The sequence below is a fragment of the Entelurus aequoreus genome, linkage group LG14 (assembly GCF_033978785.1).
Source record: "Entelurus aequoreus isolate RoL-2023_Sb linkage group LG14, RoL_Eaeq_v1.1, whole genome shotgun sequence".
NCBI lineage: Eukaryota > Metazoa > Chordata > Actinopteri > Syngnathiformes > Syngnathidae > Entelurus > Entelurus aequoreus.
In genome coordinates this window covers 47,067,401-47,139,489 of record NC_084744.1, presented here as the reverse complement: position 1 = coordinate 47,139,489, position 72,089 = coordinate 47,067,401, and the positions used below count along the sequence as shown (strand labels likewise).

At 38.7% G+C, this 72,089-nt stretch overlaps 3 protein-coding genes across 5 annotated transcripts in view; 1 reads left to right on the top strand and 2 right to left on the bottom strand.

Moving 5' to 3' along the window:
- Positions 1 to 27,866, bottom strand: part of zgc:162707 (UPF0524 protein C3orf70 homolog B) — a 58,241-nt gene extending 30,375 nt beyond the window's left edge. Inside the window, exon 1 of one of the 2 annotated variants that reach the window (XM_062070026.1) lies at positions 27,445 to 27,866. In XM_062070026.1, the coding sequence (XP_061926010.1) occupies positions 27,445 to 27,532 (88 nt within the window). In that variant the 5' untranslated portion in view covers positions 27,533 to 27,866. Of the gene's footprint in view, positions 1 to 17,730; positions 18,361 to 27,444 lie in introns of those variants that run through there. The other variant, XM_062070025.1, reaches the window with a different exon arrangement.
- A 5,547-nt stretch (positions 27,867 to 33,413) lies between these two features.
- Positions 33,414 to 46,215, bottom strand: ehhadh (enoyl-CoA, hydratase/3-hydroxyacyl CoA dehydrogenase). Of its 2 annotated transcripts, XM_062070021.1 has the most exons (7): positions 45,824 to 46,215; positions 44,656 to 44,759; positions 44,313 to 44,482; positions 43,085 to 43,196; positions 42,655 to 42,759; positions 35,741 to 36,082; positions 33,427 to 35,003 (listed from the first exon to the last, which is right to left on the bottom strand). In XM_062070021.1, exons 1-7 carry the CDS (start codon positions 45,898 to 45,900, stop codon positions 33,757 to 33,759), a joined length of 2,157 nt encoding a protein of 718 aa, XP_061926005.1. In that variant the 5' UTR covers positions 45,901 to 46,215; the 3' UTR covers positions 33,427 to 33,756. The 2 variants fall into 2 exon arrangements, with proteins under 2 accessions (XP_061926006.1, XP_061926005.1); XM_062070022.1 differs by lacking the exon at positions 44,656 to 44,759 and having other exon boundaries at positions 33,414 to 35,003; positions 45,824 to 45,979.
- A 43-nt stretch (positions 46,216 to 46,258) lies between these two features.
- On the top strand, positions 46,259 to 52,946 carry tmem41aa (transmembrane protein 41aa). The gene is made up of 5 exons (XM_062070023.1): positions 46,259 to 46,505; positions 49,678 to 49,828; positions 49,975 to 50,136; positions 50,215 to 50,353; positions 52,086 to 52,946. Exons 1-5 carry the CDS (start codon positions 46,270 to 46,272, stop codon positions 52,286 to 52,288), a joined length of 891 nt encoding a protein of 296 aa, XP_061926007.1. The 5' UTR covers positions 46,259 to 46,269; the 3' UTR covers positions 52,289 to 52,946.
- Positions 52,947 to 72,089: the final 19,143 nt, after the last annotated feature.

The following is a 72,089-nucleotide window of genomic DNA, read 5'->3' as shown; positions in this document are numbered from 1 at the left end:
TTCCAAAGACTATAAAAAATGGGACCCATTACCTTCCTGCTTGACACTCAGCATCAAGGGTTGGAATTGGGGGTTAAATCACAAAAAATGATTCCCGGGCGCGGCCACCGCTGCTGCCCACTGCTCCCCACTGCTCCCCTCACCCCCCAGGGGGTGAACAAGGGGATGGGTCAAATGCAGAGGACAAATTTCACCACACCTAGTGTGTGTGACAATCATTGGTACTTAAATCTGTACTCCAGCTTCCTTCCTCCAAAAACATGCACCTGGGGATAGGTTGATTGGCAACACTAAATAGGCCCTAGTGCAGGGGTCGGCAACCTTTACCACTCAAAGAGCCATTTTGGAAAGTTTCACAAATTAAAGAAAACAATGGGAGCCACAAAATTTTTTTGATAATTTAAAATGAAAAACACCGCATACAAAGCTTAAATTGCTTTGCGCTATGTTAACCAGGGGGGCTCTGACACACGCACTGGCACGCATCCTAATATGGAAATGTAATGTTAGTGCGGCCCGCCACTTTTAATTGAATGGTGATTGATAGCGTCTTTCTTGCCAACCCTCTCAATTTTCCGGGAGACTCCCAAATTTCAGTACGTGCTAGCACTGCTTATAGCGCCCTCTACAGCCTGCCCAAACAGCGTACCTGCTTGGCCACATGTTGAATGCAGCTTTTGCTTGCTCACGTAAGTGACAGCAAAGCATACTTGTTCAACAGCCACACAGCTTACACTGACGGTAGCCGTACAAAAACAACTTTAACACTGTTACGTTACAAATATGCGCCACACTTTGAACCCACACCAAAAAAGAATGACAAACACATTTCTGGAGAACATCTGCACTGTAACACAACATAAACACAACACAACAAATACCCAGAATCCCATGCAGCCTTAACTCTTCCGCTCAACCGACGCACGGAGAGGGGGTGGGGGGGGGGGGGGGGTTGGTGGTAGCGGGGGTGTATAATGTAGACCGGAAGAGTTAGGGCTGCATGGGATTCTGGGTATTTGTTGTGTTGTGTTACGGTGCGGATGTTCTCCAGAAATGTGTTTGTCATTCTTTTTTGGTGTGGGTTCACAGTGTGGCGCATATTTGTAACGTAACAGTGTTAAAGTTGTTTTATAAGGTCACCGTCAGTGTAAGCTGTGTGGCTGTTGACCAAGTATGCCTTGCTGTCGCCTACGTGTGCAAGTAAAAGCAACATATAACATGTGGCCGGGCTGGCACGCTGTTTGTACATGCTATAGAGGACAATTAATGCAGTGCCATTAGGGCACGCCCTTGATTAAGTAATTAGAGTGAAAATAGGATAATATTTGCCCTGGGAGATTTCTAGGAGAGGCAGTCTCCTGGGAAAATCGGGGGGTCGTTAAGTATACTGGGAAAACCGGGTGGGTCGGCAAGTATGCAGCTGAGCCGCATCAGAGTGGTCAAAGAGCCGCATGCGGCTCCGGAGCCGCGGGTTGCCGACCCCTGCCCTAGTGTGTGAATGTGAGTGTGAATGTTGTCTGTCTATCTGTGTTGGCCCTGCGATGAGATGGCGACTTGTCCAGGGTGTACCCCGCCTTCCGCCCGAATGCAGCTGAGATAGGCTCCAGCACCCCCCGCGACCCCGAAAGGCACAAGCGGTAGAAAATTGGATGGATGGTTAGCCTCCACTCGCTAAAATGAATCCCCTGATGTGTTGTCCATAGATTAACGCCACACCTCACATAGAATCTTAAATGTAATGCAACGCCGCTATGTGTCGCAATAGATGTCCTTACAACAACACAAATCAGTCACAGCAGAGACATGGCACCTGTGAATCTGTCAAGGGATTCTGAGAAAAAACTATCACACAGATAAAGCCTTTGTTTAAATTGTTTTCAAATCTGCAGATAGCTAAAATGTTTTCTTCTGCATGTTTTTGATGGTGTAAAATGCTAAAGGGCTTACATCAGAGCTATTCAACTGGCGGCCCAGAAGCCAAATCCGGCTAGAGATGACACCATTTCGGCCACCAAGTTCAGTTCGAAGCTTGGAAGACTAACATTTTTGCAGCAAATTCCTAAAAACACTAGAGTGTTCCTATTGCATAGTGAAGTGAATTATATTTATATAGCGCTTTTATCTAGTGACAAAGCGCTTTACATTGTGAAATCCAATATCTAAGTTACATTTAAACCAGTGTGGGTGGCACTGGGAGCAGGTGGGTAAAGTGTCTTGCCCAAGGACACATTGGCAATGACTAGGTTGGCAGAATCGGGGATCGAACCTGGAACCCTCAAGTTGCTGGCACGGCCACTGTACCAACCGAGCTATACCGCCCCAAACTTGGACCACTGTAAACACTTTGGCAGATCCTTGCGTTGATATTTTAACTTTGCTAGCAAACATAAAACACTGGGATAAAAACGTGTGACGTTTTTCAAGGCACCCCTTTAAGTCCTCTCATTTTTGGGGGTTTTAAAAAAAAAAAATATGTATATATATATTGTATATATACTTTGATTTGTGAAACTCAGAGGTGTTGGTGTAGCTTGTTTACTTCAGATGCAGTCAGTACTCATTTGTTCAACATCTTTAGTTATACTAGTGGTGTTTCTTAAGGTTCCATTTTAGGTCCTCTCTTTTTCATCATTTGGGCTATTCACCTGGTGGCCAGCGAGTTCAGTTCGAAAAACTTGTAGGAGACTCGCGTGTTTGCAGCAGATTTTTAAAAACCTTGGCATGCTGTCATAGAGATGATCTTTTAATAGTTGTTTTTTTGAGAAAATCCGTAAAAACAGCCGAGCGCTCCTGTAACAAAAAAAAAAAGTGTACTGTAGAGCAGTGTTTTTCTACCTTTTTTGATCAAGGCACATTTTTTTTATTGAAAAAATCTTGAGGCACACCACCAGCAGAAATCATTAAAAAACGAAGCTCAATAGCCGATATTGACAATAAAAAGTTGTTCTAGCAGTTGGTGGATATTAATTTAAACCATAACCAAGCATGCATCAATATACTTGTCTCAAAGTATGTGTACTGTCACGACCCGTCACATCACGATGTGACTTATTTTACGTTTTTTGGTGTTTTCCTGTGTGTAGTGTTTTAGTCCATGTCTTGCGCTCCTATTTTGGTGTTTTTTTCCTGTTATGTTGGTATTTTCCTGTTGCAGATTCATGTCTTCCTTGAGCACTATTCTCCGCACCTACTTTGTTTTCGCAATCGAGACTATCTAAGTTGTGCGGACGCTATGCTTCTTTGTGGGGACATTGTTGATTGTCATGTCATGTACGGGTGTACTTTGTGGACGCCATCTCTGCTCTGCACGCTGTAAGTCTTTGCTGTTGTCCAGCATTTTGTGTTTTGTTTACTTTGCAGCCAGTTCAGTTTTAGTTTCATTTTGCATAGCCAGGCCTAAGCTTCAATGCCTTTTCTTAGCGGCACTCGCCTTTTGTTTATTTTTGGTTTAAGCATTAGATACCTTTATACCTGCACACTGCCTCCCGCTGTCGTCTGCATGTTGTGATCACGACAAACCATTGTCGTCTCACACGACGTGTTCCCGACATCTACAAAGCAATTAGCTACCTGCGCTGTACAGACACTCAACAACGGCACATTAATTGTGAATTATAATAACTGGTGTGCAAAAAATATTTTTAACCCAAATAGGTGAAATTACATAATCTCCCACGGCACACCAGACTGTATTTCACGGCACACTAGTGTGCCGCAGCACAGTGGTTGAAAAAGACTGCTGTAGAGGACGCTGTTTCCCTGGAATATACAAAATAAGACTAATAGTAACAGTAGAAGTCTGGCCCGCCAAATCTTAGCTTTCTGAATATGTGTCTGTGGAGGGGGGCGTGGCCTGCGGACCTGCAGCAAAACGAGGTGTGCCAGGACCGGCCTCGAAGTCAGCGACAGGTGCGTAGATGGCCCAGGTGGGCCTTGTTATCTAATCACCTGTCGCTCTGTATAAGCAGGAGCCGGGAGGAGAGACATCGTTGGAGCTGGAGTAAGAACGAGAGCGAGCCTGACACAGCCAAAAGGGACAATTGCTGAAAAGCAATCCACAGACTGCTGGCAAAATAAAACTGTGCTGTGAAACCTGAACCGGGCTGTCATGTCGATGCTTGGTGGTCTGGAGGACCCAAGGGAGGACAACCTCCACAGTGTCCTCCCTAAAACACACTATTTAGTTGAATATCTTTGGCTTTAGTGCACACTAACAGTGACTGCAGCAAAGTTAGTAGTTTATTTTGTTTAAAACATTTGTATAAATAAAGACCCATACAACTCATTTATATAATATATTTCTTATAAATTATACACATTTACTTATGGAAATACTTTTCAAAATGTTTTATTATTCAGCAATATTACAAAACTGTCTCGCCCACTAATTAAAATGTTACCCCTAAAAGATACCTGGTGCTATCTGCAGTTGAGTAAACAAACACGTTAAGCTACTAAACAAGCACATTTTGTCCAGCTGCACGACATCATTTTCCACTCAGTGAGACTCATTCACGCTAAGTACTAGTAGAATGTAGTTCAAGTATTTTGTAAAGCCTAAAATAACTCGAGCAAACTCACTGAATCGGAGGAAATAGGCACAGTTGTCAAGGACTACTTTGGGCAGCGTAATGATACACATTTTGTTTGGTTATTATGCCGAGTGCCTGCAGGGGCAGGATGGTTGGTGTAGGTGGGATTGACTCAAACTGCATTGCCAGTGCTCAACGAAAGGAAAGAATATGTTGTGACTAGGCGGCTCATCAGCATACACCAAGGTATGCACATTCACTTTTTTTAATAAAAATATTAACATGATGGAAACTAAAACTAACTCGTCTTTTAAGTCAAAGGGGTGGCACTAATTTTCTTCAATAAACTGGAAGCTGATGTAAAAAAACTCATAAGCATTCCGGAAAAATGTTCCGGAATGCTTATGAGTTATTCATAAGCAGCAAGCATGAGATATAAACCCCAGTCCTCCCTGTAGGGTTGAGGAATAGTCATTGCTTTTAAAACTAGAAATTAACAGTTGTAGATGGCCACAATGTATCACACTCAACAGCTTCTGAAGTTCCTCATGCATTCTAATTCACAGCTTAGGGAAAACACAATTAGGGTTATTCTACCGCACAGGGAAGTTGCACTTTGACAAAACATGTCCTCAATTTGTCAGAAATGAAGAATGGCTCTGTATGTTTATGGCCCATGAGTACTATTATAAACACAAAATGTAAACATGCTCTGAATAAAACGCTGCTCGGTACACAGAGTATTTTGATTGTGGATGAATTACTAAAAAAAATGTATTCAGGTGAAACTGAAAAACAAAATACAAATACCGTATTTTTCGGATTATAAGTCGCAGTTTTTTTCATAGTTTGGGGTGCGACATATACTCCGGAGCGGCTTATGTGTGGAATTATTAGCACATTACCGTAAAATATCAAATAATATTATTTATCTAATTCACGGAAGAGACGAAGCAAATGTCAGCAATCGTCACACACACACGTCAGCGGTCGTCACACACACGTCAACCAATAGAAATTATGCGGGGGCAGGTCATGGCACAAGTGCATTGTGGGTCATGGGATGCTACCTGCTACTACGTCCGTAGCTATACAAATGGATCATTTCAACATTGGCGGTAACTTATAAAAACTGAGAAGGGCTGAACAAAAATGGCACCGAAAAGGAAATCATATACTGCAGATTACAAGCTGGACGTAGTGAAATATGCAGCAGAGAACGGCAATCGAGCAGCAGAAAGAAAGGACATACCAGAGGTGACACCGGGGAGGAAGATTTCATCGGATTTAGCGATCGGGAGTGACAGATTGTTTGGTAAATGTATAGCATGTTCTATGTGTTATAGTTATTTGAATGACTCTTGCCATGATGTGTTGCGTTAACATACCAGGCACGTTCTCAGTTGGTTATTTGTGCGTCATATGGCGTACACTTATTCAGCCTGTTGTTCACTATTCTTTATTTATTTTAAATTGCCTTTCAAATGTCTATTCTTGGTGTTGGATTTTATCAAATAAATTTCCCCCAAAAGTGCGACGTATATATGTTTTTTTCCTTCTTTATTGTGCATTTTCGGCCAGTGCGACATATACTCCGGAGCGACTTATAGTCCGAAAAATACGGTATTTTGAATAAATGGGTTATACTTGTATAGCGCTTTTCTACCTTCAAGGTACTCAAAGCGCTTTGACACTATTTCCAAATTCACACACACATTCACACACTGATGGCAGGAGCTGCCATGCAAGGCCCTAACCACGACCCATCAGGAGCAAGGGTGAAGTGTCTTGCTCAAGGACACAACGGACGTGGCGAGGTTGGTAGAAGGTGGGGATCTAACCAGGAACTCTCAGGTTGCTGGCACAGCCACTCTCACAACTGCGCTACGCCGTCCCCTGTAAAATGAATCATTTACTAGGGTGTCCTTTTAGTTCATAAATGCATACATACAGTATGCTAGATCACAACATTTAGTATTTAGATATATGTCATAAACAAAGTGGCCACTGGGAGTGCAACGACTCGTCAACAAATTTGTTGCCCACAAATGTATTTGTGGGCAACAAATTTGTCACTTTTTTCTGCACAGCCACTTGCAACAACAATCGCAGTTGCAAACATGTAAAGTTTGCACCTCACTTTGCAAAGCGAACCTTATTTTTTTATGGCAGTAGATCTGTGATGCAGAAACATTTCAAGTGGAGGCATGATGTCAGATATCTAGAACATGTGTTCTCAACACAGTAAGATGCTTAACTTGTTACCTCGCTGACAAGTGTGAGACAAAGTTGTGTGAAAAACAGATTTGACTATAATTTCAGAAAAGTCCACGATCTAAATGTTGTCTACATCAATTCAAGTACTGTTTTTATTTGACAGGAACTTCAGATGTGAAGCAGCGTCTGCACAATAACAAATATCAATCACACACACATTCACACGCACAAACATTAGGCACCACAGCATTAAAGAATAGGTATCCAATATATTAGATAGCTAAAATGTTCAAATTAATCAAGTCTATTAGATTGCTAAAAATGCCAGGAGTAATCAATAATCAATAGTATACCCGTGTGGAGATTTACAAACACATCATCAATACATGTTTCTTTTTTTAGGAGGCAAGATAGCTTTGGTGTGTGTTGTTTGTTTGTATTTCTATTTTTACAGTTATTCGTTTACATTAAAAAATATATACTTTGTCATTGCTTTTAAAAAGACAAAAGTTTAATAGTCATTTTGGTTTTATAAAAGCCTAATGAGCAGCACAGTTAGAGTATAAATAAATATAGATGAATGAATTTGTAATTTTGTTAGTTGGCACATGTTGAATTTAAGAGCAAATGTCAAAATTAGAGCCACTGAGTAGATTTATGCTTCATAATCTGATCAGTCAACTAATCATTAAGATATATTTCGTAGTCGACTATCAAAATAGTCGCTAGTTAAATGGGTTATACTTGTATAGAGCTTTTCTACCTTCAAGGTACTCAAAGCACTTTGACACTATTTCCACATTCACACACACATTCACACACTGATGGCGGGAGCTGCCATGCAAGGCCCTAACCATGACCCATCGGGAGCAAGGGTGAAGTGTATTGCTCAAGGACACAACGGACGTGACAAGGTTGGTAGAAGGTGGGGATTGAACCAGGAACCCTCAGGTTGCTGGCACGGCCACTCTCCCAACTGCACCACAGCGTCCCCACTGTTGCATCCCTAGTGCCCACTTAGGCTATGTCTACACTAAGCCGGATAACCCCTTAAACGAATAATTATTTAGCCTAAGCCCCATTTCAGCCACACTAAACCAGCGTTTAAGGTAACCCTCTCTGGATAATTTTTTACACGGGTAAGCGCACCATGTATTTCTTGAATCTCCGGCTCTTAGCTTTGTATGGACTCATTGATCGTTTACAAACCTACTTCGGAGAGGAAGTGAAGTCATAAAGACCGCACCCCACGCAGGAAGTGAAATCAGAAAGAACGCGCCACAGCCAGCTTCATAACAACCGGAGCTAACCACTGGAAAGATGGAGGCGAGTCATCCAGACATGCCCGTGTTTCTCCTTCTTCTACATGTACAGCTTGTGTAAATCACACATGAATACCTTAAGAGAAGAAAACGCGCGATTGCAGCTATTTCGGATACAACACATCTCAGACGGCAAGAGAACTTTCGAATGTCCAGGTCAGCTGTGATTCTACTTACCGAAAAAAACGTCCATTTGTCGACGTAGAGAACGAAAATGTGGGCTCCCGTGGATGTGATAAAAAAGGTAGCGTGTGCTTTGTATTACCTGGCCGCCGAGGGAAGACTACGAAAAACATAGAATGCTTTCGGACTGGCAAAGCAGACTGTATCAGTTATTGTCCGCCATGTATGTCGCAGACTCGACGTCTAGGTCCAGAGTATATAAAGTCACCAAAAACGACAATGAAGGTGAAGGCAAAAGAGTGAGGAGTGTCCTGACCAGATATTTAGATGCCTAGATTGATTGTTGTCAAAATGTTCTTTATCACATTGTTTACGTGTCTAATAAAGATTTGATTAATTTATGGTGTCTCAGGTGTGATTCACTACAATAGGGCCCCACAGCACACTGGACTCCAGTTCATTGAAAGACCACAACACTGGACATTGTTCAGATAAACTCAATTTCATTTAAGAACTTGCACACAAAGCAACACTGGAGGTGACTATGATGTGCACATTTTCCGCGCATGCTTACTAGGTCGCGTTGCGCCGGCGGACGGAGTGGGGAGGGGTTCTTAAACGACCATTGTGTGTGTGTGGACAAGGATAAGGTTAGGTGGGATTTACCCTGGATAACCGGCTTAGTGTAAACGGGGCCTTAAACTACAGCTGTAAAACATTTATATTTACGCGTGTAGATCCTCCAGAATTCAATAATTAACAACTTACAGTATGTACCATTTTCCTCTGGTACATACACTGAATGTGCTTTAGGAAGCACAGCTACAGTGTGTGTACGTGTCTGATGAGGCACTAAACATCCAGGGCTCCAACACTTTGAAATGGGGTTCATAATTATATAGAATGTTGGAACATGTTTTTTATTAAAGCTATGCTGTGTACTTAAAAATATACACAGAAAACTCAAGGCATGTGGTACAACTGAACAATCTAATTCTGATGACATCCAAATTCCCAGTCTTGTATTGCCTTTACAGAAGACAATAAGCAATCATCCGTCCTACTCAAGGTCCAATATAAACCATTTTCAAGCACTTTCATTAAGAATTTTCAAGATTTTTGCAGCTTTGGTGGATGACAAGCCATATCTACACACACACACACACACACACTGTATAACCTACATACATACATACATACATACATACATATATATATATATATATAGTGGAAGTTTCTGTGGTTTATCCGTTATACAGTGCTCAATACCGGGGTAGAGCGGAATATACGTTAGGTCAGGAAAAAACAGAGGCTATTTCATCCCTACAAGCCTGTTTCGCAGGGGATTTTATTGAAGTGTCTGTGGTTGTTACATATATATAAGGTACATTACATGGGTGTGTGGCCATTGTTACAATGGCCACCCCGCCCCCCTACCAACCACAGACACTTCAATAAAATCCCCTGAAGAGCAGGGAAACCTGCGAAACAGGCTTGTAGGGATGAAATAGCCTGTGTTTTTTCCTGACCTAACGTGTGTGTGTGTGTATATATATATATATATATATATATATATATATATATATATATATACATACATATATATATATATATATATATACATACATATATATATATATATATATATACATACATATATATATATATATATATATATATATATACATACATATATATATATATATATATATATATATATATATATATATATATATATATATATATACACATACATACATACACAGTATATACAGTATGTATTACATACATTACATTACATCATGACATTTAAACAGACGCTATGAATGCATTCCGTTTACTATGAATAAATGATAACGAAGTCCATGAACAACATTATAAAGAAAGCCATTTCAAGAATGTCAACCTTGTGACAAATATTTTATTTTTTTTGTGTCTTATGTAGTCTGCACTAAATCATACTGACAACTGGAAAATGTTTTGTTTTCATTTTTTGTACAATTCGGTCTTGGTCTGAACTTTTTGAAAGGTATTACTCGTGAAAATCTTTGTGCTACTGTACTGTGCAATGTATTGTGTCGTAAAAAAAAAAAAAGGAATATGTCCAGTGGGATACATTGCGGTTGTCTACAATACTACATTACTTGTTTTAAAAGCAGAATTTTTGCTTCTGAATCTTGTTGCCTACCAACCATGTCACTGATTTTGATGTCCTGAGATTGCCAATAGTAATACACACACTGTTAAATTGAAACATCCCTGACAGTATTAAATCTACCCGAGCATTATTATTAAGAAAAGTGTCTTGCATATTGATCTGATTGCATCTTTGATATACACTAACACTGTACAGTGTAAAAGATTAATTTAAACTACCTTAAACACTGGAAAACAAGCATGTGTTGCCTATCTCTACTAAAATTTTACTTTACCATGAAATATAATTATTTAAATCCTTAAGAATTGTTATATTGTTACACACAGTATTTGTGTCACTTTTTATCCTAACTATACTTTAAATGTATTTCCTAGAAAAATATGGTCGTCCAAATTCACACACTTTTGTCCTGTTCCCAGATTTTATTTCAGTCTTGTTATCCTAACCGCATCAAAAAAATGTGAACATTTTCTACAAAGTCACATGGGCCACAGGAAGTTGCATCATTCATACAGACCCTTTGTAGGCCATGGAAAACCCAAAAGTAAGTTCACTTATTTAATTTCCTGTACATTTGATCATATTTCCCCTATGACTGGAGGGTGTTAAAATCTCAGCACAATTCTGTTACTATACCGTAATTTCCAGGCTGCAGAGCGCACCCACCTAATTGTTGGACCGCTTTGATTTTGTACATATATTGACCGCACCAGTCATTAAGCTGCAGGTGTACATTTTGAAACATTAAATATTTACACAGGTGCCTGTAACAAGGCATACAATGCGGCTCCATCGTCTTTGGCTTTTGGGGCTGCGTTGTGTGCATTTCGTTGAGGCCTCCCCAAGATGATGGTGAGTCCATAACGTGGTAAATGGCTGACTGAATGATTGTGTGAGTGTGTTTAATTTAATATGAACATTTTCATTGGTCCACCTTGACAATCACATTGGTCTGATGTAAAAAAGCTAAATATAATGGAGGCATGTGAAGCCTTTGAACACGGAAAATCCATAAATTAGTCGCTGCATTGTATAAAGCACAGGTGGAAAAAAAGTAGTGGCTTATAGTCCGGAAATTATGGTAAATTGTATATTTTTACAATATACTATTGTGTTTAAACATTCTAATGTCCTTAATGTTAACATGCTATTAGCATAAATGTCAAGTGGCTATATTTGTTGCATTTGCTAATTCTAAGCTAAAAACTCACTCCTGTTACTCAAATTTGTCATGTTTGTCATTGGAACCTTGTACCTGAGATGGGCCAATACACATTTTGAGTAGTTTAATATGGCTATGTTCACACTGCATGGAAGGATGGTCAATTCGGATTTTTTTGTCAAATCCAATATTTTTATATAGTCGCTCACATTACAAAAAAAAGTGTGATCGCTAATGTGAGCGCAAACTAACCTGCATCCGGTAGTAAACATTGCTCCTATTCTAGTCTGTCTCCAGTACTGGCGCATTTGTGTCAATTTCAAGGATTTTGTGCAATTAAAGTCCACATTTTCTGAACTTATTGCATGCAGAAGATTGAGAGGGAAGAGGGCAAGCATTTTGACTCTCACAGTTTAAGGGGCATTTGCTTCGATGTCTGCTCCGAAGAGCAAGCAGTCAGAGACACAGGCGGGAGTGGTGGAGCATAGAAGTGAGTTCCTGAAACATTGTTTTTGCCTGTTTTCTGCTCATTTGTCAGCTATTTATTTTGCAACCTTCTATTTTGGCGAATAATTGAAACGCTTATCACTTTTTGATGACATTTCTGTTTGGATAATTGGACCCGAGTGTTTTTCATTACGTTTTACTTCTGCTCCTGTATGTAAAAACCTGCACTGCAAAAACTTAATTTCCCCATTGTGGGATAAATAAAAGTCTTTGATTGATTGATTGAGACTTTTATTAGTAGGTTGCACAGTGAAGTTCATATTCCGTACAATTGACCACTAAATGGTAACACCCGAATAAGTTTTTCAACTTGTTTAAGTCGGGGTCCACTTAAATTGATTCATGATACAGATATATACTAGCATATATAATATCATATATCGATTTATATCCTATTCCGAAAATGGCCTGGTCAGATTTGAAAAATTCGGAATTGCACTGTTCCCATTGACGTGACAAAATCAGATAGGTCTTATATGGGAATTGACCTGCAGTGTGAACCAGGCCTTTATGTATAATCAGATACAGAGTTGAAAAAAAACAATAATGTACCGTATTTTCCGGACTATAAGCCGCACCGGTGTATAAGCCACACCCACAAGATTTTTGAAGATAAAATTATGTTTATATATAGTAGCCTAGCCGCACTGCAGATACATACCTGTATGTTGTCAAATTAGATATTTACTTTGAACAATTCTGTAAATATTTATTTTTGTACCTTAATTGTTGCCAAACGGTGCCCGAAACACAGCAGTAAAACAGCTGATCAAACAAAACAGAAGTCATCGATTTCTTTATAAGATGAGAAAGATTTTCTCCCTTTTTCATAAGGTTCAAAAATGTTTATCAGGATTCTCCTTCCTTGTACTTTGTAAACACTTTGAGTTTGAACAGTTTCTTAAAGTGCATCATTTTAGTACATTGGTTGATTTCTTTGCTTAATCCATTCCATAATTTAGCCGTTATCGAAGAAAAATCCATAGATTGGCCGCACCTTTGTATAAACCGCGGGGTTCAAAGCTTGGGGAAAAAGCAGAGGTTTATATTACGGAAAATACGGTAGGTTTATTTTGAAGACCCTTGAAAGGGACTAGCGGTAGGAAATGGATGGATGGATGGATGGATGGATGGATGGATGGATGGATGGATGGATGGATGGATGGATGGACGTTACAACAACCAAGTGGCACTGATTTGGTGGAATGGTGCTGATAAAACAAATTTTGTCACATAAATAAGGTTTCCATTGCTTGACAGTGGTCTTTAAAAGTGTCAGGAAAGTGCAGCAGCTTAACTGAAACTAAGAAAAAAAACATTTTTTCAAACTTGCTAAGATAACTTCCGTAATTAAGGCAAAAAAATGAATTTTAGTTCCTACAGTGAGAGTAAACAGAAGATGGTGTGAACTGAAAATATGGCTTCTTATTATATTTTGAGGGTTGCACACACTTTTCATACCTGGTTCATGCCAACACAATAAATATACAAATACATGTAATAAATATACAAATACATAAATAATAAACTCTACAAATATGAATAAATGGGAACTAACCTGGAAGCCTTTACTGACATATATTGAATCATAACTTAGACTTTTTAAAAAAAAAATGTATATTTTTTGTAGTTTTATTTCTTTTTTATTATTGTTATTATTTTTTTGTATTGTTCCCACACTACTATTGCTTTTTTGTGTCACTTTTGATATGGTTTTGTCACGGTTTACTTGCTTTTTTTTGGTGACTTTTTTATTTTCTTGCATCTGATCGAGCCACGAAAATGTGACTTTCTTCTTCTTTTTTTAAGTGTGAACGGTGGAGAGGTCCCCGGGAGGTGATCTAGTGATCACTTCCTGAGGATCCTTGATGCCGAGGAATATTCATCCATCTTGCTATGGTCTGGATCATCTGCTGATCCTGAGCCAGTGCAGGATGGATGGATATATACAATATCTGGGTACTTTTTTCTAATAATGTCTATACTGTAAAACCTTGAGTTGTTAAAGCCCAAGTGCACCTCTCTCCTCAAGTGTGCAAGTGAGTGTGTATGAGTGGATGTGTGCATGTATGAAGGGTCTGAGTGAGCAAAGTATGATTGTCAAATGCATAGGGCCCGAGCACCCACGCGGGATTGATGGCAACTTTCAATCTTTTAAATAATTTTAGAAAAATCAATCTTGTTGTTGTTAATTTTGTGGCGAGTTTGGTCCGTTATACATAATAAAAAAGTCACAAATCAAGTAATCTATAATTTAAAAAGTCTAACAAAGATTTCAATGTGCCCGATAATGAACTAATGACACTATAATTTTGACTTTGAACACACTGCATACGAGCGAATGAAGGGCATACTGACTCAACAGCCATAAATGTCACACTAAGGGTGGCAGTGTGAACAACGCCAACACTGTCATAAACATGTGCCATATAGTGAAACCACACTAAACAACAACGACAAACACATTTTGGAAGAATATTTGCACCGCAACACAACATAAACACTACAGAACAAATTCCCTGCAGCACCAACTTCTCCGGGATGCAACAATATAAACAAACGCCATTCGTGGATCTACACCTAACATCCACTGTAATGATACCACATACAATAGCATATCTAGTCGATACTACTATCATTACGTTGATATTTTTTAACATCACAAAATCTTCTTTTGTTTTTAAAAATGTATATCCTGTGTTCGGGATCTGTCTGTGTGGAGTTTGCACGTTCTCCCTGTTACTGCGTGGGTTCCCTCCGGGTACTCCGGCTTCCTACCACCTCCAAAGACATGCACCTGGGGATAGGTTGATTGGCAACACTAAAATTGGCCCTAGTGTGTGAATGTGAGTGTGAATGTTGTCTGTCTATATGTGTTGGCCCTGCGATGAGGTGGTGACTTGTCCAGGGTGTACCCCGCCTTCCGCCAGAATGCAGCTGAGATGGGCTCCAGCACCCCCCGCGACCCCGAACGGGACAAGCAGTAGAAAATGGATGGATGGATTATGTTTATAAACTCAGGAAATATGTCCCTGGACACATGATGACTTTGAATATGACAAATGTATGATCCTGTAACTACTTGGTATCGGATTGATACCTGAATTTGTAGTATCATCCAAAACTAATGTAAATTGATTGATTGATTGAAACGTTTATTAGTAGATTGCACAGTACAGTACATATTCCGTACAATTGACCACTAAATGGTAACACCCGAATAAGTTTTTCAACTTGTTGTCCACGTTAATCAATTCATGGTAAAGTATCAAACAAGAGAATAAGTGATTATTACATTTTAACAGAAGTGTAGATAGAACATGTTGAAACAGAAAGTAAGCAGAATTCATTTTCTACCACTTGTCCTTAATAATGTTGACAAAATAATAGGTAGATAAATGACACAATATGTTACTGCATATGTCAGCGGAGTAATTAGGAGCCTGTTTGTTTACTTACTAATAAAAGACAAGTTGTCTTGTATGTTCACTAGGGCTGTGAATCTTTGGGTGTCTCACGATTCGATTCAATATCCATTCTTGGGGTCACGATTCGATTCAAAATCGACTTTTTTTTTTCAATTAAACACGATTCTCAATTCAAAAACGATTTTTTCCTGATTCAAAAGGATTCTCTATTCATTCAATACATAGGATTTCAGCAGGATCTACCCCAGTCTGCTGACATGCAAGCAGAGTAGTAGATTTTTGTAAAAAGCTTTTATAATTGTGAAGGACAATGTTTTATCAACTGATTGAAATAATGTAAATTTGTTTTAACTATTAAATGAACCAAAAATATGACTTATTTTATCTTTGTGAAAATATTGGACACAGTGTGTTGTCAAGCTTATGAGATGCATTTTTATAAATGTCAAATGATAATGTCAATGAGGGATTTTTAATCACTGCTATGTTGAAATTGTAACTAATATTGATACTGTTGTTGATAATATTCATTTTTGTTTCACTACTTTTGGTTTGTTCTCTGTCGTGTTTGTGTCTCCTCTCAATTGCTCTGTTTATTGCAGTTCTGAGTGTTGCTGGGTCGGGTTTGGTTTTGGAATTGGATTGCATTGTTATGGTATTGCTGTGTATTGTTTTGTTGAATTGATTAATTAAAAATAAATAGAATACAATTTAAATAAATAAAAAAAATAATTGATTTTTTAATAATTGAGTTTGAGTTTATTTCGAACATGAAAGCATACAACATGATACATCACAATTTCCAGTTTCTCTTTTCAACATGTTCGAAAAGGAGTAGGAAGAAGCAGAGCTTATTTAATCCTACCCCTTTTCTTTTACATAACAGTTGCTAAAACTTTTGTTCACTTCCTGTTCTCAATTTATTCACAATATACTCCATAAGTAATCACAATAAAAATAAATACATAAATAATACTCCGTGAAGTAAGTTACATTTCATATGATGAGATAAGTAAGATTATTATGAGAGTGAAAGAATGGATGAATTAAATAAATTCAGAATGTTTATCATGGTTCTTCTTCTTCGTACTTTGTAAACACTTAAAGTTTGAAGAGTTTCTTGAAGTGTATCATATTAGTACATTTTTTGATTGCTTTGCTTAATCCATTCCATAATTTAATTCCACATACTGATATACTGAAGGTCTTAAGTGTTGTACATGCGTACAAATGTTTTAAATTACATTTCTCTCTAAGATTATATTTCTCCTCTTTTTTTGAGAATAATTGTTGTATATTCTTGGGTAGCAGATTATAGTTTGCTTTGTGTATAATTTTAGCTGTTTGCAAATTCACTATGTCGTGGAATTTCAGTATCTTTGATTCAATAAATAAAGGATTTGGATGTTCTCTATATCCAACATTATGTATTATTGAAACTGATCTTTTTTGTAACACCGTTAATGAATGAAGTGTACTTTTGTAATTATTTCCCCATATTTCTACACAGTCACTCAGATATGGTAACACTAGTGAGCAGTAGAGAATATGAAGTGTTTTTTTGTCTAGAACATGTTTTGCCTTATTCATTATAGACGTGTTTCTTGCTACTTTATGTTGTATATTTTTTACGTGAGATTTCCAGTTCAATTTATCATCAATCATACCTAGAAATTTGGTTTCGTTTACTCTTTCAATTTCTTTTCCGTCTATTTGTATTTGTGTTTGACTTTCTCTTCTACTGTTACCAAACAGCATTATTTTAGTTTTACTGAGATTCAACGATAATGAGAATAGATTCTGAATCGCGATTCAAATTCGAATCGATTTTTTCCCACACCCCTAATGTTCACTATTTTATTTAAGGACAAACTTGCAATAAGAAACACATGTACCCTAAGATTTTTTTGTTAAAATAAAGCCAATAATGAAATTTTTTGTGGTCCCCTTTGATTGATTGATTGAAACTTTTATTAGTAGATTGCACAGTACAGTACATATCCCGTACAATTGACCACTAAATGGTAACACCCGAATAAGTTTTTCAACTTGTTTAAGTCGGGGTCCACGTTAATCAATTCATTTATTTAGGAAGTACTGAAATACTTTTGGTACTGGTACCAAAATATTGGTATCGGGACAACACTGGTACACACACACACCGAGCACCCACTGGCAGAAATGTAGATCGGCGCCTATGATTTTAACGGGTAAAAATCAATTTAAAAAAATATATTTGCAAAAAATATACAAATACATGACAGAAAGACGACCAACTCACAATGGCACCATCCCAGGTGGCAGCACCAGTGCAGCTTGAAGCACTTCCCATGGCTGTGTGTGGCGCAGATGGAGAGTCCGTCACAAGGCAGGAAGTCGGGTCGACCGGCGCAGCTTTTGGCCAAAGCCTGCGCTTCGTCCAACTTCTCACTCTTCGCACACTTTGCAGCCCCGGAGGTGGCCATAACAGCATCGCCCGAACTTCACCCCACACCTCCACAAAAATATAGAAAGAACAAAACACTCGCTTTTTTTTTTTTTTTTTGGAGGGGTGGGGACTACAACATGACCGCCAAGGAGCACCGCGGCGAGAGATCCACGAAGACCGCCCGAGGAGGAGGCTCCTCACCGGGGAGGGGGGGAGCAGACGACGGCTGAGGGAGGTGACGCTGGTCGTCTTCACTCAAAAGGTAGCGACATGTTCCGTGAAAGTCGGTGGTTAGTCGACGTTAGTTGTGATATCCTATCCTAAAATCGTCCACGACGGTGTTCCACACCTCTCCCCATCGTGGCATCATCCAGCCGCCGGGAGGCTCCAGTCTGTGTGTGCGTGTGTGTGTGTGTGTGTGTGTGTGTGTGTGTGTGTGTGTGTGTGTGTGTGTGTGTGTGTGTGTGTGTGTGTGTGTGTGTGTGTGTGTGTGTGTGTGTGTGTGTGTGTGTGTGTGTGTGTGTGTGTGTGTGTGTGTGTGTGTGTGTGTGTGTGTGTGTGTGTGTGTGTGTGTGTGTGTGTGTGTGTGTGCCTACAACATCTCAACTTCACACGGCAGGAGGAGTCCACAAAGCTCGGCCCACTCGGGGAAAAAACCCCCACCACGACTGAAAATGAAGGAGCCCTCCCACGTAGCCACACAGTTATACAACACTGCTTTTAGACGGATCCCCGAGCTTGTAGGAGCGTTTTATTGTAGAATATTAAACTAGTATCGTATTATTGGCTGGAGGCGGCGGCCGCTAGATGGCAGCACTGCACGTCTGCTTTCAAATGCGAGGCAGCCATTGATTTATATAAAAGGCCTTTCTGCCAGCTGATCCACAATAAACATCTGACTTGTTTCCTCTCAGAAGGGATTATTTTTTCCCCACACAATTCCCTGAATATACAGGAAGTTGAACTACAGCGAATGCAAATAAATTGATGTACTACTGTCATACTTGCCAACCTTGAGACCTCCAATATCGAGAGGTGGAGGTGGGGGGGGGGGGGGGGGCGTGGTTAAGAGGAGAGTATATTTACAGCTAGAATTCACCAAATCAAGTATTTCATATATATACAAATGTATGAAATACTTGACTTTCAGGGAATTCTGGCTATATATATATATTTTATTTTTATTTTTTTATTATACATATAAATAAAAGACATACTTGAATTTCAGTGTTCTGCAGGCTATCCAGTAGATGGCAGTATTGTCCTGTTTAAGAGTGTCACAACATTGCTGTTTACGGCAGACAAACTGCTTTACGGTAGACTAAACGTGACTGCTGTTGTTGTGTGTTGTTACCGCGCTGGGAGGACGTTAATGAAACTGCCTAACAATAAACCCACATAAGAAACCAAGAACCTTGTTGTGCACTCTACTCTCTAAAAGTCGTAGATGTTATGACGTCATCGGGCAGGCAAGCTATTTATATTGTGGGAAAGCGGACGTGAGAACGGCTGTCCCCACTCAGGTCCGCATTGAGCTGGAGGGGGCGTGGCCTCCAGCTCCGGCTGAATACCGGAAGTTTGTCGGGAGTAAATCTCTGCCGGGAGGTTGTCGGGAGAGGCGCTGAATACCGGGATTCTCCCGCTAAAAACGGGAGAGTTGGCAAGTATGACTACTGTATTCAGTCTGCACATAACAGCATATTGTATTAAGAGAGTAGACCTTGTTACCTGCACAATTGTCCGAGGTAGGGTTGTACGGTATACCGCTATCAGTATAGTACCGCGATACTAATAAATCATATTCGGTACTATACCGCCTCTGAAAAGTACCCACCTCCCTCCCCATCCCTGCGCCCCCGTCGTCGTCTTCACGTTGTGTCATTGCTGGTTTACGAGCAGACGAGCATGTTCGGCAGCGCACAATCACGGAGTACTTACAAGCAGACACAGTGTGTAGACAGAAAAGGGAGAACGGACGCATTTTGGCTTAAAAACTAAGGATAAAGGTGAAGTTGTAACACTGAAACACCCTCAGGAAGAGGTGCTTTAAGACATGGCTAGCTAGCTAGCGGCTAAAGTCCAGCCCCAGTCGGCAGTGTTTTAGCTACTTCTAAATCACTAATCCTCGCCTCCATGCCCACACAGCAGAAGACTGCTATACGGATCCGCCTTCAAGTCGCCCAACCCGCGTTACTGTCACATTCGTTTTGGCTCCGCCTAGAGGATACAGCTCCGCCTCTGAAAATTGTACGGTCAGACAGCTGATCCTGAGCGGACTCGTGTCTGATTCGCATACGCGGACGCGACAAACCAAACCGGCGCGCGCCGCCTAGAGTTATAGGCTCCGCCTACGCGCGCTGAGCCGACCAATGTCTGCACCCGCAGACGTGGACGCGCCTACTAGCGTGTACGCGCGTGAGCCAAGATCTCTGGACTTTCTTTGCTGGAACACGAACGTAAGTATAGATTTATTGATTTATTACTACATTCGCAGTAAAGATCAGCCTTTCTGTTTCCATCATCATTTATGTATGATTGTAATGACGTTGTTTGATATTAGGACTAGCAGTAAAACTTTATATTCTGTAAAAAAAGGCTATTTTATTTCCAGCGCCGCCTCCCAGAATGCTTTGCATGGGGACGTGCGTCTGACATCACGTATACAGAAAATTCAAAATGGCTGCACGAGGTAGGTGAGGCCCGAGCGAAGAAAAGTGGAAAAGAGTGTTATTCGTCAAAAAACCCACACAACGACGGTCATTTTTTCGCTGTGCTATTGTAAAATTGTCTTTTATCTGTTTTGTGTTCCGGGGGACCCCGACTCCAGAATGTGAAAGTTTCCCGCGTGAAGCCGGTGAGTAAAAAGTTCAATACAGTTAACTTAGGCCATCTTTTGTTAGACGCTGTGAATGTGTGTAGGTTACATGCTATGATATTCCACATATTTCCAACTGCTTGAAACGAAAGCGTATTACTTTATTGTCAGTGCTGTTTAGGCCCAGGTCGCTAACGTTACTGCGTTAGTCAACAACGTAACGTTAACGGAGTGGAAACAGCCGTTCTTTGCCATTAATATGAGTGTGTATTATTTCTTTCTTTGTTCTTTAGTGGAGCTCGAGATCCTGTTTACTGTGGACTAGCTGTGTGTGACGCCATGTTGTTTTTGTTTCCATTACAAAAAAAAGGTATGTCTATGTGTTTTTTGGCATAGTTAATTGTAGAAAAAAATATAAAATGAGGTGATGTGAGTGGGAAAAATTGCTGCACATATTAAGGATCCTTTTTCTTCATCTATATTTTTGTTATTAGCTGATGTATATATTTTATATGCTGTTTTTTATTTAATTAATTTATTAGAGACTATTTTATGCTTTATTTACCTTTTTTTATTATTATTATTTTATTTACTATTATTATTATTATTTCCACATGTAAGCATAAATAATTGATCATATTAGTACATTGTTTGATTGCTTTGCTTAATGCATTCCATAATTTAATTACACATACTGATATACTGAAGGTCTTAAGTGTTGTACGTGCATACAAATGTTTTAAATTACATTTCTCTCTAAGATTATTTTTCTCCTCTTTTTTTAGAAGAATTGTTGTATATTCTTGGGTAGCAGGTTAGTTTGCTTTGTTTATAATTTTAGCTGTTTGCAAATTCACTATGTCGTGGAATTTCAGTATCTTTGATTCAATAAATAAAGGATTTGTGTGTTCTCTATATCCAACATTATATATTATTCTAACTGATCTTTTTTGTAACACCGTTAATGAATGAAGTGTACTTTTGTAATTATTTCCCCATATTTCTACACAATAACTCAGATATGTAACACTAGTGAACAGTAGAGAATATGAAGTGATTTTTTGTCTAGAACATGTTTTGCTTTATTCATTATTGACGTGTTTCTTGCTACTTTATGTTGTATATTTTTTACTTGAGATTTCCAGTTCAATTTATCATCAATCATTATACCTAGAAATTTGGTTTCATTTACTCTTTCAATTTCTATTCCGTCTATTTGTATTTGTGTTTGACTTTCTTTTCTACTGTTACCAAATAGCATTATTTTAGTTTTACTGAGATTCAAAGATAGTCTGTTTTTGTCAAACCATCTTTTTAATTTGTTAATTTCTTCTGTTATTATTTGTATTATCTTCTGTGTGTTCTCTCCTGAACAAAACGCTGTTGTATCATCCGCAAATAATACTAACTTTAAATCTTTTGTAACTTTACAAATGTCATTTATCTAGACATTGAATAATTTAGGTCCTATATTGATCCCTGAGGTACACCACGGGATGTATTTAGCGTTGTAGACAAAACCACCACATTAATATTAAAGATATGGTTAACATTCTTAGTGCTAAAGATATTCCCCTCTCCTTGTATCCCTTCTCCCAGCTCCACCGTCTCGCCGAGTGCCAGCAAGAGTCATGAGTACTTGTCAACTCGACTCCTCAACTGGAGATAACTTTCTAGGTAAAGACTGATCTCCAAAATAATATCTCAGCATCCAGTAACCATGGTTAACAGATCACAACCATTTAATACCAATTTATCTCCCTTAGCACCTCACCATGGGGAAGGATGTATTCATATGCCTTCACCAGCACCTGCATTAAACATGCAGAGAGTTACACAAGGTAGGGACTGATCTCTGTATACACTACACCCATAATTTCAAACCCTACTTTACGATTGAGCTGAAGTTCTGACTATTATGACCTGTACTTTTACCTTTCTTATAGTTCTTACCACCTTGGGGCACCATTCAGGTAAAATCTCAGCTCATCTTACTTGCTTATTTGTATACACTAACACCTGTGCATGCTTTTGTCCACGTTGTTCCTTTGACGATGAATAAATACCCCTTTTCTTTCTTTCTACATTAAGGGTGCCTTTTCATCTGATTAAATTTATAATGAACAGGGACATTGCGGTTGTCCCAAGTGGATGGTATGATGATAGGATGGTTTTCTGGCCCAGCTATAAAAACACCGACAGAATTGAAAGGGCCGCTTTAAATGAGGAGCAGCATGAGCCAAACTGGCCAAGATTTGACGTTTCTGTTGTCCGAACTTGTGGTATGCAAATTCATAATGTTCTTGTTTAAAAATAACGTCATAGTTGCTTCTCTTTATGCTTGGAATAACCTATTGTGTCTATGTTCTGACCAGGTCTCTTGTAAGAGAGACCTGATTTATCATCATCAATAATAATAATATTCTGTTCAGCTCTACAGCTAATTTGAAACTCATGTTCATTTTAACATATTCAATTTTAGACAACTACAAAGACGCATTAAAAATAATGCAACAATATGGAAAGGGCTGCAACACCTCAGACCTGCAATCTGAGGCAGAGAACGAGGAGCTGCCAGAAAAAAGGAACAGGAAGCCAGTGTAAGTGTGTTCCGTCTTGTTTTTGTCATGTTTCTACAGTAATAGGAAGGTTATTTCCGGTAGCATTCAAAAATAGACCAGAGATGCTTGTACTATATGTATATTTGGCAATTTTGGTATTGCAATAATCCTAATGATATGGTTACCCAACAGCCATCGGGGACTCAGATGATAGCGAAGAAGACCCGGGAAATAGTGACCTCACATCTCCGGGGTTGGCAAGCCAATTGCACAGGCAGAGTAAGGAATAATCTCTTAACATCGAAAACAACAAAACCACCACATTAATATTAAAGATATGGTTAACATTCTTAGTGCTAAAGATATTCCCCTCTCCTTGTATCCCTTCTCCTAGCTCCACCGTCTCGCCGAGTGCCAGCAAGAGTCATGAGTACTTGTCAACTCGACTCCTCAACTGGAGATAACTTTCTAGGTAAAGACTGATCTCCAAAATAATATCTCAGCATCCAGTAACCATGGTTAACAGATCTCAACCATTTAATACCAATTTATCTCCCTTAGCACCTCACCATGGGGAAGGACGCATTCATATGCCTTCACCAGCACCTGCATTAAACATGCAGAGAGTTACACTAGGTAGGGACTGATCTCTGAAATATTAGTGTATAGATAGGCCCCTTGGGTATTACCAGTCATGGTTAACTGATGGCTCTCTCACAATGCCCACCTCACTAGGAACGGCAGTCCCTCCTCGACTCCCTCCACCCCCCTCACCAGCAGCCCTCAACATGTGGCAGACAGAGGAGCCTGGATCCAGCCTGGCCTACAGTCCAACATGGCGAGGGGAAAGAATGGCCGACAACATTTCCTGCTCTGGTGAGCAATAACTGACAAATACCGGATGGTCATTCTGTGCCACAAATTTTGGAAAAAATTCAAATTCACAAGCAATCACATATTTTCTTCAAACTTTGTCAATAACTTTTGTCATTAACTAAGGTCAATAGCTAATGTCAGGATTATGAGTAATGAGGATAAACACTGAAACATGTTAATTTTATACTGCTGTTTGTCAACAGCGCCTGAGGTAATCCACATCCTTAGCCTGCTGGAAACTATTAAGCACAACCAAGACCAGCTGATTGCGAAGGTAAACTTCTTAAGCCTTGAATAGGTCAATAATTCATAATGACATTGATTTTGATTCATTATTATTTTTTAAAGAAAGAAACAGCCTACATGGCAGCTTTGTGTGATTAGAGTAAACATTGCTACATTTTCTTGTTACATTTCACCTGTTTGCTCTTTAAATACCACTTTTAATGTTTTTTATTTATTTCGATCATATTTTTTAAAAATGTGCCCTGGGGCCGTTAAAAAATGACCTGCAGGCCGCAAATGGCCCACGGGCCGCACTTTGGACACCCCTGGCCTACACGAATACAAACATAGAATGATAGTACAAATATAATAAGAAAACAATGTCAACCTCCCAAAGTTGGGTTATGGATATTTATTTATGCCCCCCAACCCCAACCCCCCGCCGCCGTCATCCAACAGAGCCAAACAAGTACTCTGATCAAGGAACCAAATAACGATATTGTTTAAACATTTTGGATGTCTTGCACACCTATACCCTGATCACAAATTCATAGTTTACGCACCTTATTTTAACCACCTCCAGTAACTTTAAGTCATGTTTTTTTTTTCAAATGTAATCTCCTTAATACCTATCACATATTTTGTATTGTGTAAGCATACTTGGCTTTGGATGCTTCCTACCATAAACATAAACGTATCTGTCTTGTAATCTTGTTTGATTACAGGTGCTGTGAGTAAAAATGTGTTGACAAGGTCAGCCACGGACGCTGAGGTCACCAAACACGCCATCAGGTGGTTCAACTTGGCGGGGGATCGGGCAACGAGGAGACGAGTCCCGCTTCCACCTCCTCAGGAGGAATAGAGATGTATATGTATAAATAAACAACCTTTTATTGGACTTCTTGTCATTCACCAGTTATTCATTTTCTGATATGTTAGCTGTGCATGGAGCAGCGTTTCCTTGAAGTTGTAGCTTAATAGATTAAATATGTATATTTACTTTTTAAATATATATTATATATATTCACTTTATAGAGTGAATTGACCATTTTCTGTTTCTGCCTATTGACAATATTGTTAGTTTAAAAATACAAGGCAATGCATATGTAAGCCTATATTGCTGTAGTAGGGCTTAGTGAATTTTTTAGTTTCCTATTTTATCCTACAGCAAGAACAGAAGGGATTTTGAAAATAAGATAAAGGGGTCCAAAACGGCCAGATGAGCCAGGGTTTTTATGAGTCCGTTGCTGGTCCGCGGCGGGAGGTTAGGCTTTGATCTTGGGTGCGGAGCGGATGCAGCGCGCCGTCACGGCGCACCCGCCGCGGAAATAAGGCTTTGATCATGGGTGCGGAGCGCATTCAGCGCGCCACCACGGCGGATCCGCTACCTGCCGCCGTGGCGGATACGTTCCTGAGTGCAAATGGACGCCGATGCTGGTCCGTTTCGCGGTTCCGTTCCGGAAAGCGCGATACCTGCGCGGGGGATCCGCCGCGCAGTGTTTTTGCTGTGTGGGTGGCGAAAAATAAAGTACGTTTCTTACAAGTATAATCCCTGCAGGAAGAGAAATAGCTAAACATGCTTCACTACACACCGCAGCTCACCGGCGTCACAACGTAAACAAACGCCATTGGTGGATTTACACCTAACATCCACTGTAATGATACCAAGTACAGGAGCGTATCTAGTCGATATTACTATGATTACGTCAATATTTTTTGGCATCAGAACATCTTCTTTCGTTTTTTTTAAATATATATTATGTTTATAAATTCAGGAAATATGTCCCTGGACACATGAGGACTTTGAATATGACCAATGTATGATCCTGTATCGACTTGATATCGGATTGATACCCAAATTTGTGGTATCATCCAAAACTAATGTAAAGTATTAAACAACAGAAGAATAAGTGATTATTACATTTCAACAGAAGTGCAGATAGAACATGTTAAAAGAGAAAGTAAGCAGATATTAGCCGTAAATGAAAAAGTAGATTAATTATTAATTTTCTACCACTTGTCCTTAATAATTTTGACAAAATAATACAATGATAAACGACACAATATGTTACTGCATATGTCAGCAGACAATTAGGAGCCTTTGTTTGTTTACTTACTACTAAAAGATAAGTGGTCTTGTATGTTCACTATTCACACGGCAGGAAGAGTCCACAAAGCTCGGCCCACTCTGGAGAAAAACACCACGACTGAAAATGAAGGAGCCCTCCCACGTAGCCACACAGTTATACAACACTGCTTTAGACGGATTCCCGAGCGTGTAGGAGCATTTTATTGTAGAATCTAGTATCGTATTATAGGCTGGAGGCGGCAGCCGCTAGGTGGCAGCACTGCGCGTCTGCTCGATGGTGAGCGTGAGCTTTCAAATGCGAGGCAGCCATTGATTTATATAAAAGGCCTTTCTGCCAGCTGATCCAGAATAAACATCTGACTTGTTTCCTCTCAAAAGGGATTATTTTTTCCCCACACACATTTGCGAATGCAAATAAATTGATGTACAGTAATTCAGTCTGCACATAAAAGCATATTTATTATTGATCCAATATAAAACACCGTGAATTAACAGGCGCTTTTGTGTTTGTTTCACGTGGATGGGCAGGAGGCGGTGTGCAGGGAAGAGTCTTTTAACCCAATAACAGGGCAAATATACCACAAACAGAGCACCGCTGGGAGGCGTAAGTCAAATTTAAGGAAATATTTAGCATAGCATGAATAAAAAAAAGAAATGAAGTATTAGCATGAAGCGAGGAAAATAAACTAAACGGTAACAATGACTGAACAAACGCTGTTTCCCACCTAGGCCTTCAATGACGTCCGACTTCAATGATTACCTCTCAAAATACCATAATTTATGTCCCCACATGACCATTGCTAAAGAAATACTACACATGAACACATTTACGCAATTGAAACACATCAACAGTGTACAAAACGGGTTATATTCTGGCACATTTAAAAATCAATAAACCCACATCAGCAATTAAAACATATCTTATCCGGTACTGTCAAAATTTAAATTGCAAAAAACATATTAAACGTGAAAAAATTAAGAAATAAAATATTTGAACTCACAATTTGTAGCACACATTCGACGCCGTATAAGCCAGTGGTACCCCTTGTAGTCAGCTGATTCGAGTGGAAATGGCGAGCATTTCCCCATTTCATTGCTGACATCGTCTCACAAGATGTAGTTTCTCTTTAAATATCCTTCTTGAAAATGGCCTTGCAAATATATGTGTTGTCTTGCAGACTGGCTGGGTTCTTAAAGTTTACTCCACAGCGTGCTCATCAATAACATCCAGCTGCAGGCATGGCTACATTCAACAACCTAAACGGGGATACTGCGCATGCTCTTCACTACTGTGGCATGCTGGGTAATGGAGTTTTTATATTGCCTAGCTAATAACATCACAATATATTTCCTGCCGCCTAACCAACATTTTGTTCTCCTTCTTTGCGGGTCAACACTTCCTGCTAAGTTGCAACTTGTGATTGGGTACTCTGATTTCTGGTTATGTTAGGCCAGCAGAGAAGGCTTTGCTGGCCCTGATGGCACACCACTGGTGATTAGTCAGCAGGTGAGGACACTAATCAATAAACAGAAACAGGTGTGTATATTCAGTGCACTTAGCTATAAGAACATAAACAAAGGCAGACAATGAGCACTGGGGAACAGAACAAAACACTACACAAAGGGTACATCACAACAAAACAAAACCAAGACATGACCTGACCTGACCTGACCTGTGGGACAGGTCATGGCAGGTGCACCTCAATAAATTAGAACATAATGCAAAAGTTGATTGATTTCAGACTAAGACACCAATTAAGTGCTCAGGAAGTTTTTTCAGTTGATTAAAAGCAGGAAACTGTAGTTTAAGTTAGTTATCCCATGATCGCAATCAAAGATTTTTCGCAAAGAAGAAATCATTAATTATAAATATTTTCAGAGCAAGGGCATAAAAAAACCTGTTCACTACCTTCCACATACAGTAATGTTTTTAACGTTTAGACCAGGGGTGTCAAACTCATTTTAGATCGGGGGCCACATGGAGAAAAATCTACTCCCAAGTGGGCCGGACTGGTAAAATCACGGCACGATAACATAAAAATAAAGACAACTTCAGATTGTTGTCTTTGTTTGAAAATAGAACAAGCACATTCTGAAAATGTACAAATCATAATGTTGTTGGGTTTTTTACACTTACATGTTGCGGTTAATAGTATTCTATCTTTATTTGTCGTTAATTATATTTTCTAAATAAATGATGTGGTAATGTTCATTAGTCAACTCATTGGTGTTAATTTTCAATCTATCGAGATATCAAAATCAAATTAAAGTTTGTTATTTATGTAGTTTGATCATTTTCCACGACTGATGTACTTAACATCGTGTGGTTTATTTTGTACATATGTAGCATCATCTACAAAGATACAAAGAATTGCCATTGCGACATCCAGTGGACACATTTAGAACAGCTGTTTCTTTCATTCAAAAATTTCAGATTAATTTTTATACTAAGTAAACTCATCCCGCGGGCCGGATAAAACCTGTTTGCGGGCCTGAGCCGGCCCTCGGGCCGTACGTTTGACACCACTGGTTTAGACAGAACTTACACCCTCAGCCACATTTGCACATTTTCTTTTATCCAATATAGTAATTCTGCCTGAGTCTAAGCCAATCACTGGCCTCAATACTGAACAGCACACTGTGATTGGTTTGGTCTCCTCTAGTGGCCAATACTGCTGTATTATTGATCTTGTAAAGTTTGTAAGCCAATTTCGTACTTGAAAATACCCAAATCAAAACCCCAAACATTGTAAAATATGCTCCAAAAGATTCTGTGGTGTGGTGAAGACACGATATTTCAAGCACAATGTGGCGAGGGACGACTGTATTGAATTTCATGAGATACTGAATGTTGGGTTTTTATTAGCTGTAAGCTATTACCATTAAAATTATTAAGAAAAATAATCCTAAAATGTATCACTGTGTCACATATTTATGGAATACTTATTTCAGGTTTTGAAATAACTGAACTGACCAATTGAACTGAAATTAATTACTTTTTAAATATATGGTTTTTATATGTGGAGAAAACTATGGTATAGTTTGAAGGTAGGTTTAAAAGAATGTTCACCATAGATTAGTTTACAAGATAATTAATATATTTTTAAAAAACGTGAGGATTAATTATTACATAATGACAAGAAAGCGAGATAGTTTATGAATAAGGGGTGCAAGTAAATTGTTTCACTTATTCCCATTCCTTTGTGGATTTGAAATACCTAATAATAATGTCTTGTTTTGATTGTTTGTTTTCCTTGTAACTTATTTGTTCCTATATGATTTCTCTTGTTATTTATTTTGTTATTTATTGTTTTTAACACTACTACTATTTGCATTCATTGGGATATAGCTGTAAAACAACCCCGGTTATAGATCACACCTCTTTTACAAAACCCATGTTTGGATCATCAAATATTCTGAGTCTTACAGCTGCATTTAAATAAACTAAAACATTCCCAATTAAACTGATGGGCCTGCTCTCTGTGTTTTGAACCTCTGGCTTGAAAACCGACTTGCTGACTTTTGGGTCGTCTTTTAAAGACAAATGCAAAATTATCAAACAATATTTGCATGCTAAGGTTAATGTGATAATATTCTCATGTTAGCATGCTAAGAAATATGTAGTTAGCATACATACATGATGTTACCAAGTAAAGAAATGCATGATTTCTAGGTTTGATATATCATTTGGAGAACATACTAGCATAAAACATTAGCATGCTAACATGAGAAAATGTTGCATATCAAATTAGATCAAACGCTAGCATAAAATGTTAGCATTTGAATGTTAGCTTGCTAACATGGGAAAAGTTAACATACTTGCAAGATAGCACCAAGTGTCAAAACCCATGATTTTTAGGTTTAAACAGAGAATTAGCTAAATTGCTAGGATAAACATATGTAAACATAGGAACAGTTAGCACATTTATGACAATGCACCAAGTATCAAAATCTACGATTTTTAGGTTTGAATGAATGAAATGAGCTAAAATGCTAGCATGTGAACATAGGAAAAGTTAACATACTTGCAAGATAGCACAATGTGTCAAAACCCATGATTTTAAGGTTTAAACATACAAAATTAGCTAAATTGCTGGCATAAACATATGTAAACATAGGAACCGTTAGCACACTTATGAGAATGCACCAAGTATCAAAATCTACGATTTTTAGGTTTAAATTAATAAAATGAGCTAAAATGTTAGCACGCTACCATGGGAAAAGTTAGCATGCTTGCAAGATGACGCCAAGTATCAAAATCCATGATTTTTAGGTTTAAACAAAAACAATTAGCTTTTACATTTTGTTAAATACTTTTATTGATAGTGTCAACAACAACAGTAAGAAATATCTGTTTACAGACAAGATTTTTAGTAAAGCCGTTGAACCGTATTATATTGTGCAAAATGCAATTTTTTGTAGGAAAAGGATAGGGAATGTACAGTACATTCAATAAAAGATAACTTATCATGAACGATGTAGTTGGCTATTAAGTGTAAAATGGTTACAGATGTTGAGTGCTTTGTGCTATTGAAAAACAGCGGATTGTGTCCTGGGGGTTATCCCATGCAGGCTTTAGTCTTTTTTACTTCAGTGCATTCGAGTCCTACGCTGTAATCTCCGGACTCAAAAGAACTGCACATGAACTTGACAGCCAGGGTATATCCTCCTCTTTGTGTTGGCCTCCTTTATCCCTTCCATCAGCGAGGAGCACAATCGCCATCCACTCTGTTCGAGTCAGACGGGAGGCTTATGGTGTGCCAACTGCACAAGTCACATTGTAATCTTGGCCGTGTAATAGTCAGATTTAGATGTCCGCATCCCAATCCCCACCCCTGGATGACTTAAAACTCAAAAAACACACCATCTACAATAACATACAAAAACATGGAAAAGCCCTGAATTCTCATGATTATGGGACAAGATTTAATAACCGAAAGAGGATTCCTTTTGGATAGTGACTGAAGTAATAAATGGGATGTCGAAGCATAAAAAAAAAGATCCAATAAGTGACCTCGATCAACAGCTCGGAGCTATTAATGGCAATTGTAGGAACTCCCACTTTAATTATATTAGATGCTACTTGCAACCTAACTCAAATACCAAAATTCCTTAAATACAGTCATTCCTCGCCACATTGTGCTTCAAATATTGTGGCTTCACCACATCGCAGATTTGTTGTGATTATATATATATATATATATACCATTGCTGCTCACTGCTCCCCTCACCTCCCAGGGGGTAGAACAAGGGGATGGGTCAATCATAGAGGGTAATTTCACCACACCTAGTGTGTGTGACTATCAGTGGTACTTTAACTTTTTTTAAAACCTACGGTGGCCTACGATGGACAAACAAGGCAATGCTCACAACAAACCACAACTCTTTTTTTTCTGACATTCCCACAGTAAATGAATTAGAGTTCCTTCACCTGCCTGACACTTAATACACAACTTGCTACTTACTGCACCTGTTTTAAACAACTGGGAGGGTGTAAAATATGTTCAAGATGTTAAATTGACTCAGTTTATTTTGAATGCATCTTATTGGCATTTTTCCAAATATCTTTCCATGACATGTATTTTTCTAAAATGTTTATATCAATTATCCATTTCCAAACACATGCATCTTTGGCATTCTTAATATGATGTTCATTTATTATTCCATAAAAGATTTAAATTATTTTTTTAAAACTGTATGTGAATTATGTGAAGTGAATTATCATACTTGCCAACCTTGAGACCTCCGATACCGGGAGCTGGGGGTGGGGGGCGTGGTTAAGAGGGGAATATATTTAAGCTAGAATTCACCAACTCAAGTATTTCATACATATATATACATATATATATATATATATATATATATATATATATATATATATATATATATATATATATATATATATATATATATATATATATATATATATATACATATATATATATATACATATATATATATACATATATATATATATATATATATATATATATATATACATATATATATATATACACATATATATATATATATATATATATATATATATATATATATATATATATATATATATATATATATATATATATATATATATATATATATATATATATATATATATATATATATATATATATATATATATATATGTGTGTGTGTGTATGAAATACTTGACTTTCAGTGAATTCTAGCTATATATATATATATATAGATACATATATATATTTATTTTATTATACATATAAATAAAAGAAATACTTGAATTTCTGTGTTCTGGAGGCTATCCAGTAGATGGCAGTATTGTCCTGTTTAAGAGTGTCACAACATTGCTGTTTACGGCAGACGAACTGCTTTACGGTACACTAAACGTGACTGCTGTTGTTGTGTGTTGTTACCGCGCTGGGAGGACGTTAATGAAACTGCCTAACAATAAACCCACATAAGAAACCAGGAACTCGCCCTCGATCATTCTACAGTTATGACGTCATTGGGCAGGCAAGCTGTTTATATTGTGGGAAAGCGGACGTGAGAACAGGCTGTCCCCACTCAGGTCCGCATTGAGCTGGAGGGGGCGTGGCCTCCAGCTACGGCTGAATACCGGGAGTTTGTCGGGAGAACATTTCTGCCGGGAGGTTACCGGGAGAGGCGCTGAATACCGGGAGTCTCCCGGTAAAAACGGGAGGGTTGGCAAGTATGGAATTATATAGCACTTTTCTCTACACCATGTTTGTGCACTTCCCAAAAAATGTCAAATGGCACCACTCGTACCATGACTGATGCCAATATGTGCCATATACCGGAGACAGCTTTTATTGTAAGACTTGCACAGTTGAAGTGGTATCTGTAAAGCTTAAGAAAAATGTGTATTATTCCGTAACATCACTGTAAATATTTCAACAACAAAACATTTAGGGTTTGGGCGGCAAAAAAAGAAAGACGGTATAGGATGACAAGTCCATCTAGATGGATGGAAAAATATTTTGTTAACGGTTTGTTGGACAGAAATAATTTAGAGTAGGATTATTCCATGTAGAACAAACACAATATTTTTTATTTGTGAAAGTTACTTAACAAAATCATGAACAACATTTTCATAACTAAAGGCGTGCATACAAATAAAATCCTCACCATTAACAGAAGCCTGGTATTCTCTGCGGTTGAGGAACAGCTCCCACCACTACATGAGAAAATAAAGCCATTTGTAGACATTACAGATCATTATATTAAAATTGTATGTATGATATACAGAAAATCAGTCTTATTAGGTGATTGAAAAGTGATTTTTTTGGAGGAAATTATGAAATCCCGAAGATTTAAAGATGGCTGTGAGTCTTTTTGATGATTCCCCTCCACTTGTGCAAGGGTGGACTGCCGCTGGCCACCAGCCTACGAAGCAGCCCGCATGGCTGCAGGTAAGGCACATCGGGGTGAGCCTGGTGGAAGTGCTCCAGCCTCTCCACAACTTTGGTCAAGCCCACCATGCTGGCGTAGAACATAGGACCACCGCGGTGCTTTGGCCAGCCATAGCCGAACACATAGATGACATCTATGTCTTCAGGTCCGGCGGCTATTCCTTCCTCAAGGATACGGAAGCCCTCGTTGATGAGGCTATACAGGCAGCGTTCCAGCACCTCCTGGCGGTCTATGCGGCGCGCTACCAGGCCATGTTGGGATCGATACTCCTCCAGGAAGTGTTGTACCCATGGGTCGAACCTTGCTTCATGCCGGTTGTCATACTTATACCATCCGCGGCCTGTCTTCTGGCTGAATCGTCCGTGCGCACAGATCAGATCTCCAAGAGGACTGTACCTGCGACCATGTCGGACTCTGGCTCCCGGCCCCGTTGTTGCACCAGGCTGCACCAGACCCTCTTCCTTCCTAATCCTCCAGCCGACATCAATCCCAGAAAGGTCAGACATTCTGAAGAGCCCCATGGCGAAACCAAACTCCTCCAGTGCTCCATCTACCAACTCAGGTGTGGCTCCCTCCTCCAACAGAAAAAAACCCTGCTCCAAGTATGGCTTTAGCATGCGGTTCCCGACAAAACCAGAGCAGTTACCTACAGCCACGCCGACTTTGCCCATTTTCTTTCCCAGACTCATGGCGGTGGCCACAGCTTCGGGAGAGGAGCGTGATCCACAAACCACCTCCAGCAGCTTCATGACATGTGCCGGGGCAAAGAAATGCATCCCGACCACTAGCTCCGGGTGAGGGCTCTGAGAGGCGATGAGGTCTACGTCTATGCCGGACGTGTTGGTGCACAGGATTGTGTTTGGTTTACACACAGCAGAGAGCTGCTGGAAGACTTTCTTCTTCAGGACCGTGTCCTCAAACACAGCCTCGATGACCAGGTCAACATCCGCTACGGCCTCCAGGTTTTGGCTGTAAGTGACCGTGTCGAGTGGGGGAGCCACCCCTCGTCTCTTGGCCCCCCGCTGCAGCATACCTGATATGGCCTGCTTGGAGTCCATCAGTTGCTTCTCCTGGGCCTCAACGGCAACCACAGACAAGCCCGCCTGAACAAGGGAGACTGCGATGCCTCTCCCCATTGTGCCGAGACCTTCAAGACCAAACATTAAAAAGGACATTTTAGTGACTTTTGATCGAGAAAAATCACAACTCCTCGATTTTTCTATATTGCTGAGGACCAGCTTTTAAAAAGGTATCAACACTAGACTTTTTTTTTCCAAGCCTGGAATTTTAATGCACAAGCTGCAGTGCTTTGATGTCCAGAATGTTCAACTGCAGAGAGGACACAGTCCATTCTCTTGTACTACTGGGAGGGATGAAACTACTACTACTACTACTACTACTACTACTACTACTATTACCTACTAACTACTGTTGATGGTGTTTATCCCTAATTAATCAGTCAAACTTTGGTTACATAGCACTTTCTATGCACAGGCAAGTTTTCCACTTCAAAATAGTACCGTGGGAAACTGTAAAAAAGTCATTAAATACACATGTTAGAATAACGGAGCATCTTTGTTTTACTTTTTGGCACATGGTTGAGACAAATCGTATTTAACAGTACACTGACGGAAGTGTAGAATAAAAAAAGTATAATACTCTGCCATGCCGAGTACCTCATAGAATCTGCTATACAGGTATGTATACTATACATATATACATTTATATACATATATGCACATATGTATGTATATACTTGTATCTTTTTCAGTGTTCTCTTCTATATAAAATGAATATAAAAAGGTAGTGATTCATTAATTAGGATTACCTTGACTGTTAAATAAATATATTGACGTAGGCAGAATTAGTGACTAACAGTCTTACCAATAACAGCTGTTTTGCGAATGGGCCTTGGCTTGCTGTTTTCCCAGCGAGCTCCACTGGGCATGCTCCACTTGGCAACAGCTCTCTGAGCAAAGAAACTGTACTGCAGAGCCCGAGCCTGGCCAGAGGTGAATAATGTGGCCATCAGCTCTTTTTCTCTCTCCATCCCCCGAGTGTAGGGCAAGGTGGCGGCTGCCTGCAGGGCCTGGACACAAGCCACTGGCGCTATGGCTCCACGGGTGCTCTGGCGCACCCTGAGCATAGCCTCCTCAAACAGAGCATCCAAATGGGGAGGGCAAGGGCATGGACGGGTGCTAATTCGGCGAGCGTCCAGCGTGTGCTCTAAAAGGGAAACAACGAAAGAAGTGTGTTTTTTAAACAGCCATTTATCAACAACACCCAGAAACGCCGCCGGCTTTGCTGGGTCCGAGCTCATCTAAGATGGACTGATGCAAAGTGGAAAAGTGTTCTGTGGTCTGACGAGTCCACATTTCAAATAGTTTTTGGAAACTGTGGACGTTGTGTCCTCCGGAACAAAGAGGAAAAGAACCACCCGGATTGTTCGAGGCGCAATGTTCAAAAGCCAGCATCTGTGACGGTGAGAGGGTGTATTAGTGCCCAAGGCATGGGTAACTTACACATCTGTGAAAGCACCATTAATGCTGGAAGGTACATACAGGTTTTGGAGCAACATATGTTGCCATCCAAGCAACGTTATCATGGACGCCCCTGCTTATTTCAACAAGACAATGCAAAGCCACGTGTTACAACAGCGTGGCTTCATAGTAAAAGAGTGCGGCTACTAGAAATGGAAAGAATTCCACCTGAAAAGCTTAAAAAATTGGTCTCCTCAGTTCCCAAACGTTTACTGAGTGTTGTTAAAAGGAAAGGCCATGAAACACAGTGGTAAAAATGCCCCTGTGCCAACTTTTTTGCAATGTGTTGCTGCCATTATATTCTAAGTTAATGATTATTTGCATAAAAACATTTTTTTTTTAAGTTTCTCAGTTCGAACATTAAATATCTTGTCTTTGCAGTCTATTCAATTGAATATAAGTTGAAAAGGATTTGTAAATCATTGTATTCTGTTTTTATTTACCATTTACAAAACGTGCCAACTTCACTGGTTTTGGGTTTTGTACAATGTTGCATCATGAAGTGATGGTGTGCATAAATGTGCTAGAGTGCAGGCCAGCAATGGATAAATGAGGGAGGGGGAACTACCATTCTGATTCTAGGGGGTGGATTAATCCTTTGATTCGAATCTAAAAAAAACTCTTGTTTGGAAGCCTTTTGCAGATCTTCACCAAAATTATATTCTTTCATGCCTTGGCCCATCTGCCATCCCTCTAGAAAGTTTTGTGTAAACTGGCTAGGTATTGTTTGTGCAACTAAAGAATGTAAATCGAGCCCGCAGTAATTCAAAAAAATGAAATAAATGACTAAAAATGTGATAACAAGAAAAACTTTTACTTTTGATACGAACAACACAAAACTGACACATGCTGTTTTTTCCTTAAATGTATACAATTTTTTTGCATATTGGTAAAATGGTCATGGTAAATGGTCTGTATTTATATAGCACTATAATACACGTGGAGTGGCCCCCAATGTGCTTTACATTATACACATTATATAACCCTCTTCTTAGGTTCTTAATTTCTATTCTGTAAATTTTTTTTTATTTGATAATATTTTTGATAGCATCTCACTATTTTATGTTTTTACTTATTTGTTATTCATATAGTTTTTCTAGATATATTTTAAATATATATTTTATATTATTTTTAGAGGATTTTAATTTTAAGTTATTCTCCAGTGAGGCTCACTCGTTGTAGTTGTCAATAGTGCTGTGTGTGCATTTTATTTTCTAGTATAAAGCACTTTGTGTTGCAACTTACTAGTGCATGAAGTGCTGTATAATTAAGTTTGACTGATTGATTACCCTACGTCCATTGTATTACTTTAACTCCTTTATTACATTTTCATTAAGTTCTCTTGTTCTTTGTTGTACTGTATTTTCCGGAGTATAAGGCGCACTTAAAATCTTTTTTTTCCTCAAAACTCGACAGTGCGCCTAATAACCCGGTGCGCCTAATGTACGGAATAATTCTGGTTTTGCTCACCGACCTCGAAGCAATTTTATTTGGTACATGGTGTAATGATAAGTGTGACCAGTAGATGGCAGTCAAACATAAGAGATAAGTGTAGGCTGCACTATGATGGCAATATCACTCAAGTAAAGAACACCAACATTTTCTATGTTCCATTGAAAATATAGAACATTACACACGGTGCTCAAAATCTATCAAAATGTTTTAGTACGACTTTGGTAAGCTATGAAGCCGCTTTGCTTGGTGGATTGTCGGAGCATTAAACATACAAGTATTATTATGGTGTGTGTATAAGGTAACACATATATGGCGTTTTGTTTCGCAATATTATGCAAAAGCAACTTTTCTTACCTTCTGGTACCTGCTGATCTGTATTTAGGATCTGCATAAATCCTGAAAAATTGTGCGCGTCTGCCTTTGTAGTCCGTACCGACGCCGTAGTTGATAGGCTTCTTCTTTTTCTCTATCTTCTTGTTATGTGACATTCATCCGCCGTTGTTGCCATTTCTAATATAAAGTAGAGTAAAGTTCTTACTTATATCTGTCAGTAAACTCGCCATGAAAGCACTAAAACATACCGGTGTAGTGAGTTTACATTATTCACCCAAGGAACTTTAGTTATTAGAGTTCCGGTCGGATGTTTTTTCACGGGACACATTTCCGGTGTTGTTGTTGTTTCCGGATGAGGAGATGCTGCTCCATTATTGATTGAAGTAAAGTCTGAATGTCATTAAAACAGTTAGCGCCATCTTTTGACACTTCTTCCACTCCAGTCCTTGCACGCTACACCGCTACAACAAAGATGACGGGGAGAAGACGCTGCCGAAGGTGAGCCACGTAAATAAGACCGCCCACAAAACGGAGCATCCGGAAGCGACTGTCAGAAAGCGGCTTAAAGATGATCTGTCGTCATGCAACATTTTCACCAAAGAACCACCATTACATGTTATGTAGACCACAAGGAAGTGTTTTACATTTAGAAAAAAATAATAATAATATGACTCCTTTAATGCGCCCTATAATCCAGTGCTCCTTTTATATGAAAAAAGATCGAAAATAGACCATTCATCGGCAGTGCACCTTATAATCCGGTGCGTCCTATGGTCCGGAAAATACGATACATAAATGTTACACGTCAACCGTGGAATTTTCCTTAATTCCATAAAGTGCAATAAATAAAATCAATCCTATTTTAGTTTGCTTTTAGCCTTTTTTAATCTTGTATGCGGTCCACAATTTGAAAAAGTTTGGATTTACTGTTAAACTATCCCCAAAAAAGTGATTTACTCTAAGAATTACGCCCCAATTTCTACTGTATTATCTTTTCCAGCGTCACCTAACTCGGAGGCAAATTTCCTGGAGAAGGTGCTGGCAAAGACTCGATTTAGACCACAGTATCTGCCGTCATTTCAATTGGTCAGAAATAAAAATGCCCCCAGGGTAAAAATTCTCAACTTCCCATTCCTGTCTCCCCTGATATGATTACACAAGACAGAATCCTTCACAGCGCCACTGAATTACACTGAGATCCAGAAAATGGGTCAGTGTGGCGTAGATTAAAGGACCGCTATCCAATCCACCGGCTCAAATTTGGTCCAATAAACAATGAAATGAAGTTTGTAACCATATTTCAGGACTCGGGTTATTTGCCATCTGAACATATACATCATGTCCTTAGTGCAAACTCAATGCTAGTGTGGGGATGCGTTATGACCCCAAGACACTTTACTATATCCATCCATTAATCTGTAAATGGCTTAGCTGTTTCGATGGATTTGTCCTGCAGCGAGAGGGACGCCTGCTTGTCCTGACAGATGTAACGGGCAGATGTTGCAAACCACTGTGCGAAAACATTTAATCCCATCAATGGGGCCAGGGAGGAACACGTGCAAACGCTTCAACACACTGCACACTGTTTTAGTCCGACACTGGGACGCTCCACTTGGTAGGCTCACTGGCGGCGGCTTTTTATTTAGCAACCGACGGGGCGCCCCTTGTCACCGTTTAGCAAACCCGCCAATTAACTCAAGACGGGAGCATCCATCCAAAGGTTTCAGTTTGGTTGACTCGCATCTCGTTTTGCTTGCTTGACTCACTCTGAACCTCATTTTCCTCTAACAAACTCAAAGTCATCTTGGGAGGCATCATGTAAACAAAGGTTATACTTTGACACAAAATTGGCATTCCAGAAGATTCTAAGAACTATAAGCAAAATGGTCAAACACGAGTATCTGTCTTTGCACAGGAAGCTAAAGTTAAATTTGTTGAAACATATATTTTCTTCATTTCATATGATAAAAACAATGTACAGTATATGACCTATTTTTTTATTTAGAGGGGAAAAAAACACTTGAGTACTCGGATAGAAAGCCAGTGTTTGTGTATTACTTAGCCGTTACAACTAGCTACTGTAGCTAGCTAGCTTAGCACATGGCGGGCAAGAATAAAGTTTTTAATTGTAATCATAATGTAATCAAATTTGTCTTTTTTTTGTCACTATTTCCAAAATACAACTAGGCTTTTTGAAAACTGAGATCCTTTTAGGACACTAAAATAGAGCTGCGGTGTCCTCAATTTTTTAAATCTTCAACCTAAATTAAGCTAAGGTAAATGAAGCTAGTAGAACGCTAGCTCTGGCTTCGTGTTAGTTTGGTTTACACTGGTAGGTTAAGAAAATGTGTTTTGCTTAATATTTTCTTTAAAAAAGTTTTGTAAATGTTTTCCTGAATTATTGTAAAAATAATATTTTGTTTTGTAAGTCGAACAGTAGTGGAAGTACTATATTTCAGTGGCGGGCCGTGTGTTTCCCACTTAGGCCTTCAGTGATGTCCTACTTAGTCCGACTTCAATAAATACCTCTCAAAATACCATAATTAATGTCGCCACATGACCACGGCTTGTAAAATACTATACAGAAACACACTTGCGCACTACTGTGCATTGAATCAACTCAATTTGTCACTTGTGTACAAAAAGGGCTATTTTTTGACGCATTTAAAAATCACAGTACCACGTCCGCATCGGACGTGGTGCTGTCAAAACAAAAATAATTGTAAAAAACATATTGAATGTGAAAAAATATATTTGAACTCACAATATCGCTCGTAGTTGGTTGATTTGAGTGGAAGTGGCAGGCAAACCGTTATATCTACCACCTAATCAACGTTTTGCTCTGCCGCTTTGTTGGTTAAAAAAGTGAGTACCGCTGATTTCTCCGCTGGCCGGGTATGGCTCCGGTGCTACTTTCTGCTTTCGTAAATCACAATTTCTGATTGGATACCTGGGAGTGACGAGTGAGTATCCAATCACAGTCTCGTTCAGCGTAAGGCTACTATCAACAACTCGTGATCTGATCGGCTATCGCAACTGTCTGTTAACTGAATGTCCTCCGTTCGTTAAACTGCACAGCCGCCACTAATGTTGAGTTAGAAGGCCTCTGGCAGAATTCATACAGCGCTGGCAACAAGCTCGCTGAATTCTGATTGGATAAAAGCTCTAACTTAAAAACCGCAACACTGGAGCCTAATATGACATGAAGAGAATATGATGAATACTTGTATATATTTATGGAAAGTCAATTAAAAATAAAATTTACTTTTATTAATTAATGATCATGATTTATGCAAGGCCAGCAGAGAAGGCCTTGCAGGCCCTGACAGCATACAACTGCTAAATTTTCTCTATTGTTGACTAAACTGCCCAGAGTACAAGATACCGGTATTTGTTATGATTTATTACATTACATTTATTACAAAGTGTTTGTTAGAGAGGAGGCATTAATTTATTTAAATACTTATATTACCATATTATTATTAGCATGACTATTTGTTTGTATTAAATTAGCAATTCATTAAATTACACTTGTATTAAATTGTATTAAAAAAAAAGCCGCTGCCTGACCAGGGCTCAGAAAATCTGTAGAGACTCCTCCCACCCCCACCAAGGACTGTTTTCACTGCTGGACTCTAGAAAGAGGTTCCGCAGCCTCCGTAGCAAAACCTCCAGGTTCTGTAACAGCTTCTTCCCTCAGGCCATCAGACTCTTGAACACATCAAAATAATTTCCTCAATTCTCCCCCAAAAACAGATTAACTCGCTGGAATATAAAGACAATATAACACACACCCATAAACGTGGATACAAATAAAAAAGTGCAATATATTTATCTGTACAGTAATCTATTTATTTATATCTGCACATTATTGCTCTTTTATCCTGCACTACAACGAGCTAATGCAAGGAAATTCCATTCTTATCTGTACTGTAAAGTTCACATTTGAATGACAATAAAAGGAAGTCTAAGTGTGTTTTATGTTGCACGATTGCACCAAGAAAAATTCCTAGTTTGTGAACCCGTTCTCAAACAATGGCAATAAAACTATTCTGATTCTGAAGTCTCTAAGTCTGCATTTCAGTAAGATGCCAATGACTCTTTCAGTGTGTAGCCATAGAACAGTAACCAGCGTATTTGATTCCGACATTAACGGCAAACTCTAACTAGTTAAACAACTTTCATGATGAATACCCTAAGAATGTTTATCCCCTTTGACCCTTTTGAATAATACAGCAAAGGCAGAGAATACATCAGAGCACATCTCACACAGCTATCAAACATTCATAGCCATAGTTACACATCCCCCTTCTTTTTCACTACTTGTGCATCAACGATTCTGGATGTCACCATCTCTCAAATATGTGAGATAAGCTTTATCCCCCATTGATTTAGTTTTTTAAAGCAGCCACCGGGAACGTTTATCGATCCCCGGGTGACATACATGTCAGTGGCTTGCTTTTGTCTCACCTGCAACACCGAGCGCAAACTTGACAGCCGCATCCACGGTGTTATGATCAATAACCTGATCCACTATTCCCAATTTGAGCGCTTCAGCAGCGGTGATGTGACGACCTGTGGCAACAACACATGACAGCTTTAAGTATCCAGTACATGATTGACATGCAACACATTAAGATTATTGGTGGAGAAGCATCAGCAGTTCTGTTTAAAATACATTTCAATCTTCATTTTATTATTTAATTTAATTAGTTTCTAAATTGTATTGAAACAAACAGGTATGCTCCAAAGACAAATGAAAATGATTGAAGCTTTTTGGCTTTAGTGTACCTTTAAACCCAGGATACAGGCTGACCTCTGCTGGTTGTTTGAGTACACTATAGATAATAAGTGATATGTGAAGTGTAAAGTCCTGGCCTAGAAAAGCCATTGTTGTTACCAGTTGTGATGAGGTCTAAAGCAGCCGGTAGTCCAGTCAGCCTTGGCAAGCGCTGGGTACCCCCTGCAGCTGGCAGCAGACCCAAAGTCACCTCCGGAAGCCCCAGCTTGGCCTGGAATTGAGCCCAGATAGGGAGTTTAATCAATTAAATATACAAAAAGTGTGTGTTCTAAATAATAAAACTACATTATATACAACCTTGCCAAATCCCGCTCCAAATAATGCGGCTTCACCACATTGCAGATGTTTTTTTAAATACATTTTTAAAGCACATTCTTTAAAGCACATTGCTAAAAATAAACACAAAATATTAACACCACAGTAGTATCAGCCACTAGAAGAGACCAAACTAATCAGCGCACTGTTCAGTATTGTGGCCCCTGATTGGCTCAGGCAACATTACTATACAAAAGATTGTTAAGGTGACTAAAATAGATAGATAGATAGTACTTCATTGATTCCTTCAGGAGAGTTCCCTCTGGAAAATTAAAATTCCAGCAGCAGTGTACAGAATTGAGATCAAATTTAAAAAGGAAATAATGGGGGTATAAATGGAAAATAAATAGAAAATATTACAATAAGAATAAAAATAAAAAGCAACAATAAGAATACAATTATAACAGTAAAAATAAGAATATAACAAGAGAAACAAGGCAGTAGTGACAATGTTATGAAAATGTTTTTGATTGATTGATTGAAACTTTTATTAGTAGATTGCACAGTACAGTACATATTTTGTACAATTGACCACTAAATGGTGACACCCAAATACGTTTTTCAACTTGTTTAAGTCGGGGTCCACGTAAATCAATTCATGTATTGCACTGTTTTTTGTTGCAGTTTTTTTCAGTATTGTTATTGTTTTGCATCCCCTGTCATCCTATGTGAAATGTGTCATTTCATGTGTAGAGAGCTTTCATAATGTTGAAAAATGTATTTAGAAGTTTGTAAGCAAGCTTTTTATGCTTTAGCTATGAATGTATTTGATTAATAATTAATTATTTATACTTTGCAAAAATGTATTTATCACAGTCATGTCCAAAACCAATTAACGCAACAACTCGGTCAAATCTTTTCATCATCATGATTTTTTTTTTTAATACTAATATGTGAAAAGTGTCAAATTCTGTTGTCGTTTGGCTCTAATTAACTTGACTTCAGTGATATGACTGAGTATGATATATTCCTCGGATACATTGAGACTTTAGTGGAGACACATTTAACTAACCTTGGTGTGTGCTATTCGATAGTGACAGCCAAGCGCCAACTCCAGCCCTCCGCCCAGGGCGATCCCCTCTATGGCCGCAACCACCGGCTTGTCTGCAGCTTCTATGGCATGGATCATTGGCACCAGTGGAGGCCCACGCATGGAGTTCCCAAATTCCCTGATATCTGCTCCTGTTATTTAAAATATATATATAAACAGGGTCTCTGCATATTAAAGAAACACAAATATTGTCATGAATTGGCTGCATCAAGCTTGTCATACAATCTTTTTTTGCTAATAGGAACCATTCCTTCATTTAAATAGTGAGCCAACATGTGATAGACGTCAAGGAAGAAGCATGTACCGCCACAGAAGATTCCATTCTGACCACATATGACAATAGACTTGACCTTAGGGTCACCGAGGGCCCTCTTCACTGTGTCCACAATGCCTTGACGTACTGCTGCACTGTACAACACACATGCACATTTTATTTTGATGTGATTGTTAAGTTGTTGTTTTTTTACAGTCTTTAAGAAAGAAAACTTGAGTAAACGTATGCAGGAAGTTTGCAAGGTGCCTGGATAAGTGAAGACAATTAAGTAAATTAGTACAATAATGAGGTAATGTAGGAACATATTGGACACTTAGTGCTACTGCAAAATTAATGACAAATAAATATTGTTGGAGTCAACATGCCCAGACCATACAAATCAAAACGTTGCAATATATTCGTAAAGCTTTCCATTTGGACAAAAATAGAATGCTCTAAAGATTGATGTCTGAAAACCATAAAAGAAGCAATCACATTTCTAAATATTAACATCCCAATGACACTGCAAACTTGTATTCTTGGGGACCTGCATCAATTTAGTAACGTGTCATCAAAGAGTAAACATGAATTTCTTTCAATATGCATCATAACAAAAAGGGTAATACTTAAAAAAATTGATAGATGTTGATAGTCCAACTCATACTGACTGACACAAGCTATGGAGATGATATTAGTAGAAAAAAACTGCATTTAGTTTAGATAACAATGAGTCATATATTGGAATATGGGATCAATTGTCTAAATTTGTTTTAACTATTAAAAATAAAAATATTGGACACAATGTGTTGCCAAACTTATGAGATGTGTATGCCACCGTGACACCATTGTTCATTTTTAAATGTTTGTATTTTTCATAAATGGCTGATGTCAATGACTGATTTCTAATCACTGCTATGTTGGAATTCTTATAAATATTGATACTGTTGTTGATATTATTCATTTTTGTTTGACTACTTTTGTATAGTTTTGTTTCATGTTTGTGTGTTGCTATTCTGAATGTTGCTGGGCCGGGTTTGGTTTTGAAATTGTATTATTATTGTATATGTTGTTGGATTGATTCATTTAATTTAAAAAAAAAAGACAAAAAAGAATGCTCTAAAGAGACTATCAAAGACAAACACTGCTATCCTCAGATAAATAGTCAACCTGTCCAGCACAGAATAGTTCTTAACTCAACACAGAATAGTTCTTAACTCACCTTAGTGCATTTACAGGAGGATTTTGAAGCGTAATCAAGCCAACAGCAGTTCCAGAAATATGCGAATAGTTAGCCATCTTTTCTCGCAAGCAACGGCACTTTTTTACTGGGCGGAGTGAACTTTGAACTTTGAGTGTTTTTGCTGGCAGAACAACTTCAACTTTTGCACACTTCCACACTTTGCAGCCATGATGTCAACACAATTTCGTTCAACTCCTAGCACTTCATCGCTTTAGCGACCCCATCTGTTTAGGGGTGGGAAATGTTTTTGGTACCTCGTTAAAATTCTTAGCTAAATTCTTAGAAATGAGACTTTTTTTCTCCATCAAATTCTCACCGACGTTTGGACTTTGGAGGTCAAACCCTGGCGAAAGATGACTCTAAAGTCACAGTTTAACTGTCACACGAATGAAAACACAGCAACCGCCATGACGTCACTTTCGGAAATGACGTCGCTGACACGTTTTCACTCGTTTCCGGTGTTAGCTGTCTTAAAAACAAAAACAAAAACGAGCGAGAATATGCGCTCACTCGTTGGACTTCTCACTGTGGTTATAACTGCTACTTTATACCTTTATTTGTTGTCTCTGTATTTGCCTCCTGCACCGCCGAGACCTGTTCGGACGCCGACCGAACATGTCGAGTCCAAAGTGGCCGCTGGGAGCACCGAGGAGACCAGCAGGTTGTAGTAGTTCTCTTTGGAATGCTCTTAAAGTGACGCGATATTGTTTATTGTTTCCAGGTAACCTCCCTGTAACAACATACTTTATATAAAAACATGTATGACAAATATATTTGATGTATTGATATGCTTTCGATTTTAATACACAAACAGTGCAAGGTGACACCAGTAAATGGATCGTCAGCCACATCAAATTAGCTGATTTTACTAAAACAGTGTTTTTCAAGGTAAAAAATGTATCTAATGCTTAAACCAAAAATGAACAAATAGTGAGTGCCCCCTATGAAAAGGCATTGAAGCTTTGCAGAACGAAACTACAACTGAACTGGCGACAAAGTAAACAAAAACAGAATGCTGGATGACAGCAAAGACTTACAGCGTGTGGAGCAGCAGACGGCGTCCACAAAGTACATCCGTACACGATATGACAATCGACAATGTCCACACAAAAAAAAATATGTTCTTGATTGCGAAAACAAAGCAGGTGCGGGGAACAGCGTTCGAGGAAGACATGAAACTGCAACAGGAAAATACCAACACAACAGGAAAAGCCACCAAAATAGGAGCGCAAGACAAGAACTAAAACGATACACATGGGAAAACACCAAAAAACTCAAAATAAGTCACGGCGTGATGTGACAGGGGGTGACAGTATACCTACTTTGAGACAAGAGCTATAGTGATGCATGGTTGGTTATGGTTTAAATTCATATCCAACAATTGCCACAACGACTTTTTATTGTCTATTGAGTTTCATTTTTTAATGATTTCTGCTGGTGGTGTGTCTCCGGATTTTTTAAAAGAAAAAAATGCGCCTTGGCTCAAAAAAGGTTGAAAAACACTGTACTAGAATTTACGTGAATAACATGACAAATAACACGTAATAATAGTTTAGTCTTTATTTGAAGGGACAATGCACAGAGACATTAAGCTCAAAGAGAGATATGTTCTGCACCAGATTATAGCTAAATAGCTCATTTCCATCTGCAGTCCCTGGTTACCTAAATTAAAGAGATACAAAAATCATGCAATAAAATTATAACATTAGAATTATACTATAGCATGTAATCAAATTGAGAAAAGTCATAAAATGCCCTTTCAATGACACATACTTATTATACAATACAACCACCTCTCATTTTTATTATAACACAGACAATACATGCTCTTGTTCACATCTGTCATCATTTGTAAAAAAAAAAACCAACATGATTTTAGCACACACACCTCACAGTTTACAACAAAATGTTCTCACGCATAAATATAATACACCTTAAGTTGACGTGTCAAACATAGTGCCCACCTCACTGACCGTGTGAGCTGCTTTGATTGCTCCAAAGCCAATTGTTTACTTAAATTGTGAATGAAGAGTAATCTGTTAGACTTTTCAAGTTTGTTGTGAGGTTGTTCCATTCCTTTATGGCTTTATACGAAAAGGCTGATTGTGCAAAATAGGTTTTGCATAATCAGCACACTGCCCCCTGGTGTAGACTGGTGTGTTTCTGGTTGCCACAGCAGATGTAAACTGGACAAAGTGCTTAAGTGGCGCTGGTGCAGTGTTATTTAGGATTCGATGGGCCATTCGCATTGATGCTAAACTTTGAATGTTAGCAAAATTTAACAATCTATATTTTTGGAGAACTATACCGTGATGGTGGTGTTGTGGTTTTCGGTCAAGGGTTTTGAGCGATTTTTTGTGTGCAAAGTTTCCAATGGCCTCCGTGTCATTTTGCTTGCCTGGGACCAACATGTTATACAATAATAAAAGCGAGACATAATCATTGCATTAAAATAAGTAAGTTTGAGCTGCCTCCAGTGTTAACAAATTCCTGATACATTTGAAAATGTTTATGTTGTATTAGTACATTTAAGATATCTTATACATTTACCTTTGCTTTGAGCAACTCAAGCTTAACGTTGGAACAACATGCTTTTTGATGACGTTTAATCAATGTTGGGTTCTGATGTTGATTTGGCCATGGATTTTTGGTCATATCTGAACCAATATTCTACAACACAAATACAACGTTGAAACAACCCGCATGTTTACGACGTGTATGTAATGTTTTTTGTTTTTTTAGTTGTTGTTTATTCAGTATGTCATAGTCAGCTCCACGTCATACATGTAGTACATAATATACATACATATCTCCAGTGAACAGTCTTGTGCTCAATGGCAATATTATTATTTCACAAAAAAGAAAAGACAATTAAATTAAGAAAACAAAATAAAATTAAACATATCTCAAAATATAGGTAATTGGAAGAAGTATAAACTTTAATGTCTGGTTCTGACATTCATTTGACTGTTTAATTTTGGTCATTTCCCAACCAACAACGACATCAAATTTACAAATGCAACTATTTTGCAACGTTGTTTCAAAGTTAGTTTTAAAGGACAAGTATGTATAATCAACGTTGTTTCAATGTCTTAATTGTGCCTGCTGGGTTGGGAAGGTCAATCATCATCCATCCATCCATCCCATCCATTTTCTACCACTTGTCCCTTTAATCAGTCAAAATGTATTTATATAGCCCTTAATCACAAGTGCCTCAAAGGGTTTCACAAACCACAACGACATTATCTGATCCGAATCCACATCCGGGCAGGAAAAAACTCAACCTACTGGGACAATGATAAACCTTGGGAGGGACCGCAGATGTGGGGACACCCCCTGGGTAAAGGTACATGTTTTAATCTCGTAATGTTTAAAACAAAACATTGTAAAAAAGGACTTGATTCACGTCACTTAACGACATTTTTGTAAACATGCTTTTTCAAACCAATATTTCAATACAGAGAATAAATACATTTGTAACCTAACGACAAAAGGTCCACTTTTACGAATGATACATTTTCTTAACGGTGCCTTTAACTTCCTGTGGGAAATTTGATATTCACTAGTTAAAAGTTGTTTAGACTTTTTTCATGCCACTTTACGACACTTTAACACTCTTTTTCCCTCTTAACGGATAACTACGTCTAATTATTAGGGATTATGTTAAAGTATATATTTGTTTTCACGTTGGCCTGTTAAAAACACTGTACCCACCTTTGAAGGCATCATCTTGTTAGAAGGCAATTGGATTAACCAGATTTGCTTTGAATTCTTCTTGCACAGGAAGTAGATGACCAAAATGACTGTTAATTTGTGCTTTTATGTTTTGGTAGGCTGAAATTCCCATCTGACTTGGAGGAGCTACGAGAGCTGGCTGAGCTTCTTCAGTTTTACAAAACGGAACACACGGGATACGTGCTCCTACTCTTCTGCAGCGCTTACCTTTACAAGCAGTCCTTCGCTATCCCTGGATCCTCTTTCCTGGTAATGGGAACCACGCTGTACTTTGGTCTGATGCTGGGGGACAAGTTGAAAAATGGGTTTATGGCTCAACAACGTAGTTTTCCCCACATAGATGATTATGATTGATTATTAAGCACAATACTAATTCAGACCTTTTCTCTGTGTAGAACATCTTAGCAGGGGCTATATTTGGCCTGCAGGAGGGTCTGCTGCTGGCCTGTGTGCTCACCACTGTGGGCTCCACCACATGCTATCTTCTATCTCAGGCCTTTGGGAAACACTACATTGTGAACATCTTCCCTGATAAAGTCTCCATGCTCCAGAGGAAGGTCAGTCGACACGTATTTTGCAGTGTTTTCCTACCAGGCTGTCATGTTACCAGGGTCATGTTGCTCTTTCCCTGCCAGGTGGAGGACAACAAGGACTGTTTGTTCTTCTTCCTGCTCTTCTTGAGGTTCTTTCCCATGACCCCCAACTGGTTCCTGAATATGTCGGCTCCCATTGTCAACATCCCAGTGACCTTCTTCTTCTGCTCCGTCTTCATCGGTAAGCACAACAGTGCGATTGATGACGATGACATCATCGTAAAGGAACTCACTACTCGGGGTGTCCCAATCCAATATTCACATCAAATATCGGTCCATACCAGCAAAAAAAAAAAAAAAAGAGTATCGGATGATATCAGCTTGCATCTAAACTCTCCGATATAAGCACTCCGAGCAGTGGAAAACCAACCCGACAGCCAGTTAAAATCTACAGTCGCGATCAAAAGTTTACATACACTTGTAAAGGACATAATGTCATGACTGTCTTGAGTTTCCAATACTTTCTACAACTCTTATTTTTTTGTGATAGAGTGATTGGGGCACATACTTGTTGGTCACAAAAAAACATTCATTCATTCAAAGGATTTTAAGTGCGCCTTATAGTCCGGAAAATACGGTAATTTATGTGACATGATCAAATCAAAAGGCTTTCAAAAGGGTTCAAAATTATTCAGATATTTTTGTTGGGACTTTTTTTGACAAATATGAATGAATCCAAAATGTTTTACGCCCTTCAAAAACGTAAAACCTTTTATGTCCACTTTGGCTTTCAAGAGAATTAAAATCCAATGTCCTAGGAATGAAAATGAGTCAGCACACAGCCATTAGTCTCGTGAGGAGCAATATAATTCAGTGTTTCCCATAAACTGCCAAGATACCTGTGGCGGTGGGGGCGTGGCTATGGGCGTGGTCACCATGACATCATCGAGTAATTTGCATAATTTACTACAATGATATGATTTTCTCTAAAAAGGCTAAAAAAATGTATACTTACTAATTAATAATAGTTTTGTTTTAAACGTCCATCCATCCATCCATCCATTTTACAATATAATTACAACACTTTATGTACATATTTATATACAGATTTGAACAATAAGTTATTCACTGAAATATATTTATTAATTGTGGTTCTTATAAAAAATATATCTTATAAAATATAAAAGCTAAAATGTCTCATAAAGCTCTGCCCCTTTAATTAGTGCATACTAAATAATTTAACTTTAGCCTACTACTACAACCATATTATTTACCAGCAACATACAGTGAAACAGAGGCAGAGGTGTCCTGCCACAGTCAGTAACAAATAAACAGAAAACAGTAGTGGTGGTAGATAGACACAGAGCTTCATCTAACATCTGATCCACTGAACAAAGAGCTCCAAAAATCTTGAACTTTAGACTGCCATCAGTTTTACTCCCTACACTTAACCATGTGTTTCCTACTGCCTGCAGACTTTGCACCCTTTGTTATATACACATGTTGTGTTTCTAATATAAATGCATTTAATAAAGTCAAATACAAATAAGGCAACAAGAGAAGTATCCTACACTTCTCTTTTGTAAAGTAAATCTGAACAGCCGATATGGGCATCTACATCAACTATATGATTTGCCTGAGAAGATGGAGAGGACCAAAAAAAAAATTTTTTTTTTTTTTTTTTTTTTTTTTTTAAATTTGTGGCGGACGTAATTCTTTCGTGGCGGGCCGCCACAAATATGAATGTGTGGGAAACACTGTAATTGTGTCTTGCCTACTGTCAAATGCGTTGGTGGTAGCCACCGGCACAGGCGAGCTGCGGCTCATCGAGGAGAAACCTGAATTCCAGCATCTATTGTGACATCGTGGAGCGATGAAACTGGGCCACTTGGCACTTTTCCAACATAATAAGAAATGAAAAAGCCTCGCTGATATGAGTGGTGTACTCACTTTTGTCTCCTTTCTCTTTCCAGGCCTGCTTCCCTACAACTTCATCTGCGTCCAGACGGGAGTCGTGCTGTCGGAGGTGTCGTCACTGGACGACTTGTTCTCCTGGGAACGCCTTATCCAGCTGCTGGCCATCGCCTGCATGGCCCTGCTGCCGAGCGCCCTCATCCGCCGGTACAGCCAGCGGCGCCTCGAGGCGCAGGAACAGAACGGAAAGAAGGTGCACTGATTAGCTCCTCTAAACGCCAGACCGACTTGGTGGATTGTTTGGATTCGGACTGCCGCAGCCACCCGATCTTAGAGGGACGGTGACGTACGGTGGGTGTGTGGAGGAGCAATTTTAGACTGTTTTAAACTTCTACCTCGTGTGAGTCGACCACCGTTTGAGGCAAAATATAGAGTTAAATATTTGTAACCAAAATCATTTTATACATGACTTAAAAGTGACATCCTTATTAAAGATATGATACAGGCGATCACAATCAAAAATATCTCCATTTAATAAGAACGCGAAAGCCAACCTGCTGTAGTTGTAATGCATCTGGGAATTATTACACAAGCACTTGGTTTGCACTTATTTTTTTACTGTCATATTATTTTTAATCCAATTATTCCTAATGTATGTAAGAGAATGTAACAACGCGGACTGTGCTGAGGAATAGATGAATAGGTGTTTCGTATAGTCGCTCACCGGCCACAACATTAGGTACAAGGACTGTGTTCTAACTGTATCAAAACACGTTAAGGTCACGTGTGAGTGTTGTCTGGTTTTCTTTAAAAAGGCACCAAAATATTAGAAATGATCTCACTGTAAAATTAAGAATTGTATTTGAAATGTTTTATTTTTGGACTGTAGAAAAATACATTAAATGTTTTTTCATAATTACTCTACAATGTATTATTGATGTTATAGACTTAGACTTCCTTTTATTGTCATTCAAATTTGAACTTTACAGTACAGATAAGAACGACATTTTGTTGCATTAGCTCGTTGTACTGCAGGATAAAAGAGCAATAAGGTGCAGATATAAATAAATAGATTACTGTACAGATAAATATATTGCACTTTTGCATATGCATCCACGTTTATGGATGTATGTTATATTGTCTTTATATTCCAGCGAGTTAATCCGTTTTTGGGGGGGAATTTAGGGGATTATTATGATGCGTTCAAGAGTCTTACGGCCTGAGGGAAGAAGCTGTTACAGACTGAAGGTTCTGCTACGGAGGCTGCGGAACCTCTTTTTAGAGTCCAGCATTGTAAACAGTCCTTGGTGGGGGTGGGAGGAGTCTCTACAGATTTTCTGAGCCCTGGTCAGGCAGCGGCTTTTTGCGATTTCCCGGATAGGAGGAAGAGGAGTCCTGATGATCTTTTCCGCCGTCCTCCCCACTCTCTGCAGAGACTTCCAGTCTGAGGCACTGCAGGCTCCAGTCCAGACAGAGATGCAGTTGGTCAGTAGGCTCTCTATAGTGCCTCTGTAGAATGTATATGTATATGTATATGTAGAATATACACATGTATTATGAAGTAAAAAATGTAATGTGAGCCAATAATCAAAGATCATCTATGACAGAAGTGCTCCTTACTAGTAAGCAGTAGGGGTGGGAATCGTTGGCCCCCTCAAGATTCGATTAAAAATCGATTATTAATGCATCTTTAATTTATGTACATTGATGCAGTTTTTTGTTTTTTTTCATTTCACTAAATAAGTGTTTATCACTTGCAACTTTTAAAAAACAGTGCATTTGTAATAAGAAAAGCCCATCACAATTATTCCAAATTCATGGAAAATGTGTGCAAAAGTGGAACATAAGTGCCCGATAATGAAGGAGCTGGTCGGTTCTCTCGGTGAGAACTGTCTGCATTACTTTATTTACAAACCCCGTTTCCATATGAGTTGGGAAATTGTGTTAGATGTAAATATAGACGGAATACAATGATTTGCAAATCATTTTCAACCCATATTCAGTTGAATATGCTACAAAGACAACATATTTGATGTTCAAACTGATAAACATTTTTTTTTTTTGCAAATAATCATTAACTTTAAAATTTGATGCCAGCAACACGTGACAAAGAAGTTGGGAAAGGTGGCAATAAATACTGATAAAGTTGAGGAATGCTCATCAAACACTTATTTGGAACATCCCACAGGTGAACAGGCAAATTGGGAACAGGTGGGTGCCATGATTGGGTATAAAAGTAGATTCCATGTAATGCTCAGTCATTCACAAACAAGGATGGGGCGAGAGTCACCACTTTGTCAACAAATGCGTGAGCAAATTGTTGAACGGTTTAAGAAAAAACTTTTCTCAACCAGCTATTGCAAGGAATTTAGGGATTTCACCGTCTACGGTCCGTAATATCATCAAAGGGTTCAGAGAATCTGGAGAAATCACTGCACGTAAGCAGCTAAGCCCGTGACCTTCGATCCCTCAGGCTGTACTGCATCAACAAGCGACATCAGTGTGTAAAGGATATCACCACATGGGCTCAGGAACACTTCAGAAACCCACTGTCAGTAACTACAGTTGGTCGCTACATCTGTAAGTGCAAGTTAAAACTCCTATGCAAGGCGAAAACCGTTTATCAACAACACCCAGAAACGCCGTCGGCTTCGCTGGGCCTGAGCTCATCTAAGATGGACTGATACAAAGTGGAAAAGTGTTCTGTAGTCTGACGAGTCCACATTTCAAATTGTTTTTGGAAACTGGACGTTGTGTCCTTCGGACCAAAGAGGAAAAGAACCATCCGGATTGTTATAGGCGCAAAGTTGAAAAGCCAGCATCTGTGATGGTATGGGGGTGTATTAGTGCCAAAGACATGGGTAACTTACACATCTGTAAAGGCGCCATTAATGCTGAAAGGTATATACAGGTTTTGGAGCAACAAATGTTGCCATCCAAGCAACGTTACCATGGACGCCCCTGCTTATTTCAGCAATGCCAAGCCATGTGTTACATCAACGTGGCTTCATAGTAAAAGAGTGCGGGTACTAGACTGGCCTGCCTGTAGTCCAGACCTGTCTCCCATTGAAAATGTGGCGCATTATGAAGCCTAAAATACCACAACGGAGACCCCCGGACTGTTGAACAACTTAAGCTGTACATCAAGCAAGAATGGGAAAGAATTCCACCTGAGAAGCTTAAAAAATGTGTCTCCTCAGTTCCCAAACCTTTACTGGGTGTTGTTAAAAGGAAAGGCCATGTAACACAGTGGTGAACATGCCCTTTCCCAACTACTTTGGCACGTGTTGCAGCCATGAAATTGTAAGTTAATTATTATTTGCAAAAAAAAAATAAAGTTTATGAGTTTGAACATCAAATATCTTGTCTTTGTAGTGCATTCAATTGAATATGGGTTGAAAAGGATTTGCAAATCACTGTATTCCGTTTATAATTACATCTAACACAATTTCCCAACTCATATGGAAACGGGTTTTGTACAATGAATAAATCGATTATCGATTATTGACAGTGGAGGGGGGCGTGGTCTGCAGGCCTGCCGCGGAGCGGGGTGTGTAAGGACCGGCCTCGAAGCCAGCGGCAGGTGAGTAGATTGCCCAGCTGGGGCTGGTCATCTAATCACCTGTTGCCCTTATTAGCAGCAGCCGGACCGAGACACGTTGTTGGAGTTGCTGGTGAGCAGTTGATGGACATTGCCGGAAAGGAAAAGCCACAAAGACTGAAAGGTTGTAGCGTGGAGTGCGGTCCTAGTGTGTGTGCGCTCACAAATAAAGACATTGTTACACCAGATTACCGGGCTCACGAGGGGGTCTGTTACGGTCAGGAGAACCCACGAGAGAGAAACGTCACATTGACGTTTACTAATCAATTTTATAATTGTCCCATGTCCGAATTGCGAGGCATCTAAAAATCGATTATTTCCCCCACATCTAGTAAGCAGCCATCAATGTGCAAAGGTAAGACATATTTTGGTAACACTTTAAGTACACACTATTGAGCATGAATATAATATATCATATACTGTACATATATTATGTATATATGTTATATTTTATATTGCTTTTAGTCTATTTTATACCTGCATTGTCCTTTTCATCTTTTCCATCATTTGTAACTGAGCTACTGTGTGGAACAATTTCACTTGTGGATCATTAAAGTTTGTCTAAGTCTATGAATAAATACTGACTTCATAATTAATTAATTTCCAGCATTATTACGCAATAGTATGCAGTTTATAAATATTTTACTTATTGCTGTATTAATAGGCTAATCCATAAAAAGCTCAAGGGTTGCATTTATATACTTTTATAAATTATTAATTCAGCATTTCTACTTTATATTTGGGATTTATCAATGGTTCGTTAAATAATTCAAACATATATACATACGTGCACTTGCACATTCAGACAAGTTTCTATTTATAATTGTGTTCACAAACTGCATACTGATGAATATTCATGTTGGAAATATCCTTTATAAATTCAGTATTTACTAATGCTTAATAGTGTGTACTTATAAAAGTGTTACCCGTATTTTTTCACCTAAAAATGCAAGAGGAATGTTTGTTCTGCCCAGGAACATTTGACAAAGATTGTCTATATATGAAAGGAGCACTGCCTCTGCTGTTGTATTAAGGACTGCTGCAAAAACACTGTAATTTGTATTTTTTTTGTGAAGTGAATTATATTTATATAGCGCTTTTCTCTAGCGACTTACATAGTGAAAGCCATTATCTAAGTTATGTAACTGTCAACGATAAAATTGCGGGCCCGTCTGATATGATCTGTAGTTGCTTGATGGGCCGACAGTTGAATAGGCTGTTGCATAATTCTATGTAATTATATTTTTTTGTTAAATATCACATCTTACATCTGGTAATTGTTTCCTAATTGATGGTGGACAAAAAAATTATTGTGTGGAATTAATAGTCAAAACAATGCACTAATTCAGGGGTCGGCAACCCAAAATGTTAAAAGAGCCATATTGGAACAAAAAAAACAAATCTGTCTGCAAAAAAATTAAAAGCCTTCTATAAGTGTTATAATGAAGGCAACGCATGATGTAAGTGTCTATAATAGTCATTTTGATAGTAGGTTATGTGTCGCAGGCTGACACAAATCTTCGTTGACAGAAATGTTGAAATGCAATATTTATTCTACCCATTTTTACAACATTGGAAAACATTAGTAAAATTCTCAGAGGGTGAGATAACTCCTCTAAATTACTGGTTTAGAATGGCCAAAGGTATAGTTGTGTGTGTCCAAGTTAAAGGGAATGGCAGGCCTTCTTCTTCGAATGGATTTATAACAATCTTTGCAAACTGGGTAACGTTTGCTGTGGTCTGGAACAACATGGCACACAAACAACTATCAGAAATGCAACCAATTTTACATACACATAAAGTGTCATGAGACATGCAAATATACATTAAATACACAGAGGACATAAAAAGTTAAATGAGCTCAAATATAGCTACAAACGAGGCATAATGGTGCAATATGTACATACAGCTAGCCTAAATAGCATGTTAGCATGGATTAGCTTGCAGTCATGCACTGACCAAATATGACTGAGTAGCACTCCAACAAGTCAATAAAAGCAACAAAGCTCACCTTTGTGCATTCACGCACAGCATGAAAAGTTTGGTGGACAAAATGAGACAGTCTTTCGTTGAAGAAAGTTATACATGTAAACAAACTACGGTGAGTTCAAGGACCATCAAAATGAGTAGGACAAAACGGCGTTTGCCAAATACTCTGTTTAATATAAACAGTGGGATTTCTAACAATTAGGGAGGTTTGTGTCATTTTTTTCCACCTAAAGAAACCCTATTAAAACAAATATATATTTCCCTCCCCCATCTTTTTCTATTTTCATACATTTTTGAAAAATCTCCAGGGAGCCACTAGGGCGGCGCTAAATAGCCCTGCACTAATTAGTTGCAAACAGCCGAAGCATCGTTGAATCAGTCTCACCGAGTTTGCTGTGCACGGAAAAAGATGACATCATCTATATATGTATAGTGTTGAAAAATGAGTTAAAAAAATTCAAAGAGAATTCAAATAAATATCAGCTTAGCTCGAGGGTCAGCAATCCGCGGCTCTCGGGCTGCATGCGACTCTTTGGTGCTTTAGTGCCACTCTAGTGGCTCCGTGGAGCATTTTTTTAAAAAGGATTGAAAATGGAAAAAGATGGGTGAAAAATATATTTTTTTGTTTGAGGACAAACATGACCCAACCTTCCCAATTGTTAGAACGACCACTGTTTAATATGTTTGTGTGTATGCTTCACTGATGAGAGTACTTGGTGAACAGCGTTTTGTCCTACTAATTTCGCCGGTTCTTGAACTCACCATAGTGTGGACTGTGACGCAACAGTTTGTTTACATGTAAAATCTTCCACTCCTTTTTTGTCTCATTGTGTCCACCAAACGTTTTTATGCTGTGTGTGAATGCACAAAGGTGCGCTTTGTTGATGTTATTGACTTGTTGGAGTGCTAATCAGGCATATTTGGTCACTGCATGACTGCAAGCTAATCAATGCTAACATGCTATTTAGGCTAGCTATATGTACATATTGCATCATTATGCCTCATTTGTAGGTATATTTGAGCTCATTTAATTTCCTTTACTTATGTCCTCTTTGTATATAATTTTGTTTTGCATGTCTCATGACATATTATCTGTATGTAATATTGCCTGCATTTCAGATAGTTGTGCGCCATGTTGTTCCAGACCACAGCAAACATTACCTAGCTTGCCAAAGATTGTAATAAATCCATTAAAAGAAGAAAGCCTGCCGTTTCCTTCAACTTGGACACACACATCTATAACTTTGGCCAGTAATTTCCAGGAGTTATCTCACCTTCTGAGTTGCCTCTGATTTACTAATGGTTTCCAATGTTGTAAAAATGTGTAGAGTAAATGTTACATTTCAAGATTTGCTTCAGCCTGCGACACATACAGTCGCGATCAAAAGTTGACATACACTTGTAAAGAACATAATGTCATGGCTGTCTGAAGTTCCCAATCATTTCTACAACGCTTATTTTTTTGTGATAGAGTGATTGGCATTGTGGCCAAACAGCTCAATTTTTGTTTTATCTGACATCACATGGACAAAAGATAAGACCTTCTGGAGGAAAGTTCTGTGGTCAGATGAAACAAAAATGGAGCTGTTTGGCCACAATACCCAGCAATATGTTTGGAGGAGAAAGGGTGAGGCCTTTAATCCCAGGAACACCAGGCCTACCGTCAAGCATGGTGGTGGTAGTATTATGCTCTGGGCCTGTTTTGCTGCCAATGGGACAATGAAAAAGGAGGATTACCTCCAAATTCTTCAGGACAACCTAAAATCATCAGCCCTGAGGTTGGGTCTTGGGCGCAGTTGGGTGTTCCAACAGGACAATAACCCCAAACACATGTCAAAAGTGGTAAAGGAATGGCTAAATCAGGCTAGAATTAAGGTTTTAGAATGGCCTTCCCAAAGTCCTGACTTAAACGTGTGGACAATGCTGAAGAAACAAGTCCATGTCAGAAAACCAACACATTTAGCTGAACTGCACCAATTTTGTCAAGAGTGGTCAAAAACTCAACCAAAAGCTTGTGGATGGCTACCAAAAGTGCCTTATTGCAGTGAAACTTGCCAAGGGACATGTAAGCAAATATTAACATTGCTGTATGTATACTTTTGACCCAGCAGATTTGCTCACATTTTCAGTAGACCCATAATACATTCATAAAAGAAGCAAACTTCATGAATATTTTTTGTGACCAACAAGTATGTGCTCCAATCACTCTATCACAAAAAAATAAGCGTCGTAGAAATGATTGTAAACTCAAGACAGCCATGACATTATGTTCTTTACAAGTGTATGTCAACTTTTTAACTCAACTAGTCATTTTGATAGTAGGCTATTATAGCTAATATAGACACTTACATCATGTGTTGCCTTCATTATTAAAGTACCAATGATTGTCACGCACACACTAGGTGTGGCGAAATTATTTTCTGCATTTTGACCCATCACCCTTGATCCCCCCCTGGTGAGGGGAGCAGTGAGCTGCAGCGGTGGCTGCGCCCGGTAATCATTTTTGGTGATTAAACCCCCAATTCCAACCCTTGATGCTGAGTGCCAAGCAGGGAGGTAATGGGTCCCATTTTTATAGTCTTTGGTATGACTCGGCCGGGGTTTGAACTCACGACCTACCGATCTCAGGGCGGACTCTCTGACCACTAGGCCACTGAGCCATTATAACACTTATATACGGCTTTTCGTTTTTTGCGGCTCTTTTTTTTTGTATTTTTGGTCTGATACGGCTCTTTCAACGTTTTGGGTTGTCGACCCCCCCGGCTTAGGTGGTGCAGGTGTACCTAATGCTGTGGAGTGTATTTACGCTGATATTTACCACATCTTCAGAGATGACTACTATCATAATAAAACGCAGACAAAGAAGGTGATGCAAATTCTTTTTATTGCTCAGATCCAAGTTGCTCAGCAATACAGTTCACACTCACAACTCAAAAATGGAACCAGAAAGGCGTATACTGTGTGTCCACCACAAGTGTCCAACAATAATCGAATGTCAGTCCAGCGCACAGTCATGGAGGTGTTGGAGACCTTTTGGACTGTGGGACATTGGAGGGGTTTCACCAATTAAACACGCGCACAAACAATAGAAGAATCTCCCAAATGGTGAGACGTGTACGTTTAGTGCTGAATGAGGTGTCGGACATCCCGGATGGACAAAAATAATGCCGTCATTTTCGTCTGATCGGCCAAACTGTAGGATCCACGTTGCTCAATATTCTATGTTTCATATTCTATCATTTACTAGCCTTCTTTTATTTGCCTTGATTACCTCCGCCAATCTGTTATTTCTTAGTTAGCAAGATTAAAACAAAAAACAAAACAAAACAGTTGCTCCTTAAGTAGTGAAGGTGTACTGTTTTAGGACCTTAATGGAAACAAATATGTATATTAAAAACTAAATGTTACAATATTAAAGTTCCATTTTTGAAAGAAAAAATCGACTTTATTCTGGTAAAAATGTAGCTTTTTTTCCCCTCCATGTTACGACTTTATTTTAATATTATTATTACAGCTTTTCAAATACTATTGAAACATTTTTCTCAATTAAAATACTCCGAAAATAGAAAAAAAAAATCCCTCATACATATTTTACTTGCAATATTACTGCTTTATTTTGTGTCGAAAATTGGCTCTTGTAAATTGTTTACTTTGATGTTGTACTACCAGTACATTTTAATACATACATATTGTTTCTTGGGATATCAGAGCTTAATTCTGGAGTCATTTTTATTTTTGTTATTTTTTAAAACTAATTTTTTTCTAATAATACAACTGCACTTTATTCTACACTGTAAAAAAAAAAAAAAATCTAGATTTTACAGTAAAAAAATTTGCTGGATATATTACAACTTTATTATAATAAAAATGACTGATTTTTCTCATAATTATACTTTATTGCACACTGTAAAAAAAAAAAAAAAAAAAAAAAAAGATATTTTAGCATATAAAAAAAAAAATAGCAGCTCACTCGCCAGAATTGAATCCTAAAATGTACGATGGTTTTTACACCAAATTACAGCAAATTGAAAAACGGTGCTACTGTTATTTTTGGGTTAAAATTCTGGCGACAAAGCTGCAGGTTTTTTTTTACTGTAAAATCTACTGACTTTTTAAAAAACTGTTACTGTAAATAAAATTTAAAAAAACATACACTATTTTTACAGCAAATGTCTGGCTACTGAGCTGTAAATAATTTTTATAGTAAAATTCTGCGAGTATTTCTTTTTACCACAAATCTAAAGACTTTTTTGGAGTGCGCAAAAATTACGATTGACTTTACTTTTGTAAAAGTGTATTACATCTTACAATGTATGGTGTTACGGTCTTATTTGTGTACTATTCCTATTCCGTCTTTTACCATTAAATAATTTCGAACTGTTATCTAATCATTTCGGATTTAACTCTAGGAAAGTAAGAACATTATTTTCAGTGCGTTTCTAATGCCTAGTACACTTTATGCTCATCAAATGATGTATTCATTGTTGTAATATTTCAACTCTGTGAAATAAAGAATTCATTAAAACCTTTACAGATACAGTATATAATAACAACAGACACAATTTGGTGCTATTCCAAATTGAGGATTATTGTTTTCAGCCTTGGCGGAGGTCTGTACTTCACTAGTCTGCCATTTGGATTGCAAAGTTAACACGTGGTTCAACCCCACAATGGTACCACCGAGTATGGGAATCATCAAAACAGCGTAAGTGACGAGGAAACCGGACAAAAATAAAACAAAAACTATCCAACCACTTGTTGTGATACAACTAACATCGCTAAAACATCCTCAGAGATGCGTGTGAGTGTGATATTTTTTTTAGATAAGAGTCTAGCAACACCCCAAAAACCTTAGAAAACACCAAAGTGAGCGTGATGCACTTCTGCAGCACCTTAGCGAGAAAACCGGAAAGTATTGACAAGCGCTTCACTTCTTCCACATTGTGTTATGATGCAGCCTTAATCCAGAATGGAATTAATCCATTTTGGTCCTAAAATTCTACAGACAATATACCCCATAAAAACAGTGGAAAATGTATTTTAGAAATGTTTGCAAATGTATTAAAACTGAAAAAACAAGTATTCAGACTCTACTCAATACTTTGTTGATGCACCTCTGGCAGAAATGACAGCCTCAAGTCTTTTTGAATACGATGCCACAATGTGGAATGTGATCAAGTCGATACGAGCTTGTGGCGACGTATTTATAAAAAAAAAAACTTGAGGCCGTAATTGCTGCCAAAGGCTGTGAATACTTATGTACATGTGCTTTTTTTTTGTTTTGATAAATTTGCAATTAAAAAAAATACATATCACATTGTCATGGGGTGTTGTCTTGTGGAATTTTGAGGAGGCAAATGAATTCATTACATTTTGGAATAAGCCTGTAACATAAAATGTGCAAAAAGTGGAAGCACTATAAATACTTTTTGGATGCACTGCATTAGGGAGCCCCGAAAAAGACGGCAGACGAACAGTCCTTTGCAAAAGTGGCAAAAAAGAGGCCCACTAGCAGACTAACACACACCTGGTTGTGGGCCGCCTATCACCAGAGGGCAACTGGGATGCTGGCATTGTGTGAGGTTACCTTTCGACTGGGTTAGCACTGCTAGTGTGTGTTCACCGGGACAATTTTGAGTCACTAGAAGTCAGCCTTTGATTCAGAGAGGTAATCGTAACACGTACTGTACAGCACAACACACAACAACAGCGGCGACGACAACAACAACAAAAAGTGTGTGCGTGGTGGTGAGACACTACTTATGACGTTGTCTCACGGCCGCACGTGTCACCAGATAATTCTACATTCTACATTTTTTTTGACACCGTATTCAAGAGTCAGTGTGTTTTTGCAGCTCTGCGTGGGTTTTTCTTGATATTTGAAAAAAAACCAAAAAAAACTAACAAAACAATCCCCAACAAGGAATTAGAGAGTAAAACTTGTGGTGTGTTATAAAATTCCTTATTCACAGACAAATCTTTTTTTTCTTTCTTTTTTTTTTCCCCTCAGAGAGGTACAGTTTGGAAAAAGTAAACATAACATACAAAGTTTGGAATTTTGTGTTTGCTAGATATTTGAATCAATGCTTCTTGCTTTGGTTATACAATTGGGGCAGTATTATTCATGGCCCAATCGGTAAGGAACATGCTTTTGTGGGCTAGGCAGCACATTTATGCCACACTGTAAAAAAAAAAAAAAAAAAAGTTGAGAAAACACAAATTTTCAAGGCAACATGGTTTTTGCGTTTTCTCAACTTTTGACTACTACTGTTGACTTAACTAAGATTTTCAAGCTGAGATAAGAGTTATGTCATATGTCTCATGTCATATGTCACATAACTCTTATCTCAACAAGAATTATATTGTATGTCTCATATGTCATATGTCACATAACTCTTATCTCAACAAGAATTATATCATATGTCATATGTCACATAACTCTTATCTCAACTTGTAAATCTTAGTTAAGTCAACAATAGTAGTCAAAAGTTGAGAAGACGCAAAAATCTTGTTGCATCATGTTGCCTTGAAAATTTGCGTTTTCTCAATTATTTTTTTTTTACAGTGCATGTTTGAGGCCAAACCACTAAATCTGATGTTGCTATGGACTCCTAGTTGACAGCAGGGAGTCTCAACTGGTAGGTCGGGAGCCACAAGTGGGCTGCAAACAGGGTGATTTTTTTTCCCCGCACTTTAAACCCTGCGGTTTATAAAACGGTGCGGCTAGTTTATGGGTATTTCTTCGATCACGACCATAATGTTTTGCATTCAACAAATAGTTTTCACAATACCCCGACCAAGACACCGAAAAGGTGTGTTATTGTTTGTGCTATAGCGCCATCTTTTGCACGAGTACAGTCACTGCAGTTGCTGCTGGTTGACAATGTACTTCCTGTCTCGTGCCTTGAACCGGAAATAAAACCGTCTATAGTGTTTCTGTTCGAAATTATTCTTTTAGCGTTTGTAAATAAGTTTTACAACACAACTAAAACAATTCATACTTACTAAACCGTCCCATGTGTGACGTCTGTAGGTGTGTTTTCATGCTAGCTAGCATTGTTTGCATTAGCAAATATGCTAACACGTTTACAGGCGTATGTGTTAGTACTTTTAAATTACAATGCCATTCTTTTTGTATTGTTTCAAATAACTGTTATTTTATTGTCACTTCGAAATAAAAGGTGCTTTAACGGCGCTAGTTGCAGGAGAAAGGTTGCAATGAATCCAGCAGAGGGTGCTGTCTCACAAGTCAATTCCCTATGTAAGAACTGTAAATCTCATTTAACACTTAACTTTGTGAGTTTTTTTGCCCGGTCTGACATCAATAAAACTGGGTAACAACTTGGTGACCAGCATGGAGAAATGAGAGTCCCAGGTTGAGATCAGTTGTGAAAACATGGTTTGGAGGTTCCATTACACCCAGATATGGGGTAGCAACCTCGGAAGTGGAACCTGAACATAAGTTGGGGGCGTTGAAAGTCGTATCGTAGGATTAAAGTGTGAAAAACCCGGAGAAGATAGAGTAGCACTTGTTGGTGGACGCATGCTGCGGGGTGGCATGAGTAGAGAGGTAGCAAGAAGACATTCTGTTTTCACCGTCTGGAAGTAAATCCTATTCCCTATTCTCTTAGGTAACGACGTTCGCCCCACAGAGTGGTGTTCATTAAAGACCAGCCCCAGTATTTGCGAGTAGAAAGAATAGCGTCCTGACCTCAGAACGCATGCTGTTTGTGCTAACACGACCAATAGTCCCTCCGCACCGGCTCCTGGTTTAGGTGTGGAACGCCATCCCACAACAGTGTGTGACTGTGTATGTTTTTTTTCCCACACAGAATAAAAAATGTGCGCCAAGTTTCTTTCTGGTTATTGATGAAACTTTGACCAATGAGTCCTCCAAAGAACACTAAAGAAGCAATAGCAAGATCAGAATAATCCGTTTTGCTTATTTCACATGTGCACAACGTAGTGCACGTCCCACAATGCATGTTTCTTATTACTGACCCATCATTTAAAGGGGAGCTGTACTTTTTTGGGGGGAATTTTATCCATCATTTAAAATCCCTATGTGAGACAAAAACACACATTTTTCTTCTTTAATGCATTCTTCTAAGTCAATAAATATATCAAGTTTTGAGGCATAGTTTGTGCCCATAAAACCAAAAAAAAAACATCCAAATATCGACAGCAATACTCAATTTGCATCTCGATGATTGAATATTAACCAAGTAATAGCGGTTGTTATTATAAGCCCTAATGTAATGTTGGCGGTGCATTGATCACAGAGATCTAACTAACCCCCCCATTGTTTACCTTTATCTCACCTTTTTTGTAAGGGGCGCCGGAAGTTGGCAGACCCGTCAGCGATCCTGTTCTGTCTCCCTGTAATGTTTGATTAATTAAATTAAAGATTAAAGTACCAATGATTGTCACACACACACTTAGATGTGGTGAAATTTGTCCTCTGCATTTGTCCCATCCCCTTGGGGAGCAGTGGGCAGCAGCGGTGCCGCGCCCGGGAATCATTTTGGTGATTTAACCCCCAACTCCAACCCTTTGTTGCTGAGTGCCAAGCAGGGAGGTTATGGGTCCCATTTTTATAGTCTTTGGTATGACTCGGCTGGGATTTGAACTCCAACCTACCGATCTCAGTCCTGTTCTGTCTCCCTGTAATGTTCGATCCTGTTCTGTCTCCCTGTAATGTTCGATCCTGTTCTGTCTACCTGTAATGTTCGATCCTGTTCTGTCTACCTGTAATGTTCGATCCTGTTCTGTCTCCCTGTAATGTTCGAACCTGTTCTGTCTCCCTGTAGTGTTTGATCCTGTTCTGTCTCCCTGTAATGTTTGTCTGATCTTGAATGGGATTGTGCTGAAAATTTGAATAAAGTATTTCTGATTCTGATTCTGATTCTAGTTTATGCTGCTATTGACACACTGAGCCGCTGCATCACCGCTGAGCTGGTGAGAGTTTATTCTAGATTATAAATCCTGCCTCTCACCTCGATAGTAATATTCACAGCCTTTTTTAAATACGATGCCACATCTTTTTTTTTTGAGAATTATGATCAATTCTTCATTTAAACGGGAAAATATGAACATCCCATCAGTCGGCATTCTGATCAGAGCAGACGTTGTACAGTAAGTGTTGGTTTTATTATGTTCGTAGTTTGTATTTCTTGTTTCGCACTTAGCAATACGGCTAGATGATGCCTAGTGTCAGAATAATTGTATCTAAGTTATCACAAAACTTTGTGTTGCCATGAGTTCCCGGCGAGAGGACAAAAGCTGTCTTTGATCCTACCAAGCAAAAGGCTTGTAAAACTCCACTGTGTAGGATGGGAAGCGACATGAAGGTGTCGGTTTCTTTGATGTATTGTAATCCACAGGAAGATTTTGTCTTGACCCGAGATCTACAAAGCGGAGAGGAAGCAGGACCAGACTCCCCTCCAGGCACCTTTTCTTTGAACTGTTTTGTGACCAAAGGCAGCGGCTGTTTACGACCCCCTTCCTTTAGAAACAGCTGTCGCCATGTAATCAGGGAAAGTCCAAATAAAAGAGGAGGCGTACAATCTTTCGTCAGAGCGTGGTGGGACACTGTACAAGGGTACAGGTGTACGTGCGCTCCTCATTGAGCCAAATTTAATTCTGTCTCTGTTTGATTCCTTGCTTCTTTGTTTAATATATGTCATCAGTGTTTGAACCTGACATCTGGTTTTTCACTAAAGTGTTTACAAAGTACAAAGAAGAAGAACCACGATCAACACCATTCTGAATTTATTGATAATCCTTTTTAACTCACCATGACATAAAACGTACTTCACTAATTATTATTTATGTTTTAATGTTGTTACCTATAGAGTACATTGTGTTAGCAACTGCTATGTAATGGATTAAATAAGCTCCGCTTCTTCCTACTCCTTTTCGAACAGGTTGAAAAGAGAAACTGGAAATTGCGATGTATCATGTTGTAATTGTATGCATGTTGAAATAAACTCCCAACTCAAAGCTGGATCTGTTTATCACTCAGCCTCTAAAACGTGTAGCTCATCCTCCTTATATTCAGGCTCAAAAATACACGGTTCTGGATCATCAATTGTCCCAAAGTAGCCGTTGTTGTCTGTCATGACTAGTAGTAGTATTGTATTGTTGGAAGGAAATAGTGAATGTTTTGATGCGTGTGTGAAATTAATACACTGCTGTATGCTTAAAATGACAAAAATACGTCAATATTACATGTTGCCTGTTACTTCATTTCATATTACATTACATTACAGCGTGTATATACAACAATGAAGGATGCTTTTGGATGTTTTTAGAGCGCTTCATGGGCAGAATAGAGTGAATTCCATTAGCTCCTTTGTTAGCTGACTTTTGCTAGCATTTATTTATGAGTTAGAATGCATAAAAAAGAAAAACCTATGTGTTCTTGTCTTGTATAAGGATTGTGAATGACAGGCACAATTCCAAAACAGAGCGTAGTTCCCCCTTTAAACGTTACATAAGCAGGCAGCACATTTTTTATACAAGAAGCATTGTTGCAACAGATCAAATCTTCTACCAAAAACACAAATAAACCAACTTTTAGTTTTACTTTTAGGAGGTACAGTTGGTTAGTTTCTATCATCAGATTTGCATCCCCCACTACCCTCTTCATCTTTCGAGATGGCGTCATCCAGGGGTGTCCAAACCTTTTCCACAGAGGGCCACATACATCAAATGAAATTGCTGGGGCGCGCTTTGTGCGTTAAATTTGCTCAAATCAATCCGATATAGGTCAATACAGTCGTCCCTCACCACTTCAAATATCGTGGCTTCACCGGATTGCAGATTTTTTTAGGACATAAAAAAGAATTCTACCATTTGGTCCTAAATTAAGCCTTTTCAAGCGTAAAATGGCAAAATAATCTAAAAAATATCAACACTAGAGTCGTATTGGCCACTAGATGAGACCAAACCAATCAGAGCGCACCTGTTCAGTATCATGGTCACTGATTGGCTCAGCCTCAGGCAGCATTACAACTATGTCCAGATGGCTCTTACTATGTAGAAAAACATACACTATATTGCCAAAAGTATTTCGCCACCCATCCAAATGATGAGAATCAGGTGTCCTAATCACTTGTGTATAAAACCAAGCACTTAGGAATGGAGACTGTTTCTACAAACATTTGTGAAAGAATGGGCCGTCCTCAGTGATTTCCAGCGTGGAACTGTCATAGGATGCCACCTGTGCAACAAATCCAGTCGTGAAATGTTCTCTCCCCTAAATATTCCAAAGTCAATTGTCGGCTTTATTATAAGAAAATTGAAGAGTTTGGGAACAACAGCAACCAAGCTGTAGGCCACGTAAACTGACAGAGAGGGGTCAGCGGATGCTGAAGCGCATAGTGCAAAGACTTTCTGCACAGTCAGTTGATACAGAGCTCCAAACTTCATGTGACCTTCCAGTTAGCCCACGTACAGTACGCAGAGAGCTTCATGGAATGGGTTTCCATGGCCGAGCAGCTGCATCTAAGCCATACATCATCAAGTCCAATGCAAAGCGTGGGATGCAGTGGTGTAAAGCATGTCGCCACTGGACTCTTGAGCAGTGGAGACGCCTTCTCTGGAGTGATGAATCACGCTTTTCCATCTGGCAATCTGATGAATGAGTCTGGGTTTGGAGAATCCCAGGAGAACGATACATTTTGGACTGCATTGTGCCGAGTGTAAAATTTGGTGGTGGAGGAATTATGGTGTGGGGTTGTTTTTCAGGAGTTGGGCTTGGCCCCTTAGTTCCAGTGAAAGGAACTTTAAATGCTCCAGGATACCAAAACATTTTGGACAATTCCATGCTCCCAACCTTGCAGGAACAGTTTGGAGCGGGCCCCTTCCTCTTCCAACATGACTGTGCACCAGTGCACAAAGCAAGGTCCATAAAGACATGGATGACAGAGTCTGGTGCGGATGAACTTGACTGGCCTGCACAGAGTCCTGACCTGAACCCCATAGAACGCCTTTGGGATGAATTAGAACGGAGACTGAGAGCCAGGCCTTCTCGGGCCAACATCAGTGTGTGACTTCACCAATGCGCTTTTGGAAGAATGGTGGAAAAATTCCTATAAACACACTCCGCAACCTTGTGGACAGCCTTCCCAGAAGAGTTGAAGCTGTAATAGCTGCAAAAGGCGGACCGACATCATATTGAAACCTATGGGTTAGGAATGGGATGGCACTTCAAGTTCATATTTTTGGCAATATAGTGTATTTATATTAAATATTTGATTTATAATTGTGGAAATTCATTTATTACGGTCATGTCTGGAACCGATTAACAGTAATAAATGAGGAACGACTGTAAATCTAATCACATCTATGCTTAATATAGCTCATTAATCATGATTTTAAAATACTTTGAATACGCAAAGGCATTAACAAACTTCAAAAATTCTTCTCCGAGCTGCATTTTGGACACCCCTGGTGTAATCAGTACACATCATCGTCATTCCCAGCCCGTGATCCATTCTTGCTCAAATCTTTTTTCATTTTTTTATTTATTTTATTTTTAACTAATGATGTGTCAGTAAGAGGTGGCACGGCAAAGACTACAAAGTTAAACTAAGCAGGAGGACCATCGTCGAGTTGGCTCCTTGTGTTGTTCTATTTCACTTTTTTTTCTCTTTCGATTCATTAAAAAAGAAACTTCAAAATGATCAAAATGATCAGTTAACAAGGCATACAAAATGTGGAAAAAAGAGGGGGGAGGGGGAAATGAAAAGATTGGACTGAGGTACCCTGAAGCCTGAGGTAGATCACAATACTGACATGCGCACTTGTTTACATCCTGCGGTGGTTCACTTGACTTATGGTTTTCTTTTATATTCATCTTCAGAAAATAAACACTTCCCTTCAAAATAATATGGCAGTGTGCCACTGAGGGCAAAAAAAAAAAAAAAAGAGGACTTTTGTTTTCTTTTCATATCAATAGTTCTCATCACAAAATAGAAAAAAAATAGATTCATAAATATTACTCTCTTTTTTTATATATCTATATATATATATATACACACACACACACACACACACACACACACTCACGCATACACACACGGAGGAAGGTAAGAGTGAAAGATGACAAAATAAGGCAACAACCTTGCGTGGAGTCTCCATTTGGAACCCAGCAAACTTGCACAACAGTCAGTCGGCCAGCTCAGCGAAAAACAGCGATTTCTTTATTTATTTTTATTTTTTTTAAATGGAGCTTGACAATCTCTGTGTCCGGCCTGTGCTGAGCAAGGCGAGGGCTGATTGTGTGTGTTGGGATTGCAAAAAAAGGCTGCGTATGGTACATTCACAGCTGTCACACCCTTTTTTTAGAGAGAGCTCCCTCTGACCGGGAGAGAGGGTTCAAACCCCGCAGCCCACCTTCACGTTTGCCTGAATGCACACCTGAAAACCACCCAGCGAAGCGTCGCCGTCCCACAACACCTTAAGGCGAGTGTGCACACGTTCCAATACACGCTTTCACCCCAAAAGCACTTCCTAAGCATGTATTTGCTAATGGAATAAGAAGCCAGGAAATAATAGATCCCTAAAATCTACATGTAAAATACTTGCCAGGCTGCGATAATTGGTATCAACTAGTGTTGTCCCGATACCAATATTTTGGTACAGGTGCCAAAATTATCTCGATACTTTTTGATACTTTTCTAAATATAGGGGACCACAAAAAATTGCATTATTGGCTTTATTTTAACAAAAAAATCTTACAGTACATTAAACATATGTTTCTTATTGCAAGTTTGTCCTTAAATAAAACAGTGAACATACAAGACAACTTGTCTTTTAGTAGTAAGTAAACAAACAAAGGCTCCTAATTTAGCTGCTGACATATGCAGTAACATATCGTGTCATTTATCTACCTATTATTTTGTCAACATTATTAAGAAAATTAATTATTAACATATTAACATTTACTGTTAATATCTGCTTACTTTGTCATTTAACATGTTCTATCTACACTTCTGTTAAAATGTAATAATCACTTATTCTTCTGTTGTTTGATACTTTACATTAGTTTTAGATGATACCACAAATTTGGGTATCAATCCGATACCAAATAGTTACAGGATCAAACTTTGGTCATATTCAAAGTCCTCATGTGTCCAGGGATGTATTTCCTGAGTTTATAAACATAATAGATTTTTATTTTTTAAACGTAAAAAGATTTTGTGATGCCAAATAATAGACGTAATAATAGTAGTATCGACTAGATACTTGGTATCATTACAGTGGATGTTAGGTGTAGATCCACCAATGCTGTTTGTTTACATTGTGACGCCGGTGAGCTACGGTGTGTAGTGAAGCATGTTTAGCTATTCCTCGTCCTGCAGGGATGATACTTGTAAGAAACTTACTTTATTTGTCGCCATGGAGACCAGGATTAGTGATTTAGAAGTAGATAAAACACTGCCGACTGGGGATGTCTTAAAGCACC

Bases quoted from the DNA above. Each gene is read 5' to 3' on its own strand.
- ehhadh (XM_062070021.1), bottom strand. From the start codon at position 45,900: ATGGCTAACTATTCGCATATTTCTGGAACTGCTGTTGGCTTGATTACG. The intron at 36,083-42,654 runs GTGAGACAAAAG...TTTCCCTTTTAG, and splicing joins GTTTGCGCTCGGTGTTGCAG to AGCACACGCTGGACGCTCGC. The intron at 35,004-35,740 runs GTAAGACTGTTA...TTGGTCTTGAAG, and splicing joins TCGCAAAACAGCTGTTATTG to GTCTCGGCACAATGGGGAGA.
- tmem41aa (XM_062070023.1), top strand. From the start codon at position 46,270: ATGACGTCGCTGACACGTTTTCACTCGTTTCCGGTGTTAGCTGTCTTA. The intron at 46,506-49,677 runs GTTGTAGTAGTT...ATGTTTTGGTAG, and splicing joins AGCACCGAGGAGACCAGCAG to GCTGAAATTCCCATCTGACT. The intron at 50,354-52,085 runs GTAAGCACAACA...TTCTCTTTCCAG, and splicing joins CTTCTGCTCCGTCTTCATCG to GCCTGCTTCCCTACAACTTC.